This window comes from Engystomops pustulosus, chromosome 4 (assembly GCF_040894005.1).
Source record: "Engystomops pustulosus chromosome 4, aEngPut4.maternal, whole genome shotgun sequence".
NCBI lineage: Eukaryota > Metazoa > Chordata > Amphibia > Anura > Leptodactylidae > Engystomops > Engystomops pustulosus.
The window spans coordinates 177790942-177863030 of NC_092414.1; the positions used below are offsets into that span (position 1 = coordinate 177790942).

General features: G+C 42.9%; 1 protein-coding gene across 1 annotated transcript; it reads left to right on the forward strand.

Moving 5' to 3' along the window:
• Nucleotides 1–10553: 10553 nt before the first annotated feature.
• On the forward strand, nucleotides 10554–42932 carry SMAD6 (SMAD family member 6). The gene is made up of 4 exons (XM_072148706.1): nucleotides 10554–11375; nucleotides 27990–28046; nucleotides 33342–33410; nucleotides 41611–42932. Exons 1-4 carry the CDS (start codon nucleotides 10979–10981, stop codon nucleotides 42150–42152), a joined length of 1065 nt encoding a protein of 354 aa, XP_072004807.1. The 5' UTR covers nucleotides 10554–10978; the 3' UTR covers nucleotides 42153–42932.
• The last annotated feature ends 29157 nt before the right edge of the window (nucleotides 42933–72089 follow it).

Below are 72089 nucleotides of genomic sequence, written 5' to 3' on the forward strand. Positions count from 1 at the left end.
TCATATTCTCTTGTTTAATTTATCTATCCATCTATATGTTCAGGTAGACAGATAAAATGGCCCACTGTCCTGTGAATCCTATTATCGCATCCATCCATCTCATCCAGTTTGGTTGATCCAGATCTTGTATTCCAGTGGTGCAATTCCCATTATCTGTTGACCCACTGGTCTAGTATCCTGTGCCCAGTCTTATGAGGTTACTGGTACAGTCTCCTTCAATGGATCATGTTCTATGTTGGGCATTCATGAGGACTTTCTTAAAAATTGAGGAAGACATCCGTCGTGATTTCTAGATAACTTAATGGGAGAGGGGAGTATTATCATTTTTGGACATCATGGGGACATTTACCTACAAGGTCAATAGAGTTCACTAAAAGTGCATTGTCCTTCTATAATGCTGCATGCGGCGATTCACTAAGATCATGCGCCAGAAATCATAAATCACTGGCCCAACAGAGTTCACCATCTTTTTTGTGGTGCACCTTTAACATTTGTGTCGCATGGAAGCCAGCGGAGCTGCATCACAAAAGGGTCATGTGTGACACAATAGCAGCACACACACTTCTTAAATACTTGTGCAAGCCGTTTTAGCTATGAAGAACGTGCACAGTCCAACAAAAGTGCACCATGTGACCCTTAGTAAATGTGCCCCTATGTGCCACCCACCTACTAGAGTTAAATTGAAACTTGGCTTAAAGGAACTTGTCACCAGATTTGACCCCATTAAACTACTAGCCCCCTCAGATAAGGTATGGGTATAAGGGGAACTGGCGCTGGCAGAGTGGGCAGGCAGGCAGGGGAATTGCCTGTGCACTTTTTAAAAACTTTCACACGCAGGTAGTTACACAAAACTATGTCAGGTTGGACCTGTCGTAGTTTTTCTCGTTGGCCACGCTGCCCTTTATCATATGCTGGCACTCGTGCTATATCATAATAATTCTTTATTTATATAGCGCCTACAGATTACATAGCACTGCACAAAGCATGCCAAATTGGTCCCTGTCCCCGTGGCGCTCACAGTCTAATCATCCTACCAGTATGTTTTGGAAGAAACTGGAGGACCCGGAGGAAAACACGGAGAGAACATACAAACTTTTTGCAGATGTTTACCTGGGTGGGACTTGAACCCAGGACTCCAGCCATGCAAGGCAGAAGTGCTACCCACTCAGCCACCGTGCTGCCCTATATGATAAATTGCCCCCTATGTCTTTAACTGGCAGTATCACTTATTCTCTAGATCACATGAAGCCGACAGAATGTTTCTAGATACCACAGAACTGAAGCTAGAGGAGCCTGAATTAGCAATTCCCTTGCAGCATCTCATGATCTCATTATTATCACATGGATTTGAGGGGGACTTTTTGATAGATAAACAGGCAGTATTTCACATAAAATAATTTTAGAAATGACATTACATTTAGTACTTTAATGGGGTAAAATCTAGTGACAGGTTTCTTTAAACAGGTGAACCATGCCCACTTTTCCACCCAGTTTTCCGAAACTTTAGTGGTGTAAAAATTGTAAATGTAACAAAATGTGTATGCCTGTAAGCCCAAAATGGTTGCAAATGCCAAATTTTGCAAACTTTGTAATGCTAAATTTTGTAGCATGTATGACTAATTCCCCCCATATTATATTTGTACTCTTGTTCTTCTTTCTCAATTAAAAAAAAGTCTAAGGTTATGCTCACACATACCGCCAGTGCTGTGTTTACAAATTGTTATAAGAGAGGTGACAGATCTTCTTTTAAGGGTGCGGTCACACGTACCGTTTAATAAAGCAGCACTAGCGCACGGGGGGGGGGGGGGGGGGGGGGGGAGTGCAATCGCGTATGCGTTTCTTTGGAAATGGAAGTGATCAGTTATCACACAGTGGGTCACATTTACTTACCCAGTCCCGTGGAGTTCACGAAAGTGCATTGTCCGACAATCATGCACTCTGCCATGATTTACTAAGATTGTGCGCCCGATATCCTACATGTGTCGCTTCCCCACTCAGGTCCGACAGAGTTCACCATCTTCTTTCTGTCGCATGAAACCAGCACAGCGTGCGACACAATCCCAGCACAAACCCCTGTTACATACCTGTCAAAGCTGCGCAAATCCTGGAACCTGCAAACAGCCCGACGAAAAGTGCGATCCGCGACGCTTAGTAAATAAGCCCCACAGTGTTATGCATTGTTTCAATGCAAGACACCAGGTTCTGGTTACCAATCGCATTAGTTTCCATAGAAAAGCATATGCGATTAGCCTGAAGCCTGCCCCCGTATGCAAGCACTGCATTTGTATGCGGAGCACTAACGGTACGTGTGACCGCACCCTTAAAAGAGGATCTCTCACCTCTCTTATAACAATTTAACTTGAAATGACGAGTGTGCACCCAGTTGTGGATATTACTCTGCACAAAAGCAGTGTACAGTACTTGGCTGGTCTGTCAGTCCCGACTGGAGTAAGGAGAAATGGGTCTCAGAACCAATCTTCTAACAATCAGTAGGATTCCTACTTGTGGGGCCTCAATCATATGGACAGGGATAGGTATGACATGTTGATCTTGGGATACCCCTTTGGTCTATGGCAGTATAAGAGCCTTATTTATTTTTTGTTACCTACTAAATACTTCAAAAAATATGAAGAATAGACTATGAGAGAAAGGAATACATTTAGGATTTTAAAAAATAATAATAACAGTATACAGTCTTAATGTGCAACAATTCGAAAGGTTAATCCAGCATTGGAATTGAGGAAAAGTTCACAGTTTATCCGTAATATAAAATTCCACTTTATTCCAAAAAATCTTTAAAAACATATAAGACGTCCTATGGCATGGCACGTCTGACGCGTTTAGGACCTTATTTAGTCCTTCGGCTACGACTAAGGACTAAATAAGGCCCAAAACGCGTCAGACTTGCCATGTCATAGGACAGTGATGGCGAACCTTTTGGAGATAGAGTGCCCAAAGTACAACCAAAACCCACTTATGTGTTGCAAAGTGCCAACGTGACATTTTAAGCAGTAACTTATTGATCCCTGCTGTATCACAGGTTTCAATCGTATTTGCATCATGAGTTCACCAATACAATAGAAAGATCATAGAGAAATTTGGATTGTAGCTTCCCTCCAAGGTCCCCTGAAGAGGAAGAATCAGGGTTCCTATAGCAGGAGATCCAACAATAATCTCTATCCACACCTTCTCGTTCCTCCTGTAGTCCTGGCAGCCAAGGATGTTGCTTTAAAATGGTGCTGAGCATGGTAAGTCCTGGGCTGTATTGGACCGCAGGAGGAAGTCTTGAGTCCTGTCTGGCAAACTCTGTGTTGGGGTGAAGGCCTGGGTGCCCACAGGAAGGACCCCGAGTGCCAACTCTGGCACCCGTGCCATAGGTTCACCACCACTGCCATAGGACGTCTTATATGTTTTTAAAGATTTTTTGGAATAAAGTGGAATTTTATATTACGGATAAACGGTGAACTTTTCCTCAATTCCGATGCTGGACTAACCTTTCGAATTGTTGCACATTATTTCTGGTTCCTGCACAGCACGTCTGTGCATCGGCATGAAGAAGCTATACGGGTATACAAAAGTGGTGAGCTGAACCTTTTCCTTTTCAGCTCACAGTCTTAGCCTATCTGCACATACGCTGATGTCAGGCTGCGAACAACATTGTATGTACACAAAAATGGTATATTTGTAATCCGTATGTCATCTGCCAAATTATGTCACTAGTTTATCCCAACCTCTTAAAGGGTCACACCTGTCACCAGGTTTTACACGATTAACCTACTAGTCCCCTCAGCTGGAGTAAGAAATGTCCTTTCTAAATTCCCTCTTTTTTCACACATTAACCTTTACAAAATTTTCTTCAAAGTCGGGCAGATATGACTCTTCTCATCCCTTTTTCACATAGAATGAGTTTCACTTCAGAATCCCCTTGTCAGGATCAGTGGATCCTCTGGACCACCGCGGGAGATGGTACTAGCCGACACCTGGGACCAGAGTCTAAGTGGCACCTGGTCTTCACCAGAGCCCGCCGCAAAGCGGGATGGTCATGCTGCGGAAGGGTGCCACCAGGTTGTTCCACAGCCGAAGGCGAGTTACCTTAAAGGAAGACAGTCTAGTGGATGGGTCCAGGCTCAGGGTGAGGGCATACGGCAGAGATGCAGGGTCAATTCCAATCCAGGGTCAGCAACGGGAGGTCCAGGCAGATGGGAACACAGACACACAGGAACACAGCAACGCAGGAACACAGCAACACGGAGGAACTCTGGTAACACAGGAACACAGAGGGACTCTGGCAACACGGCAACACAGGACTCAGGAGCATGAACACATAAGAATACACAGGAACGGAGGAATACACAGGAACGTAGGAATACACAGGAACAGAGGAATATCGCTTGGAAGCTTTCTCTTAGGCTGTGAGGCACAAAGATCCGGCAGAGCAGGAAGGGAGGTGCCGGACTATAAGGTGGAGGTTTTCTTCCAGCGCACCAATCAGCGCGCGCGGCAGTCCGGAGGACAGGTGAGTCCGGCGCAGGGGCTGCAGTGGGGGCACACGGAGGGCCAAGTGTGCGCCCGCGATCCCTGTCTCGGATGGCACCCATGACACCCCTATCTTTTGTTTTATAATATGTGTGTTATAATGTTTTTGTGTCAGTATCTCTAGTTCTGTCTTATCTTTAATATGATACAAAAAGCTTGTTTTTAGGTAATATATTACAGAAGATCGGATGTGTCATAAGTGTCATTAAATATGACTAATATCCCTAAACATATGACCAGTGGAGGCTTCTCGCCTTTCCAATTGTGACACCTTGGATTTACCAGTGGATCTTACAGCCAGGGCCGATTCTAGAATATTTGCTGCCTGAGGCGAAAACTAAAATGCTGCCCCCCCCCCCCCCCTTCAGTAGCCACTTCCGTTCCATTATCCACACCAGGTTCAGTAAATGTTGAAAACTTTACTAACAATTGACATCCCCACAGGCAGGATCACTGAGGGTGCGATCACACTTTGCGTTTAACGCATACATTTAAAAAGCCATTGCAACAGCTGAAGAAAGATCTACCTAATTAAACAGCTGTTAACACTTGCATTTACAAAACGCAAATGTTAACGCTTGAGTGAACGCATGTATTAACATTGTGTTAACAAATGTTAGTGGCATCTAGTACCTTATAGATGACAATCTCTTCCATCAGGAGGACTTTATTGCGGTTTCTCCAATCCATGACGTATCACTGCTGAATTCACGGCCGGATATCTTCAGCTCCGCGCAGCATCTCCACCCGGCGTCCCTAAAAATACCACAGTCCCTTACAGTATAAAGTCTCCTGGATAACAACACTGTGCTCCTAAATAATATATACCCCTCACAACTCAACTGACCGCACTCTCCCCACATATAAAAGATCCCTATATATATATATATATATATATATATATATATATATATATATATTCTACTGGAATTATAGCATGTACAGCCCCCCTCTAATATTTTCAAAATATACCCCCACCAATTCAATTATATACAGACCTGCTTAAATAAAATCTGACCCCACATATACAGCCCTCCCAGATTTGTTATATTCTGTGCCCTATTAACAGACGCCCCTAGTTTAATTAAAATCCTGCCCCATATGCAGAATTTAACTATAAACAGTCTCCCATATAATCCACCAGCCCAGCCGAATTAGTATCTGACCCTAATATATAGTCCCCCTCTAGTTTAATTATATATAGCCTACCATATAGTACCCCCAGTTTAATTAATATGTCGCCCCCATATTTTGATCCTCCCTCAGTTTTACTATATACAGCCTGCTATATAGCCTTCCTAGATTAATTAACTTGCCCCATACATATTCTCCCACCCTAGTTTTACTATATTCAGAACCCCCCTCACAGTATATATACATATAGCTTAAAATACAGCCACCTGTTTATTTATATTATTTAGAGCCAAATAGAAATGCCCCATCGAGTCTATTGTCCAGTTTAAAGTGTATATAAATATATATAGACCCGAGGCCCCCCTTTTAATACATCCTTTGCCAATAAAAATAATAAAACTTATACTTACATGCAGTCCATTTGCTCCCACGCAGTCTTCTCCCGGCACTCGTGGCTCCCGGCACTCGCGGCTCCGGTCTTCTCCCGGCACCGCGCAGAGACACAGGCGGAGCGACGCAGACAGCCGGAAAGGCGCTGCGTCGCTCGGCATATCTATCGCACCTGCCTTAAAGAGACAGGTGCGATGGATTTACCTGGTGGGCGATTAGGGCGCTAAAGGGCGCCCCAATCACCCACCATATTGTTGAAAATAATGCCGCTTACCAAAGGGCTCTGCATTCTGCCGCCTGAGGCGAGATTTTCATCTCGCCTCATGGCAGATGCGGCCCTGCTTACAGCCCTTGATTATAAAAAGTACAAGTGTATCTTCTGAACACCATATGATCACTAATCATAAAGGTAAACCCTCAAAACAAAAATTATGTACTGTATAACTAGGTTTGTCCTCCGCTGAGAAGGCTGGGATTTCATGATTATGTTACATTTTCCCTTTTATGAAGTCAGTCATTCCAACTTTGCCTATACTTCATTTAAGAAAATGTTCACATGGCATCTGGATTTTACTTTTAAAGCACACTTTAGGAAACCATCTCATGATGTATTTACCATGGTAATGTCTAGATGTACTACAATCAAATAAGTTTCAGGTTTACCAGTGTATACATGCACGGTCATGGATCTATTCGGAATATGCATCAGTAGTAACTTCCAGTGAACAGTGAATACGCTGAACGTGCACATTAGTGTGTATATATCCCTAACCGTTTACTCATTACCCACCCTGAACCCTGAAAGATCTTATACATTGAGGCACATTTACTTACCAGTCCCTGGCGCGTTCCCCGATCCAGAATGTCCGACTGGAATGCATTGTGCCGTGTTTCACTTAGATCGTGGACCCGATATCCTGCATGTGTCGCTTCCCTGATCATGACGGAGTTCACCTCCTTCTTCCCGGTGTATGTAAGAGCATGTCTTGCGACACAATTTTAAAGTTAAATCCTGCGCTCAGTCCTAATCCGTCAGATCATCTGACAACCTGCCCCCCCCCCTTTTCTGTCGCATGAAAACCGGCACAATTGCGGCAAAATCCGATCGCGTGCAACAAAATTCCCTTCCAAATAGCTGTCACAGCGGCGCAAATCCCAAAAATTTCCAAAATCCGACAAAAGTGTGTTCCGCGGACCCTTAGTAAAGAAGCCCCATTGGATATGTTTCATGCTATAAAGGTAACAATGTTATTGACCTGATTCACACCAAGACCACGGACAGGCACTGCCAAAATAGAATCATGTTTAAAGAGTGTCCACGCATCCCAAATACAGCAAGTGTTAAACCAAAAAGAAGAATGGATGCGTACTAGGACAAAGGTTATGCAAAATACTTTATTTAGTCAAATGTTATTGACCTGAATACTAGACTGTCAGCTAAAAACAAAAAAAATTGTCAAAATCAACTAACTACTAAGAATTGCTTTTAATGACCCAATTCAAAAGCATTAGTGCACCACTACAAAACAAAACTGGTCCATAAGTAACCATAGTTTACACTGGTTTCATGCTGGAGTTTGATAGCTCAGCAACTGGGCATCCATATTACACAAGTTTAAAGAACATCTACCACCAAGATTAAGGATTATAAATCAAGCACACTGAAAAATTATACAAATGAGCCAGAGAGTCTCCTCAGGTTCATTTGCGTAATTTTAAAAGCCTTTTTTTAAAAAAAAAATCAAGGCATAAGAAGCTAAAAGAAAAGAAGAAGAGCGATCCTGCCAGAAGGGGCACACACTAGTATGTCAGTGTGCTTGGTTTACAATCCATCAACTGTAACTGGGTACATGTCAAGACCACTATTGGAAGTGTCAATAATTAAGGAAAAAACATTAAAACTCAACATTTGCCTCAAAATCTATCTTTAATGCAGCAGCCAGAGTTTTTCAGACCAAACGTTACACGGATACCATCAGTCTGTGCATGTCACTGCACTATTTGCCCATCTTCTTCCGAATACAGTTTAAAATAATAACCTTCATTGCTGCACCTCCCTACCTCTCCTCTCTCATATCAGTCTTTTGCCCAAGCAGTTCTCTTCAATCTGTCAGTGATCTTAGACTGATCTCTACCTTAATTCGCACCTCTCACTCACGTCTCCAGGAAATCTCCCAAGCTGCACCAATTCTCTGAAATGCCCTTCCCCGGACTATCAGAATAATACGCAACCTCCAAAGTTTCAAACTTTTTAAGCAAGCCTATCAGATTTCCTAACTACAAGCAACTCTTTCTCTTTACTAACCAATCCTGTGTCCTTCTCCCGTCTTTTAACCGACAAACACCAGATACAAAGCTCCAGGCTTCTCTGTAGTCCCATTCACCTTGTACTTTGTATATAATATGGCGGCTGATGGCTGGTTCAAGTAGCGCCATCTTTATGAAATTATTTTACTCTTATAAAGACTGGCTGGACTATTATACAAGCTCTTATACCTCTTTTGTCCCCACTGCATATGAGGGCGCGTTCACACATGGCATTTAATGCATGATTTTCAAACCGCATTGCAACAGCTGCAGAGAGATGTTACTAATAAACAGCTGTTAACATTTGCATTTACAAAACACAACTGTTAACATTTGCTTTAACAGTTGCATTTTGTAAACGCAAATGTTAACAGCCGTTTAATTCTGTAAATCTCTCTTCAGCTGTTGCAATGCGTTTTGATACACAAGCATTAAAGCTCTCACAAGCAGGAACCTCACTACGATTGTTCCATATAACTGTTTTTACTCTGAAATGTTATATTATATTTGTACATGTTCCCTATGATTTGTAAAGTGCTACGGAATATCATGGCGCTATATAAATAAAGATTATTATCATTATTATTAACATCAGACAGTCCCATTACTAGTAATGATTATGTTTTATAATACCGCTATATTCTGCTATTCAGGGTGAATACTTAAAGAGTTGACCATGTGATCATGAATAGTTAAATATGATATCATGATATCAATCGCCCCCTTTTATAGATAATCTTTGGTGTTATCATATCAACAGACCTTTTCACAATTCGGTTTGCAAAAGTTAATATTTTTAGGTTCCAAAAGTTAAAATAGTTGCCTTACAAGGACAACTCTTGTTTATATTCCCTGTTATGGAATTAGGATGTCATAGAAGTGACACCTACATTTTGGAGTCCCCCCCCCTCTCTGCGGCAAGTCAGAGAGAGCAGCTTTATTAAATGGCCTGTGGCTGATGAGCCCTGGGGGTGAGAGACGCCATAACTGTGTCTTCATCTTCATGAATCATCCCCTTTAATTGGATTACCATTTACGGTAGATACTGCAAAAATCTTGATTACAAGTTCATCAATATACAAATATTTTTTTTAGGGACTGCCTCTATCTTAGAGTAGCCAATGTCTATGAACAAACTGTATTTACCCAATATTTCATGATATATATCAGGAAAAGTTAGGTGACATCAACCATGCATGACAGCTTCCAAAACACCTGCCATTCAGCTTTTCTAGGCTCCTGAATAGATAACTGAATAGTCAGTGACACAACCCCTGTCTCATACATCTAGGTACATTAAAGAGGGATTCTGGTAGTTATTCCCTATACACAGGTGCAGGTTCTGCTCTTTGGGCTGGAATTGATCACAAGGACAGGGGTAACTTGTAATTACTGGGTTTGTAATTGAGTGTGTGTATTTACAGGTGGCATTTTTTAACGTGGCCATCTTAGCAGTAGCAGTTGCAACTTATTTATTCATGGAGTAAAGTTACACCACATGTGGATACACCTCTTCCTTAAAGGAAATCAACCATCAAAATCCATAATGATGGACCAGGAGCTCTTACTCATAGATCCAGGCACAGTGACTGTGGTAATCTTCTTATATTTGTCATCCATTGTCTCCTTCCTTCTAAAATCAGCTTTTAAATTATGCTAATGAGCCAGAAGGGCTCTGGGGGTGTTACCAGAACCCCTCTGTGCTGTAGCTTCACAAGATGTTAGAGTGTCAGCTCCTCCCTCTCTGCTCCCTCAGTACTTCCCCTGCCTATGATCTCATTGCAGCATAGGAAGTTTCAGCTCACAGTGGGAGGGGGAAGTGCTCCTGCACAGTGTAACAGCCTATGCAACTACAGGATGGAGGGGCTCTGATAGCAGCCCCATAGCCCTACTGGTTCATTAGCATAATTATACAAGTTGGTTTAAGAAGGAAGGAGAACATGGATAAGGTGGAGAGAACTTGTGGAGATGCAATGTGGGTCCATGTTAGTAATTACCCAACTTTCCCAGGCTAAGATAGGATTCTGTAGTGTTACTAGAGAGTAATAGAGAATGGCTACTATGGAAAGTAGGAGGATGGGATGCTGGGCCAGCAGTCGGGGCAGTGCACTGGTGGTGATGACTGCTGAGAACCTGGAAGCGGCTCCTTTAAGAGTTAAGAAACTTGAGATTTGTTTGCGCAACAGTCAGTGCAGCGGAGCCGCCAAAGTGTCTAGACTGTCACATGACCGCGGGCAGCCAATAGCGGCGCCCGGTGCAGGGCCCGAGTGTGTGTGCGAGAGCTGAAGCACAAAGAGCAGCGAGCGGAGAGAGAGAAGGAGCGGAGGACTGAGCACCGGGACAGGACGTGCACTAGCGGCAGCAGCAGCGGCGCCCCGAGCACCACACACCCGGGAGGACTGGCCGCTGTCACCGTGCTCCCCGGCCAGGATGGAGCTGCATCCTCTGCGCTCAGCTGCGGCCATGTGACAGCTCCGGAGCCACAAGAAGAAGAAGACGCGCTGCAGCCGGGAGATGTGACCCGGAGTAACGCGCTGTGTGCACGGATCCCCCCGCTGCTCAGCGCTGAGGCTCCACTAGGACCCGGGCGCATCCCCGCCGGGGGCGTCGCATGTTCAAGTCCAGACGCACCGGGCTGGTTCGGCGCCTGTGGCGGAGCCGGGCGGGCGGTGATGGGGGAGTGTCTTGCTGCGGTCTGTCCGAGCCGCCCGCCGGGTCCCCGGAGCTGCGCTCTGCGGCATCGGGCGTACTGAAGCGACTCAAGGAGCAGGCGCTGTGCACGCTGCTGGAGGCGGTGGAGTCCCGGGGCGCAGCGCCCGGAGCCTGTGTGCTGGTGACCCGCGCCGGGCCACCTCCTCCTCACCTGCTGCTCTGCAGACTATTCCGCTGGCCCGAGCTGCAGCATCCCGGGCAACTGAAGGCGCTGAGCGGGTGTCAGGGCGCAGGAGCGGCGGACAGTAACAGCATGTGCTGCAACCCCTACCACTACAGCCGCTTGTGTGGACCCGGTGAGTGCCGCATCCTCATCATTCATGACATCTCTGCTGCCTGTCAGTGAATAGGAACTGTACATGCTTGGGCTCTCTTACAGCTAAAGCTTTGTTGTTAGACGATAAGTCAGAATATATAAACGATAACTATGTCCTTAACAATACATAGGTAATTGTTTGGGTACAACACCCAACTCCCACACTGCTGCCAGTGGGGCAACTACTCATAGAGGGCTCTATCCCTAGTGTAGTGGCCCTCCAGGCTGGCTCAGTAGCCTGGACTGCTAACCTATGGACGGGGACTACGTTTTTCTTGCTCCATCCTGTGGTGCCATGTCTGGAAAAATCCAATACTAATGTAAATATCTTGGATTATAACCTCCGCTATAAAGGTTGTATTATAGGATCCCCATTAATCATTCATGTGGTTTCAGAGCTATAGGATGGCACAAGTCAACGGGCATTAGCTTCTCTCTGACTGGCCTAAATAGTTTCCTTTGACTTTTAGGGATTGACCCCAGGTTGACTTATCATGTCCATATGATAAGTATATTGGGCATCTCACTAATTACAGTGATGGAGGTTCTGTGTTCCCTGGTGTTGTGGAGCGGATGTTTGTGCTTTGGTTCAGTATTCTTGGTCTGTGGGACTGATGGAGTGGACCATCTTTCTTTTTTGTGGTGAAGGTTGTGCCTTCAGGTGGCTTTCTGGTGTAGATGAAAGGACCCAATGATCTGGTTGGGCTGTCTCACCTGGCCTGATTGACGCCCCTGGGAACTAAGCAATCTGACAATATGTCTGGGTCAGGAAGCCGAACTGGATCATCGGCTCCGCTCATCTCTTCTTTCAGGTCTAGTCACTGTATGGCTGAGGTTTTGTCAATTCCTTTATGACCCTCAGCATAATGGCATTAGATAGTGTCTCTATAATCATCTATGCAGGTACAGATCTACCCTAGATATGCCTCATTCATATTAAGGAGAGGCCTTTTTTAAAGGTCCTTTTGCACAGAAGTTCCTACACGTGTAGCCTACTTTGCTTTGGAGACAATTCTCTTGGAAGCCTTTTGTATTTTGTTCTGTATGTGGGAAATCCTTTGGTCATTGTTTAATAAACACAATAATGAATACATCTCGCTTTATATATAACATTTTAGAATAAATGTGTATTTCCAAAATGTGAAAAACCCTTTGATTGTGGTGGACAAAGATGACAGACCCACTGATCAGGCAACAGGGACAACTCCTTTAATCCTCAGAACACTTTTTCTTTATTATGTAGCCATGTCTTAAAACATGTTGCACTTCTTGGCATTTAAAGGGGATGTCCCGAGGTTAAAAGACATGGCCACTTTCTTCCAAAAACAGCCCCTCTCTTCACCATGGGTAATGTGTGTTATTCTAACCCTATACAGCTGCAATACTGGCATAAACCATATTCAGTTGTGGCGCTGACAGGAGCCATGTTTTTCAAGCTACAGACGACCCCTTTAATGCAGCAAGGTAATGCACAACATACATACAGCAGGTTAGGATTTCTGGTGACTTTAATGCTACTGTTGTAGCAAGTTGCAGGACCATCTCATTCGATGGAGACAGTATCCCCACATTGTAAACTTTAACCATGTGATAAGTTACAGTTATTGTTTTCCCAGACCAAACATGGACTAGAAGTTGATCAGGAATGCTTGTATAAGTATTGATAAAACCGAACAAGCTATTTCATTTCCCTGTTAAAGAACATTTTCTTAGAACTTTCCCTCAGTTCTCCAATTTATTCTTAGAAATCTTCTCCAGCACCCTTTTGGGAAGTTATGTCCCTGACAATCCCCCAATATCAGCACTGAATGGACATTGTGTATGATGTGGGCACCTGACAGATAAATAGAATAATGCTAACACATTGGGGGAGATTTTTCAGAAGTGCCTGAGAGCAGAACTGTTCTAGTTGCCCATGGCAACCAATCAGAGCTCAGCTTTCATTTTCCTGCAGCTGTTTATAAAATTACAGCTGAGCTCTGATTGGTTTCCATGGGCAACTAGAACAGTTTCACTTTAGACACTTCTGATAAATCTTTCCCATTCTGTTTATGTGGCAGGTGCCCACACAATCCATAATGTCCATTCAGTGCTGAAAATGGGGGATTGTACAGGGACCTACCTTCCCAAAAAGGGAATGGTGTCCCCCTTTTCCAGACAGGATAGCAGAGGAAAATATGCAACATAAAGAGGTTTCTCATAATTGTTATTTAATGAGAAATACAAATATTTGTTACACGCACAAGTCAGGAAAAACTGTCATGAATCTTTCCTGCCATACACGTTTCATATTGTGTATTACAATTGGTAATAAAGAATGAAGCACCTGAGGGAATTTTCCCATGAAAAGAATTAGGCCGTATCCACATGATAGGGCTTAAATTAATGAGACCCACACATTTCATGAGAATGGGGCACCCGCTGTACCCCCGTTAGAACCGGAGATGAGCGGAGCAGCCAATCGTGCATGGCTGGGCTGCCTGTTCATCTCCATGGAGTTGACAGAGATTGCCAAGTACGGTGCACAGGAATCTCCATAGGGTCCATAGAGATGAACCGGGCAGCACCCCATGCGTGACCGGCTGCTCGGCACATTTCGGGGGCTGACAGGGGTACATCGGACCTGTGATTCGCTGGGCCTAACTTGTTTCGCGCTAGTATGTATTTCCAGTACATTCCAGTGTAATATGTGCAGACCCCAGCATGTCCCTCAGCCACCCCCCCTTCCTAAGCAATAAGAGGCTCCAGGATATCTGAGAAGGAGCCCAATGGTGAGAATCGCGCTGTAATCGCGTGCAGATCAATGGAACCGCACAGAAAGCAATATAATGATCTGCAGATCAATATGGTTACTTAAAGGCGATCTATCATAAGGTAGAAGTGAAACCTATTTATAGGACTGATGAGTACAGTAGTGATCTATGCATTTAGTAAATGTACAGGCCAGAGTTGGCCAAACCTTTTGTATTAGGAAAATTGCTCAGAAGAGGGGACAAAGGAGGCTGGTTCTAGTGATCGGTGAGGCTGCCAGCAGTAACACTCCCACCAAAGGGAACACCCCTTTCAGGCCACTTGTTATACATGGGAGTGAGCGCCCAGGCACTCCTAGTTATGTATTATGTAAAGTAGATGGATATGTTGTGTAATAAATTTGGTCTTGTATGTAGTTTATCACTGAATTGTTAAACAGGCTTTTGTATATAAAAACATACAAACGTCTGTGAATTTCTGGACTGTGTGGTCCCCATGCTTCAAGCTATATGATAATGATAAAAGGAGCCACTTTAACCCCTTAATGACTTGGCCTTTTTTAGTTTTTTCACTTCCATTTTTCACTCACCAACTTCAAAAATCTATAACTTTTTTTTTTTATTTTTCCACATGAAGAGCTGTGTGAAGGCTTATTTTCTGCGTAACAAATTGCACTTCATAGTGACGGTATTTAATATTCCATGGCGTGTACTGGGAAGTGGGAAAAAAATTCCAAATGCAGTGAAAATGGTGAAAAACCACATTTGTGAGGTTTTCTTGTGGGCTTGGATTTTACAGCTTTCACTCTGCGTCCCAAATGACATGTCTACTTTATTCTTTTGGTCGGTATGATCACGTGGATACCAAATTTGTATAGGTTTTAAAATGTTTTCATACATTTCAAAAAATTAAAACCTCCTGTACAAAATATATATTTTTTTTATTTTGGCATCTTCTGGCGCCAATAACTTTTTCATACTTTGGTGTACGGAGCTGTGGGTAGTGTAATTTTTTGCTAATTTTGATGGCGTTTTCATTTCTAAAATTTCTGGGACTGTGCGACCTTTCAATCACTTTTTATAAATGTTTTTATATTTTTCAAAATGGCTAAAAATGCCATTTTTGACTTTGGATTGGATTTTCCGTTACTGGGTTAAACGCAGTGACAAACCGGTATTATATTTTGATCGGACATTTTCGGACGCGGCGATACCTGATGTGTTTATGATTTTTACTGTTTATTTATATTTATATCAGTTCTAGGGAAAGGGGGGTGTTTTGAGTTTTTTTTTATTCTTACTTTTACTTTTTTTTCAGACTCCCTAGGGTACTCTAACCCTAGGTAGTCTGATTCATCCTATCATATACTGCCATACTACTGTATGGCAGTATATGTGGATTTTACTCCCCATTCATTACAATGTGCAATTAGCACATTGTAATGCATGGGTTAAAACGAAGTAGCCTCTGGTAGTCGGAACACCCGAGGCTACCATGGCGACGGATCACCGCTCCCCGTGACGTAATCGGGGAGCGACGATCCGCGGCAAGATGGCGGCTTTTTGAAGCCGCGGGCAGCATTGGCGGCGATCGAGATGAAAACACCCGCGATCGGTGCTAGCAATATGCAGCAAAGACTTACCGGCTATGGAGAGGGCTCGGCCCGCGAGCCCTCTCCATGCATCGGGAAGGGGGTTAAAGCCTCTGAACCATCCAGTGTTAATGCAAGATTCCCTATTGCTACCTGACAATTAAATGTTTGGTGGGGGAATCGGGCATGTTGCATTTTGGATATCTTGATCCTTTGTTATTAAGGTAGGTCAGTTCCCATCCTACTCTTCTCTCTCCATTTGAGAACCCATCTAATGTTTATGGGGGTTGTCTCAGGACAAATGTATATATCTACATATTGTAGCATTTAAGGCCTATTTAGTCCGAGAAACACATTCTGCATGCAGTCCAGTGAAGAGAGGTTTGGTCGAGGAAATCCAGCCAGCGCATGGACGGATGGTTTTTCGGACTGAAGTCACTTGAGAGCAAGGCCCTAAAAAAAAAAAAAAGCCTAACTGTGACGCACCCACCTAAACCAATTTATGCCTTTATTATTTAGATGTAGTTTTCAAAGCTGAAAGCAGATGTGGATCATAATGGTGGGAACATATCATTTTGAGGAGCTACTCCTCCTTCCTTTTTTAATTCCGCTCCTAGTTTGTACATCAAGAACAGCATCTGAAAAACTGAATGTGTGAACACACCTCAAGGTCATAGGTCAGTAGTGGCGAACCTATGGCACGGGTGCCAGAGGTGGCTCTCAGAGCCCTCTCAGAGTACCCTTGCCTTTTTATCCCAGCACAGAGTTCGCCAACAGGACTCAAGGCCACTTGCAGTCCCAGGCAGCCCAGGAACCTAGAAGGAAGCTACAATGATAATACAAACTTCTTCTCCTTCTTTCTACTATATTGGTGTCCTCAGGTGCCTATACAATTTAAACCTGTGAAAGAGCAGGGAGTAATAAGTTACTGCTTAAATTGCCGCATTGGCACTTTGCGAAAAATACGTAGGTTTTGGTTGTAGTTTGGGCACTTGGTGTCTAAAAGGTTTGCCATCACTGTCATAGGTGGTAATCTAAAGACACATGAACCTCCTCTGCCCATTCAGATGGAAATTAGATTTGAGGAAAAAGCAGTTGGTTGGGAAACACGCATGTCCCAAGGATGCCCTGCACTTACAGGAGACCCTGGTGATATCGTCTGTGCTTCATGAATGAAAGAAGAGTGAAGAAATCGGGCGATATCTTTTTGATCTTTTGAGTATATTTGATGGGGAGCTTTTGAGAATACTAGTTCTATTCATCAGACATGATGTTATAATGATAACATGTCTGACAGAGAACTAGTATTCTCAAATGAAAGTGTTAATTATATATATGTTTTTTAACCTCCTTCTACTTTTCCAATAAATGGCACAAGAATGTTTATTAAGTTTTAGGGACACATTCCTGAAGGGGTCTTCCCACTTGAGACATTTTTGGCATATCTGCAGGCTATATGGTTCCTACCTCTGGGACCTGTGCCCATCTCTAAAATTAACCTTGATACTTCATCTACCTTGAAAGCAGATTTTGGAGAAGTGGAAGTCTAGGTAAAGGGGGGGGGGTGGGTTGTCACGAGAGATGGCTTCTGGCCAACCAACAGCTATCTTGTGCGTGTGGCCAACTTTCCCCTCTGTGATGGAGACTGTATTTGGTTCACACTGCCATCTTTTATTTACATTGTTGGCTCAGTTGTGAACATGAGGGTGCGGGTCACACGTTGCGTTCTTGGGCAGTTCTCACTCTGTTCTTCGTGTGCTTTTAAACTAACCATGCATGTGTTTTTACATATTTACCATGCATGTGGCATTTCTGGAAGTGTAAGCAGCTGTATTAACATTTTCAGAGCTGCTTAAACTTACACAAATGAAAAACTGATTAAATCCAGCCAAACATATGGCAATAAACGCACCAAGATTGCACCCCAAGAGTTTACTTTAATAGGGTCTTTTTTTTTCATTTTGGCAATGGTTGAACTAGAATTTATAAATTCTTTTTGTGCTTTTGCACTGAATCCTTTTTGTCTTCACTTGATTCATGCATTGCGCTACCTTCACACACATTAGTCAATGGGATCCTTGCTAATGGGGAAACCAGTTGTTAAGCATGGGAATATAAACTTCCCTAGTGCAACATTCTTCTGTCCTGGTAGGTCTCATGCATATACCAGAGCTGTGCGCCCAGAGCTAATCTGCCTATAGCTTTGTGTGTCATAACATGACGCATACAGAAGCCCTCACTAAGAACCATGTTATTGCTGTGACTATTTGACATGGCTGAGGGCATCCTCCTTGCCTAACAGTGCTTACACTGCTCCTGCACTGGAGGCGCCATTTTACATATTCTCTTTCCCAGAATCCGTAGTGGAGTAAAGACAATCTCCCTGAAGGGGATGCCCGGAGTTTGAAAAGCACACCTGACCATGGTTTGTGCCGGCATTGCAGCTTAGGTGCATAGAGATGAATGGAGCTGAGTGGCAATATCGGCACAAACCATGGTCAGGTGTGGACTGCTTTTGGAAGAAAGTAGCCATGTTTTTACAACCTCCGACCCTTTTAAGTTAACATATCCCTTGTTCTTGCAGTGTGTTCATTGAGCTAGCACAGTATGTAGTTGGCAATGGCACATGCAGGTTTATGGCTGCTCCTGAACTGCACATAGGAGTATGCCAAAAGTGGAGGAAGAGATCTGCCGACTCTTGAACCTGTCACATTGAATATGCAATTGTTTCTGTAGGCGGCAGGTTACAGTGCAGGATGAGTTTAGATAAAATTTAAAAACATCTACCATTTGTTTTATGCATTATGAACCAAACATACCTTGAGAATGCTGTAGCTACACTGAGGCGTTAACATATCTTATTTAATCCCTGCACTGAGTGGTTTTTCTGAAAAAACTATTATAAAATTATGATAATGAGGCTCTGTCGCTCCTGTGGCTGCCATGGCGATTCTCCTCTTACCCTAATTATGCACTGCTTCAGAGAAGGTAGTAATCATTGTGTTGTCCCTGACAGGCAGATGTAATCAATCTCTGCACCATCCCCCAGCTGCTGTGTGAGTTGTGAGTCATCCCGCTCAGGTTGGTTAGTCCTGGACAGTTTAGGAAGCTCTGTGTAATGTGTTTATATACGGCAGCCAGTTGCACCAAGCTTTTCCAAGGTCCTGAATTTTATAATTGCCTATAGACTGGACTGCATTGTCATCATGACAGTAAATGACGTGGCCATGATGAAAGGGGTTGATTGAAAAACATGAATGCTTCCAACAATTGCGACACCTATTTTAAAGTGTGATATATATATATCTACTTTAAGATTGGGACAATGTCATATAGAATCTGCAGGTTTTGAGACAGGCAATCCTGATAGTGCGTGTTTTCCCTAAATGTGGGGGTTTCATTGATTTCATACATTTGAGTTTAGTGGTCTTGCTCATTGATTGACAACTAAATCCCAAATCACCAAGAATCTAAGTTATGCTGAATCTACAAACTGTTCAGCTCTTTCTGCTGTATAACATACTGCCTACAGAATGTACATGGAAGCCCATCCTGCTCTATAACATGCTTTTTGCATATTGGATTGCATTTTCAGTGTGCCAGGTTAACTTTAAGAATGTCTGTCTGTGAACTTCAACTTGGCTTCATTCTTTAGCCGGATCTGATATCCAAGCCATGTTTCTTTTAAGATCTGACAGAAAGTAAACTTAAATGGCTCTTTATAGGAACTGTATTTATGAAAATAAACAGTGACTTGATGTTGTTCTGTGAAGAGCTGTTCTGGAATATTTATGTAAGGCTGGTGGCACATGGGTACAGTCTCGGGCTAATTATTTTTTCGGCTCTGCAAATGTTTCTTTAGCTTTTTGATCACTGGACATTAATGGTGTGTAGGGCATGGTGTGTGTGTTTTTAGTTCATTCGGAGTTCAGATTTATATAGTAGTGAAAGTGCAAGCACAAGAGGTGTTATATGTGGTACACCTGGAAATGGGCCTCTTTTCCTGCAGATATTTGAATTTGCTGAATTGACCATCCAAAGCTGCAGACAGTGTCAGGTATGGTCCCTGGAAGTCTGCGTAATCATCTATGTATTGTTAGTAGCAGCAGGACTTTGAAAAATAAATTTAGATTCTAGGGTTCTAGCTGGGCTTACTCCTGTTGTATTACCTGTGTTTGGTTACCATATTTCCAATATTACAATTTTAGTGGCATATTGTGTTTTTTAAATTTTTTTTTTTTTTTTGAGAAGCCCATAGATATGACCTATTTATTATATGGCGTCTCCCTCTAAGCACTTTAACATTTGGAGTGAAGACAGTGGTGAAACTGTGTTGGAAGAACAACTGTATTAGCAGTCATTTGTCCTCGTTATTGCTTCGATCATTGCTCGGTGTCTATCATTGTTCGTTAATGCCCCATCATCAGCCCATATAATGGGGCATTAATAGGAACCTGACGTGAGGATTTGGGCCCACAAAAGACCAACAACCTGTTATACAGGGCAATGACAGGATCATAATTGCATCCTCCTATATTCATGGAGATGTTGTAGTCAAATGACCTGTAAGGAGCCACAGGGGTGAAGAAGAGTCGCTATTGATGTCCTCTCCTGGCTTAATTCATATCCCTTAGTCCAGATATATCCTCACATTTCTTGGTTGTAGCCAATAAAAATGTACATATCCTATAGGACAGTAGTCAAGCCAGTGTGACTCTTCTCCGCCCTCATGACTCCTTAGGTCAGTGGTGGTGAACCTATGGCACGGGTGCCAGAGGTGGCACTCGGGGCAATCTCTGTGGGCCCCCATGCCGGCACCCCTGCACAGAGTTTCCAGACAGGACTCAAAGCCTCCTCCTGCAGTCCCCGGCCACCCAGGATGTGCTGTGATCAGTGCTATTTTAAAGCTACACATAGCTGCCCAGGACTACAGGAGGAGCAAGGAGGTGCAGACAAGGCTGCGTTACTATTGGAGTTCCTGCTATGGGCAAGGCAATTCTTTCTCTTCAGGGGACCATGGAAGGAAGCTACAATGATAATCTGAATTTCTCCTCTTTCTTTCAACTACATTGGTGTCCTTTAGGATGCCAATACAATTAAAAACGTGACAAAACCGGTAGTAAGATGTTACTGCTTAATTTGCCATGTTGGCACTTTCTATTTAAATAAGTGGGTTTGGTTGTAGTTTGGGCACTCGGTCTCAAAAATGTTCACCATCACTGCCTTAGGTCATATGAATTCACTATTTGAGGTTTTGTTTGTGTCATTCTGAATTTCCCAGAAGGACATCATTGTGATCCTGTCACTGTCCTGTATAACAGGTTGGTGAAGGCTTGTGGCCCAAATCCTCACACATCTTTGCTTTAAAGGCGATCCATCAAAATAGTATCTTGAAGTTGTATCTTTGCTCAACTTTATACTGTCAAAATTCTTTGTCCTTTCCCTTCAAAACATACAATAAATGGTTTTTTTTTTTCACAAAAACCAAAGTGGTAAAAGAAAATTGAAGGAGCTAAGTATGCAGTAGAAGGGGTTACTTGTGAGTGGATTCCTTATCTGAGCAGGACTAGCTCTGCATTCCCTGCCTGGGGCACCAGTGTAATTACACATAGAAACAGGTCTTTAGTGGGAGACATCACAGACCTGTCAGGAGTAAACAGTATGATAACCCTTTTATGCTTGACACTTTCCAGGCATGCGGGGACACATAGTACTTTTATGGTTTGGGCTTGTACTTCCCCCTCCCATCCATTTTTTTTTTTAGGACCTACTTGTCCAGTATCTTCTACAAGGCTCCCCCCCCCCCCCTCTAAAAACAATTGGTTGGACACTATGGGTTCACCATCGCTTCTCTTTGAAGTCGGAATGGACTATTCCTTACAGACTTCATAAATTTCATCTAATTCTTTTGCAAATTATTTACTATTAAATTAGAGGACTATGGCATGCTCCTTCACACCTAAGAGGCAAAATGATTCAGCAGTGATATTGACCATGTATATTCCTCCAATGCATTTTTAGCCTGAAATTCTTAATTTTGGATCGCTCTTCTATAGGGTGGATGGTCATGGGTAACTAGAAGAGTTTTACTTCAGACACTTCTCATAAATCTCTCACTGTGTGATGTTAACATGTCACTATTTATTTTGAATGTAGTATAAAACCCATGTGTTTAGTAGCAGTTGGCCATTTTTTAAAGCAGACTTTTACATTAATGTACAAGACCCTACCTAATGGTGTCATCCATATTAAACTGTTAATCCTGTTTGCCGCGGGTCACATGACACCTGGGCAGCAGGACTTCCTGAGACGTCCTGCTGGCTTCCAGTGGATAGAGGTTGCTATGCTGTCATTACTGTGTACACACCCCCTCCACCATAACCACTACAATATCAGCAGTTGAAAGGGTGTGTATGTTTTTGGCCCCTCCAACCACTAATATGGGAGTGGTTATGACAAAGAGGGCGTGCATACAGTAATGACAGCATGACAACCTCCATCCACTGGAAGCCAGCATGACACGAGACGTCACAGGAAGTCCTGAGTCCTGCTGTCGGTGTCACATGACCAACGGCTCCTGGCAGCAAAGAGCAATCTTTATGGGTGTAAGTATAATATGTGTGACCCTGTTAGGCTCTTATATAAAACTTCAACACAGTAAAATATAAGTGGCCAACCCCTTTTAAAGATCCATCCTATTCAAAAGCTGAAAAGAACAGGTCCATAATGTCATAGTGTGCATGAAGTTTATTTGCAGAACTTCATAAAAATTTCTTGCGATGTAGTTTTAGGCGAAAACAACACAGTTGTGCAACTATTGCACGTAATTGGGGTGAGTAGGAAAACGGAAGCACGGTTTTCTTATTTATTTGGAATTGCACAAGTTTACTTAAGGTGCCTTCATATGTTTAGTTTTTCAGATGCAGTTTTTGATGTCCAAAGCAGAGGTGGAGTGAAAAAAAGAGAAGGAACAAATCCACACCTGCTTTTGGCTTCAAAAACTGCATCTGAACTCACCCTTAGAAACCTGCCTGCCACTAATATTGGGATGACTACATCCATGATATATCCCTGAGACTAGACAAAAAAAAATGGCTGCATTACTTTCAGTACTTTTTAACCGTAACCGTCACTCGTAGACAATCATTATGATGATCTGTCAATCTGAAATGAAAAACTAAGAAAACCTCTTGTTTTTCACGGCCAAAAATCCCCTTGTTAGTGGCAGTCTAGGCTTACAGCATGCAATGATTTTTTTTTTTTAATCAAATGCTACAACAGCTTTAAGGAGTACTCCGTTTCTCCACAAATTGTATTTTTGGGACATGCATGTGGTAGTGAGTATACCCCAGCCAATCTTTCCTCTTTTCTGCTTCTTGCCTGAGCTGCATGGAAACTTCCATATAATTCCTAAAGCCCTGGGATTATATCATTGTCATTCTTGCCTTGTGGTGGTTGCTGAGGTTTTTGTAACATTTTTAAGTCTGAGGCAGACACAATAGAAGCATTTGTTTTTCACAATGTAATTATTTGTGTGTTCCCTAAAAGAGGTCCACAAATGTCTTTTGCTAGAAGTGTTGTGTGCTAGAAGTGGTTACCTTTGCTTTGGAGAACTGTCCTGTAACAAACATTGCTGTGGAATGTTATGTGAGTTCTGTGATGTTGTCCAGTAAAAGGCATTACCCCCTGTAAACTGCTGATGAAGTGTGAGCAGGCAGGGGGAGGGTAGACACTCAGTGTTATGAAGAATCAGAGCGTACAGAATACTTGTTTCTTTTCTGGGGGGATTTTTGGGTCCTGAGAGCGGCATTCGTTGAATAGCAGGAGACCAACGATGCGTGTGGGGATCAGAGACTTGCGTCGGGGGGGGGGGGGGGGGGGGGCGGGGGGGGGGGGGGAGCTTTCACTCCCATCGTTCAAAGTGGATGAGAGTCGTCCTAGCACCTTTCCTTTATCCCCCTTGCCAACAGGTGACAGTTATTTGCACCCTGCTGGCAACACAAGTGCCTTCCTATAATGCCCCCCATAACCATTCCATCTATAAATCAGAGTCCACTTAACTCCCCAAAACTTGCGGTGATCGTTGGAAGCTGGCATATTAACCCCAAATTGTGGTGCCCTGTCTGTACTCCCCACAATTCTAATCATGTTTAGTCATATTACATTAGTTTTATATACAAAACTATTCCCTCTTTTAACATTGACTTTATGTTCAGTTTTTCTTTGGCAGTGGCAAAATTCCTTGTAGTTGTTCTTTTGCAGAATGTTTTCTTTCCTAAAATTTTGCCATTTTACTTCCACACGTTACAAGTTTACTATGACTCTTGTGAAAAAATTTATTTATAGAGCATGTTCATTCCATGGTGCCGTATATTCAATAAGGGGTTCACTTCTATTACTTCTTGTCTGAATGTTATAGAAGTACAAAAGACACAAAACTAAATTCATTTAGAGGAAGTTGCCTCCTCCCATTTCTTCCAAGGGCTCACAATTTATATGAGAGGTTAGATAGACATTAGGTGAGGAGCATAGTAGTAAGGTGTATACAACCTATATACAACTTCCAACCTATATGATAGTCTTTATTTTCCAATCGCCAATATATATTCTGTAGTGTTTTACAAATCATAGGGGACGTGTACAAATAAAATACTACATTACAGAGTACAAAGTCATATGGAACAATATGAGTGAGGGCCCTGCTCACAAGAGCTTACACTCTGAGAATGAGGGGGTGACACAAGAGCTTACAGTCTATGTTTGAGAATGAGGGGTGACACAAGAGGTATGGTCCAGCCATTCTTTAAAAGAATGTCATAAATCTGAAGTTTCAAATAACATTATAAATATATTACATACACTATATTCCAGATTATTAACCAAACCATTTATGATGAAGTCTGAACTGGGGCTTGAGTGTGATAAAATTGAAGTCCTGAGTCAGGAGTGTGGCTTTCCGGCAGACCTGGGGACCGATGAATGCTTGTGTATTCATTTTATTTTATGTTTAATAACTGTAATGAAAGTAGATCGGCTTGTCAGGATTTGTTTTCACTGTAACGTTAGATTCCAGTGGAAGTTAATTATATAGGGGTTTGCATGAGAGGGAAAATCTTGTGGCTGAATATTGCAGAAAACCAAGGTTTATATGTGGATGCAAGACCTTGCAAGTCAGTCTTAAAGAAACAAATAAGGGGGAGATGCAATACCAATCTGTGCAAAGAGTGGCATTTGTTTTCTGCTCATCTTGGCTCAATGGCTGGTCTTTTTTAGTATGTCGTGAATTTGGCCAAAGAATTGGCAGCCATTGATTAAAACAATTTTGGTCAGAGTTTGGTCAAATTTCTGTCGTATTGCTGTCTGACCATTCGTTCATTTTTGTTGTCCCGATGTCCTCCTAATTGTGTCAGATTTTTACAGCTCTGAGAAACTTCCTTGATCGCATTTCTCTGATCAGATCATTAAAAACATCTGCTGTGTGAATAGTATAACATAATCATATTACATTAACATTTATCATACCCGAGTCTAGTCCATCCTATGATATAGGCCCTGGAGCACTGAATACACAAGGAGACTCTTCCTGATGTATCTGGCTGCGCTGGCATCTAATCCTTTGCCAGTCTTGAATATTCGCAGACTTTAGTGCTGGAAATTCCTGCACCGGCCCACCCTGTTACTGTCCGAGCCCCCTTTGTGCCCACTTGGAGGAAATGATCACAATTCCAGCCAGTTCAAATGGAATTGCGATTATTTCAGTTCTTGTAAGTTGAAAAGCCCGATGTAGACTCAATGGGGCACATTTACTTACCCGGTCCTGTCGCGATCCCCGATCCGGACGGTCCGACGAAGATGAAATCCGACGCGATTCGCCAACATCGTGCAACCGAGATCCTCTATCTGCCGCTTCCCCGCTGAGGTCCGCCGGAGTTCACCTTCTTCCCGGTGCTTGTAAGTGTGTGTCTTGCGACACAATTTGAATGTTAAATCCCGTGCTTGGCCCGAATCCGTTGGGTTGTCCGACGGCCATGCCCCCGATTTGTGGTGCATGAAAGCCAAAATCTGATCGCGTGCGCCAAAAACCCCTGTTAAATGTGACGCAACACGGAAATTGTTGGGATGCGGCCTGCGAACCCTTGGTAAATGAGCCCCAATAATGTTGTCTGTTTGAGGTCAAGTGACCTAAAATTTGTTGTGTGTGTATTTATCCCCATTACTGATAAATCGCTTATGAATACATTTTGATGCAGATTCCAAGTCGACGTTGTGGTGGGAACGACCCTGACTCCAGGCTGTGCCTGTAGAAAGTAGAATTAGCTGCTCTGTAGTAGAATGCAGACAGTGAGATAAAGCCATTCTTCCCTGTAATGGTTTTATGAGGTCGAGTCCTCTCTAATGGGGAGTAGAGGAGTCCAGGAATCAGGGAGTTTGAAGTTTTGTTATTTGGTCTGGCTGCTTTTCTCTTTGAAATCAGATCGCTCTCAGCCGCTGCTTTCCTGAGGAGGTCCCTCTGCTGTTGAGGAGTAGGAGTGGTGATAATACAGAGTTTGCTTTTTTGCTGGCGCCAGAATGACTGTTTATCTGGAGATCTCGCCAATTACAGCTGCTTTCTTAAAGCTGCAGTCACCACTACCCCCCTTCCCTCCCCTCCTGCTCTCTCTCATTCAGCCACTCTGTCCTAGGAAATGGCATCTCCTCACTTTCAGAAAAAAATCTTACTCAGTAATGAGCTGGAGGAGACAGACTAAACCCTAACCTACGCCCCTCCAACCCCCCCAAAAAAAATTTAAAAAAACTCACTCTTCTCCCTTTCTTCATACAGTTCCTTCTGCAATTCTTCAATTTTGCAAAGAAAAAATTATCCCACATACGCTGCAGTTTTTGGAAATCACATTGATGGTTTTTGTCTGTAACTATTTTGCATTGGCAGCTACACTTCGGCTTATGGCGCGAGTGCATTATACTGGGAAAGTGACGATATTTTAACATGTTGCCATCAAATGATGTAATAGGAATGTTTATACAATACTGCCCTGAAAACCAAAAAAAAAGTTGGACACATTGCAGTTTTTTTTTATGCATGAAGTTTTCGAATTGAATCTGCCCGATGACTACATCTACATGTATGTGCGCCCTGCGTTGGCGAGGGTTTTACCGTGCCCAAGCTTCTTATTCATTAGACAAATTTAGAATACTGTATTTTGACTAGTGGCAAGTTTTATCTACTTTGGTGTGTGTGTGTGTAGATGAGCATTTGTCCAACAAATACCATGTGCATGGCCAGTCCCAGATTGTTAAGGGACTGTAACCCATTGTTAAGGGACTGAAAAAAGAGAAGAAAAAAAGCTGCTGACAGGTTTCCTTTAAGTTGCTTGAAAGAAAGCCGCTCACCACTAGTAGTAGAAATGTCCAGGACATTGCGAGATAAGTTCAGTGTTTTTACAAAGTTAAAATTTTTATTTTGATAAGGAAACCTAAATAAATAAGGGACGGGAGAGGCTTGAAAGTCATTCGTTAAGTTAAATGAAACCATTCCCTCTATATCTTATGTAGAGGGAATTGCCTTAGGCATAGTTTTTGCTTTTCCAACCCAGGCAAACTTATTTTTATATAGAATACTTTGTGGACCATCTGTCTTTTAAACCACTGTATGTCTGTAAAGGCAGTCTAGTAAATCCCTTCCTGACCTACGTCTATGGCCTCTTGCCTACCCAAACCTGTACCCTATACTCTACTGACCAGATGAGATGACATTGAAATAGCATTGTCTACAGATTTGGAGAGGAACTTTCTCTTACAACACGGAGTCCTTATTATTACCGGTATGCCCTTTACACTAGCTCCATGCCAAGGGGGCACGTCTGGTGGTGGATAGGGCCAGTGCAGTGTGTTTCTGCCCCACACCTGTGCACTACCTACAGCAAGCAAATGCTGAACGTTCACATGGTTCAAGGCTTAAACCTCTTTACATAGCGAAGGTGGGGGTATTCTAGCATAGACCGGGCATGATAACTCTCCCCCACTATGTACATAAGTAAATTAGAAAACAGTGTCCTTACATTTGGTCTATGATCAGCTTACCGTTTTCCGGATCTAAGAATTGACAACCGGTTGCTGCTTGCCAAAGTGATTTATCTTTATTATCAGATTTGATGCTCAATGTATAATGAAATACGTTTTTCTTTGCGGTGCAGATAGTAATATATCATTTTTAAACAATTTTTTTTACATTTTTTTTTTCCTTTCTTGCAGAATCTCCACCACCTCCGTATTCTCGTTTGTCTCCAAAATTTGAGCAGAAACCTTTGGGTGAGTACACATAATTTAAATCCTGGTTGCTTTATCATCATAAATCAGCTGTTCGGGGCTGCTTCCAGCTCGGTCCACTGTATAGTGAAAGCCTGGCAGCAGTCCCCAACAATTCAGATATTGATGACCTGTCCTTATCTTCCGCTTTTAGATATTCTGCTTATGAGACAAGATGGTAGAAATATGGGGGGTTGCTCGGGCATGTTAGATGTAAACATGCCCAATTCTTTGTTCTCATGGGGAAATAAGTTGCAGCCTGGTGTATCTGATGGATGGATTTGTTGGGAAGAATAAAGGTAGCCTGTCACCAGATTTTCCCCCATTTACCAGCCCCCATGTAGGATATGAAATGTCCTTTATAGAATTATTTTAGCCCATTATAGAATCAATATGTGAAAACTTGCCTGTTAACTATTTAAAAAATCTCTTCCAAAGTCATTTAAAAGGGAGCAGAGTTGAGTGAGTCCCTCCCCTCCAGCCTCTAACATCACACACCCCTTGCCTTAGTTCTATAGCACCTAGAAGCATCTTTTTAGTGTCATTTTAAAGAATTTTTTTTTTTCATATCACATTAGGCTGGCAGCTCTATGAGATTCAGTACCCAAGATACAGGCAGATGCATACATAGTTGGGAATGCAAACTCTAGTTAAAGAACCAGTTCCTGCCATTTTGCCAGTTCTGCAGCTCACAGATCCACAAGCCTGTTTTGAAAAAATGATATTCTTTAATTTTATACATCATATTATTAGCTACTATTGAACTGAAGATGGGGACATCTGAAGTGACAATCTAAACTTGGCACATTTCAGTGAAGTTTGTCTCTTTTTGGCTTGTTTTATTTTAAGGACAACCGAAAGGTATGTTTATAGATGTGACTTTAAAAGAACATAAAAGAAGGAATTCTAGAATAGTCATAGCATACCCTACCTGAGGGAACTATTAGTATAATGTGGATATATCTGGAGACTGGTTCCCTTTAAGTAGTCTTAAAAGGGAGTGAGTTATTTCATACTTGCTGGACGTTGAGAAAGCATAGTTGTATATAATTCCCGGGAAGCATAGCCAGAAAGACTCCCTATGTTTATTTAGTCCGCGTTATAATGAGGCTGTCCATCTAAAACTTGCTGACCCGACCATTGTACCATGTGCTGATTGAAATGGAGCTGTCCCCCTAGTGAATGTCTTATGTCAGCTAATGCTAGTGACATAGTGTAAAGACACAATGTGAGTGATGTAGTGACTACAAAACGGCCTGAACTGGTATTCTGTGTGACTATTGGGTTATAGAATATTTGCACATATATTCTTTTGTTTGGGAATTGACCTGTGTTTATTCAGTATTCTGTGTCTAGGTCTAATGGGTGTTTATGACATTGCTGTTAGCACATCCTAACTACCGTATATCATATTTGTGGACAGCTGCTAAATACCTTCGGAGGTGGATTTTTGTGCCAGGAGAGATTGAGTTCAATAAATGCACCTGCTGATGTTTTATTCTTTGTCAGGTGTAGGGGTACTTGCCCTATAACCCCAAACAAGGGACGTTCTGGTTAGAATCGTGCACTGAATATTTGTTGCTTGTCTTGGGAATGTTCTTTCATTCGTAAATATGACAAGTTACATTCTATATGAGATGATACCTCATTGCGTTGCAGGATCTTGCTGCTCCCTCGTCTCTGCATCTTAGACTTTTGAGTTGATCCCTCGCTACTGGAGAATACAGTATCTAGAAGTCTAATCTAAACCGTGCTCCCCAAATTAATGAAGTGTTCATCTTTTTTCTAAACAGACCTGTGCGAGAGCTCTTTACTCTTCAGCAAGCCTCTAATGCTCTATTGTAAACTTTGTCCATTTGACTAATGTCCAACCTTCCCAAAATTCCGTATTTACTCCTTGTGTAAATATTATTTCCATTATTTCACGAAACTAATTGCGCTGTCTCCATTAGTCAAACAAATCAGCCGGAGGAAGGATGGCTGCTGGACATGCACTGCCCAGAGCCATAGTGTGAGAGGTGTCTCTCCGCTTTCCTGCCGGGCGGGGTGGGGTCATCTCTGCTGGAGGTTAAAGAAACCCTGTTCCCTAATTACCAGTCATGAAAACCCTTTAAAGCTAATTATGATGCATTATTATTTTAACTCTCATCCATGGGAAAAAAAATAATTGTAGAGCTGATTGTTTTGTTTTTTGTTTTTACCGATGACTGATGTTTTTTTATTGATAAAAGCAAACTTTTAATGATTTTAGATTTTATTGTAAAACTATTAAAGGAGCCGTACCAAGTTACGTTCTTATCTTCTATTCACAGTATAGGGGATAACAATGTGTTTGGTGGGTATCCAACCGATCAGAAAAAGGGGGGGTCCCATCCTTGCTTATTGATTTTGTTGGTCTGCACAGTGCTCAGCTATCTCGGGCACTTTCTGAGACCGTGAATGAGCGTGTCCGAGATACCCCCGCAATGTACTCACGGCAAGTATGCACGACCTTCCATTCCAATCAATTCATGTAAATGGTCCTGATTTCGTGGTCAGCAGTGGTACACAACCATCAGACCCTCACCAATCTTGTGGATAGGGGATAGCAATCTTATTTAGTTCAACCCCTTTACATGACTTTTGGTACAACCCCCTTTGAAAGAATGATTTGCCTCTCTCGAGAAGCACTGTATGAGCATGGTGTGTATAGATGTGCAGATACAGTCTCATCTGTGGGTGAGGTCCTAAGGATATGTATATGGGGAGCATAATTTACTAGGGCAATTTGAGATTAGTTATTTGGGAGCTCTCTGGCATTACTCATGTGTATTGTCAACGGCCTTTTTAATCAATTATTACTACACTATCCCAAATTATGGTAAAAAAATAATGCAATTTTACATTGATTCCAGAAAAACATGGCACACCTTAAATGGAACCTGTCATCAGGATGTGACCTTTTAACCTGATGATCCATTAGATCTTGTAATAAAGATTGCATAAATGCATTGATAGCCCGGCCATACCATTCATTCCTGTAAGTTATAGAAGTATATCATACTTTACCTGGCTCCCCTTCCAGTGAGTAACCGATGGGGAGGGGATGGCGTTGGCTCCATTGGAGCCATTCCCTGTTTTCTCTCTTCATCGTCGTTACACATGCCTCCTGTATAAATACATGAACTGACTGCAGCTAGCAAATCTCATGTGAGCCACCCATGCACCGTTACATAGATGCACATGACGGACGGGAGATAACTTCAAGCACGGGGATTTGCTAGCTATGGTCAGCTAACATACGCATGAGGGAGGGGGGATGAGGGAGGTGGAGGGAGAATCACTCAATGAGACGGGGTTCTTTGAAGCTGACGCCCCCATGACTTGCTGACAGGGAACCTGTTTAACGTTGATATCTATCTATTTATATATAAGCTCTTACAAGTCTGGCTATAAAAGCGTTTTTCATGTTCTGTCTTGATGACGGGTTCCCTTTAATGTGACTATAACATGTGAATAAGTGTTTATAGGTCAGGTCTAGTAACCTTTACTTATTGCTAATTGATGTAGGTCACTAATATAGACTGAACATTAGGAATATAATCCCATGTTTAATAGTTGGCATGGGAATGTCTTTTTTTTTTTTTTTTTTTTTTTTTCCCCTCTAAATGTCTCTATACTAAACACTGCTTCCACGGTCTATAAACTTTAGAATTATTATGAATTGGTAGTGATCAAATGTCTGATAAGTCAGGCATTTGTATGTCTTGAGCTCTGGTACTCATGTAGTTGAAGCTGAAGGACTTTCTTTTCTATAATGGAGAAGGAACAATGTGGGTAACTTGTTAAAACAAAGTTTCTTGTGCTTCAGTAGCAGAAGGAGGAAGGAAGGAAACCTGCAGGAATAAACAACTTCAAGAATGTTAATGTGGGTAATTAAGTATGGTAACTATGAAGCATTTAAAGGCTTCATGTAACCTTATCCTTGCAGCACCATGTTCCAGCCTGCTTTGTGGTCAGGCCAGTTGAAATTTTACATGCTACAGACAAAAGGAGGGGGTGGGTGTAACAGGAGGAGGGGATGTAGACCCTGCAGGCAGTGCCGCTCTCTCCGTGGGGATCCACTAGTGACTTGATGACATTGCTCTGAACCTCTGCATTTACCTGGACTACACAGTCTTCGCTAGAACATCTGGCCAGGAGATTAATTTTCACCAATTTATTGCCTTGCATATAATAGGTTAGGCACCTGACAGATCTCGCTACAGTTTTTTTTATTCATTAAAAAAAATAAAATAAATGACAAATTTCAGATCATTAACTTATTGGACTAGTACAAACAGATAAATCATTGTATGTGCAATACATGAGAAGCTGGTGTAATTACCAATGTTACAATTGTATTCAGTCCTGGAACATATCCAAATGGAGTCACTTACCTGGCTTAGCTTGGCTTTACTGCCTTTATGCTGCCTTTGCATGCAAAAAAAGAAGCTTAAAATCACATGCTGTGACCCTCCACTGGAGGAGGACTAGTGTGTATGAATTACATGGCCACCCATGTATTTGAATGGTCACTGTGTAATACCACATTTCGCCAGCAGTGACCACTCTTTATAGGTTTCAAAATATGAATGGGTTATATATTTATTTTTTTCTGTAGCATTTGAAGCTTTGTATTTAAAAGGGCGATCACTATATTTCATGCACTTATGCATGAATGCACAATTCATGATGGTTTCATAGCAAAAAAAGCCTTCAGAAAGCTGCTGGTGCAGTCCTGCTCATAAGCTGATGATCAGTGCGTGACCTCCCAATACGTTTCTGGCACTGGAATTACATAAGTCAGGGTGGCCTCTATTATATCGGCGTCATTTGCTGACTTCCAATGAAAGCAACTGAGTATCTAGTTTAATAACATGTGCCATTTTATTAGACTGTTGTCAGTTTTCTAGATGGTCTTTTGAAGCTTGTAACCTGCTATTTATTGGTGTTGAATCTATGTACACCTACATTAATGATGCTGTATAAAAAGGGACTGGCTACCTCCCTAGATTAAGTGTCATTCACATTGCTTCTATGTTTGATGCATATTACCCTTTGAGTGTCCTCCTCATTCGGTACCCCCTTCTTCCTCTTCATCCCTTTGCAACCCCTTTGAAATGTGACATTTGCAATATAAACCGATTTAAGGGGAGACTTTACAGTGAATTTTTGTTTAGTATCTATGTAGAAATAGAAGCAGTTATAAAGTTTTTATATTTTCTAATTGCATTGCTGTCGATTTAATAAAAGTACGTATTCTGATACTCTCTACAGATCTCTCCGATTCATACACTGAAATGGATGCTTCAAGTTCACTGTGTATCACTGCTGGTGATGTTTCAGGTATGTATAGTACCCACTAATTTTTTCTGATAACATATTTATTTGGACAGGGGAAATTATCATTACTATACCATTGAACTTTTTCTTTTTTCCTCTACATGCTGTACACAAGGTCTCCTTTTGGATACAGCCCATATATTCCCAGTTGGTCACACACAGCACACGCAGCTCTTCTACATTCATTCATTCACTTGCACACAACGTTGCTACATACCCATTCCCAGTTACAATGTCTTCTCTGGCCCCCTGTGGATCACGTTTTGATCAGTCTTGCTTCTCTGTGGTGGTGAACCTATAGGATGGGTGCCAGAGGTGTCTCTTAGAGCCTTCTCTGTGTTCACCCAGACTGTACCCTAGCAGAGAGTTCGCCAGGCAGGACTCAAGGTCTCCTCCTGCAGTCTGAGAAAGCCCAGGAAGTGCCATGTTCTGTTCTAGTTTAAAACTCCTCCTGGGACTATTGGAGGAGCAAGAAGGTGTGAAAAGAGCTGGATAACCATTGGAGCTTTTGTTCCAGGCCCCATGATTCTTCCCATTCTGTGGACCCTACTTCTCATGACGCTGATATGATTGAAAGCAGTGACGGACTCAGCAGGGATCAATAAGTTACTGCTTAAATTGTCAAGTTGCACTGCTTCTATGTTGCAATAAATAAGTGGGTTTCAGTTAAAGTTTAGGCACTCAGTCTCTAAAAGTTTCACTGCTCTGGGTTCTGCAGTAATATTTGTGTAGTGACAGGGGTTACCTTCAGCACTTTGTCGGCGCTTCACCCGATCTCTAAAACAGTGGTCAGGAGGGTCTGGCTGTGCTGCATCTTCCTGAACTTCGGACTATAAGAAGCATGCACTTCAGAAATATTTCCTCATCCGAGAAGGACCACCCAACCAAATCACAAATCAAATAATATACCCCAAAGAAAAATAAGCATAAATGGTTCCAGAAAGTGTTTTTTTTCATACAATACACAACTTTATCAACAATAAAATAACTCCAACACTTGTCTGTATGTTTTAAGTGAAGGATACCAGATAATACAAAGTCCAACTGGAAAACATAACTTATAGTAGGTATACATATCAATAATCGTCATCGAAACACTGGAGGCAACATTCAGTCCCAATAAAGTGAACATGCTAACTATCATTGGATACCCTCCATGTCCCGCATAAATCAACTGAAATATCACATGGTCATAAGTATTCAGACTGGATCCAGCGAGTACAGGGCCGGGAGCAGATGGTGAGCACTCTTCACCCATCCTCCCTCCATGCGGTGATGCACTGTGCCATAACCAGGAGCCATAGAGGTCCATGGGGGACGTGATGTGGTTGCAAATCATGTGACCAGATCACTGCCCCCAGAACGGCGTTGCGAATGCACCCTAACCTACATTTATCAGACGTCTCTGAGAGCAAAACTGTTCAGCTTTCATTTTCCCATAGCACTTTATAAAATAAGCTGAGCTCTGATTGGTTGCCATGAGCCACTATAACGGTTTTACTCTCGGACACTTCTGATAAATCTCCCCCAGTGCACTGTGTGTCTAAATGCGAGATGTTGCAAATACATGTGTACTTTTACTTATTTATTTATTTATTTATTTTTTTCAATTGAAAGTCCAGGAAACCCCATTATCTAACGCAGCAGTTATGACATTAATAGATCTTTTAATGCAATCACAAAAGAGATGCCTGAGCCTATCCCTATTCTTTATGGGGACAGGTCCAGACAGCATGAAGTCATTAGAGGAGTGGGAGGAAGACTATATGTTTGACAAGGGATGAGGCAGGATCAGGATTGTGAGTGGCAAGACTCCTCATCTTATTATTATCCCCAACAACATTTCCCTCTGTGTAGGGTCTACACCATAAATTACTTGGCTATGTCTACTGCTGCAAAGAAAACCAGGTCCGGTCTTCTGTTAAATTACTGCCCCAGACCCAAAATAAACTAAAGCTGCTTCCCGATTGTTTCTATCGGATCCATCAATCCGGCATATTATGTCCTGCTCCATAGCACCATGCTGGTGACACCCCTATTTGATATGGTTGTAAGCTTCACTTGTTGTTTATTTGCTAGTATACCATTCACTTAATGATAAATTAATACCATGCAATAATGGAAACCCTCCCCATAGCAAATAACATTCAGTTCTTATTCTATCTACATTGGGGGGGGGGTCCAGATGCTTAGTGTTATTTGCAGTTGTTTATTGCCTTTGGTTGGTATGTTTTATGTGTGTTAAATGTCATGTCAGGCATTTCTTCACACGGTGTAAACGCTTTTTAAGGACAGGCCCCCTGGTTCTCATCTGTTATTGTCTTAGACCTTTTTTTGAGCCCTGAGAAACAGGAAGCCCATTGTCCTGTATAGTGCAAGGGAATATCCCAAGTCGCCAACAATTCTCCTAACCCTTCCTATAACGTGATTTCTCTGTGGGGAGAACCTATAAATACATCATGTGCGTCCACTGATTCCATTCATTAAAAGAAAGGTCCTAATCTACTATCTCTTACATCCTGGACTGAAGGAAAGTCAGCTGCCCTATTATTGTAGTGCAAAATGGTACATGCACAAGGTATAATCTCTTCCTCTGAAAGGTATGTGTTAAAGGAGGTTTTCACACATACCTGCCAATCCCTTTTTCTCATTAGGGCAATGACCTTGTGGTTATTTGGGGACTTTACATCAATATATAAACAATTCTGGTTTGTAACATATGGCGTTTATAAGTCATACAATCTAACCTAATCATATAAACCTTTACCTTGTAAATAACCAGGGGTTAGGTGGAGATTACATTGCAAAAACCAGGACCTTAGATTCACAATAACTCGAGTATAATAAAATTACGCTCAGCCATAAGCTCAAGCGAATGAAACTTATTAATTCCATTTAATAAAAGCAATGTTACCCAGGTACATAAACAAAGCCATGACGAATTAGAAAGCATGAATATGGGAAGGGCAGCCCATGTCCATATGTTTAGTAATTCTTCAAGGGGAAAAAAAGGGTCAGAGACCCCGGGAAATACAGCATATTTATTTCAAATTTCTGACGGTGTGACCCACGAATGGTGGTCAATGCCTCGCTGTCATCTGGGTAGAGCAACAAGTTTAAGAGGAAAAATATTTCTTTCCTAAATTACACCTGAGGTAAAATGAAGGGATGACTAGAATCCCATTAGGATTCCTCTTAAAAGTCCGGGCTCTATACATTCTGGTTTGGCGTCACAAGTTCAGGTATAAGTTACAGTCTGTTTCTTTCATTGCTCACATTTTACATCACCCGAGGAGTGATGTGAATGGCATAGTCAGAATGTGTAACCTACTGATTCTCCTTCAACCTAGATCAATGGGAGGTCTTTCCATGATAGATGAAGAGAGCAACACTAGACTCCTTCACCAAGGGTTGTTGGTATTTCCTAGTCCTTTACATACCCAAACACCGTTCCTTTCCCCCTTACTTATACTTTTTGCCTACTCTTTGCTTCTCAGACCCACCTTTTGAAATAGTCATTTCTTCCGCTCCCCCACCCAACATTCCTCCTTGTCCTTGCTCCAGTTAAATTCCTCTTGTTTTACTTTCTCCCTTGCCACATTGATGTACTCCTCCCCTCCTATACATTCCTCCGCTTTTCCCCCCACATCTCTCTCTAGAAGACGTGCCCCGCTCAGCACAGGCAGGATATGGAAGCAATGCAGAATGGAGCCAGCAATTTCACACTGCTCAGCCTGTGCTTGGGATGAGGCTGCTGCGGGATGTTTATTTGAGGGAAGGGTAACCTCAGACAAACATCCTGCTTTTATCCTGCTTTTAAACCAAAACCTCTGCACAGACGAGACCGCAGGATCCTGACCGTGTAAGGAGGGGAGTACTAGTGTGCGCCTGTAGGGCTTCTGCCAGGGTTACTGTATGCACCCTCATGGCCTCATACACACAGGCAAGCTTTGTTAGCAAGACAAGATCTTCATACTACGGCACCTATACCTGAACTTCTACACATGGCCTACATATTCCTGTTTAAACATCCTATTACTAAAAATCTAGGTTTCCACGGCAGATCAGCAGTAGGCAATGCAATGAGATGAAACCACTGGGTACAGAAAACTGATATTTCTAGATAGTAAGGGGAAAAAAAAAATCTATTCTAATACCATGTATATTCCTTATACACCCATTTTTCAGAACTAGAAACACCATTTCTCCTTGCACGTTTTTGTGCATCTTATTACCTCTTCTAGTTTTATAAGTGGGGTGTATTTATGGCTTCTTACAAACTAGGTACAGGCAGTCCCCGGGTTACGTACAAGATAGGTTCTGTAGGTTTGTTCTTAAGTAGAATTTGTATGTAAGTCGGAACTGTATACTTTATTATTGTAACCCCAGTCAAAATTATTTTGCTCTCTGTGACAACTGGATTTTAGAAATGTTGGGTTGCCATAAGAACCAGGATTAACAATAAATCTTAATTGCAGATACATTTGATAACTGTTACAGCTGTCTATTGTAGCCTAGTGCCAAAGTACAGTAAATTACCAAAATCCAGAGGTGGGTTTGTAACTAGGAGTCATCTGTAAGTCGGGTGTTCTTAAGTAGGTGACCACCAGTAATCTCAAAAGACATTCAGTGATTCCGACGCTTTGGCCTTTTAAAGCATGGGGTTATTTGTATAATTTTATAGGAACTATTGGTGAATGTGACAGAAGAAAACATTGCAGATGACAGCTGCTTTTCAATTGTGGGTAAGGATTGGAATTAGAAGATGAGTGATGTTGTTGATGGTGATGGGAAGCCACAGATAAAGTGACTGAGACGTTGTTAGATGCTATTCCTTTATTGCCGTTTAAACGCTACAGTTGTATCTAGTCAAAACTATTCTAATGGATGTGAATTGTAAGCTGCAACCAGAATGTTAGGTGCTCTAAAGTCACTTTGGAGCCTGTAGTTTGAACCAACAATAAATCAGCGGTCCTTAGGGATATGTTCGGCTTTGGCACATGTTTTCAGTAATGGAGTGTCAAATTCACAGTAACTGAATATTTGATTTCTACTTGGTACACCGATGTCTCCCAAATTTTGAAATTTCCATACAATTTAATTGTATGGAAACTGTTTATGCTATGGCTATATATATATCTTCTTTATATAGCAAATTGGACTATGGAGGATATCTGAGGATAAGAAAAATGGTAGCGGTTTTGTGTCTGAAGGGTATCTTATTCTCACTGAAGTCTTTTGGTCAAATTTCTTCACGAGCTATATGAAATTTTATGTGTATAAGAAACAATAAAGGATTCTGAAGAGACACTTTTTTGATAATTTAACCGGTTAAGGACCGGGCCCTTTCCTGTTTTTTCATGTCCATTTTTCACTCCCCACCTTCAAAAATCTATAACTTTTTTATTTTTACACGTAAAGAGCTGTGTGATGGCTTGTTTTCTGCGTAACAAATTGCACTTCATAATGATGGTATTAAATATTCCATGCCATGTACTCGGAAGCGGGAAAAAAATTCCAAATGCAATGAAAATGGTGAAAAAACGCATTTGCGCCATTTTCTTGTGGGCTTGGATATTACGTCTTTCACTGAGCGCCCCAAATGACATGTCTACTTTATTCTTTGGGTCGGTACGATTAAGGGGATACCAAATTTGTATAGGTTTTATAATGTTTTCATACATTTACAAAAATTAAAACCTCCTGTACAAAAATAATTTTTTTAATTTTGCCAACTTCTGGCGCTAATAACTTTTTTATACTTTGGTGTACGGAGCAGTGGGTGGTGTCATTTTTTGCGAAATTTGATAATATTTTCAATGATATCATTTTTAGGACTGTACGACCTTTTGATCACTTTTTATACATTTTTTTAGATTTTTCAAAATGGCAAAAAAGTGCCATTTTCGACTTTGAGCGCTATTTTCCGTTACGGGGTTAAACGCAATGAAAAACCGTTATCATATTTTGATAGATCGGGCATTTTCGGACGCGTTGATACCTGATGTGTTTATGATTTTTACTGTTTATTTATATTTATGTCAGTTCTAGGGAAAGGGGGGTGATTTGAAATTTTAGGTTTTTTTATTATTTTTTTTTTTTAAACTTTTTTTTATTTTTATTTATACTATTTTTCAGACTCCCTAGGGTACTTTAACCCTAGGTTGTCTGATTGATCCTATCATATACTGCCATACTACAGTATGGCAGTATATGGGGATTTTCTTCCTCATTCATTACAATGTGCTATCAGCACATTGTAATGAAGGGGTTAAAACGAAATAGCCTCGGGTCTTCGGAAGACCCGAGGCTACCATGGAGACGGATCGCCGCCCCCCGATGACGTCACGGGGAGCGGCGATCCCAGGTAAGATGGCGGCGCCCATGCGCCGCTATCTGTTTGAGGCTGCCGGCAGCTTTGCCGGCAGCCCACGCTGCAAAAACACCCGCGATCGGTGCTAGCACCGATCGCGGATGTTACCGGTAAGCCTTTGCTGCAATATGCAGCAAAGACTTACCGGCTATGGAGAGGGCTCAGCCCGTGAGCCCTCTCCATGCAGCGCGACGCGACCGCCGCCGTGAATACACGGCGGGCGGTCGCGAACCGGTTAAATACATTAATACTAGAAATGGAGGGAAATTGGGATGAGGAGGGCTTGTATCTCCTTGCAGGGCCTATTTATAATCATGCTTATGATGTTGCATATAGCGCTGTACATGTAGCTGGTTGAAAAACACAAGTAATGACCCCTCTTTTATATGTGACACAGTCTTGCTGGGTGCATCACTTAAAATGGAGCTCTCTCAGTGAAATGCCTCTGGTTATTATGTCATTACATAAGTCCCTGGCAGAAAAGGTTATGCCCTACCCCCTCTCTTATTTTTGCCAGGAAGACTGAGAAGATTTAGGATGTGCGCACTCTACAGGAGCCCGGCTCCTTTCAGACCACAGAGCCCTTTGATGTCCTTTCCAAACTGCTGTCACAGACTTTCCATTTAGGCAGGAACAGCCAGGCCTAAAAGTAAAATCATATGGTTCTCTCCTGAGGAGGGTGTCCCCAAGGGCCGTCTTGAAAATCAGAAATGTTAGTTGGTCCGAAGACACTTGGAAGTAAGTCAGGGATTGTCCTGGAGACGCTCAGTTACTTTGTAGTTAGAATAGTGTTGCAGGGTGTCCTGCGAATGTATTACAACCTTTAAGTGGTTACTTCATCTCCAAACCCTGTTTATTTTAGGGTGACCTCTCCCCCACGTCTTTGTATGTATGTCTCTTATAGGCTTTGCGTTGATCCCTTGCCCTACTTTCCTCTCAATGGCCACAGGACGAGGCAGCTTCCTGTTTGAGGGGCCCAGGGCAGGGTATGAGGTCTGGCATGTCAGAGTAACCCTAATCAGGCTCTGGTATCCTTCTCCTGAACATTTTGCTTAAGTCTTATCTCCTTCCTCTTCCCTCCCTCAATGGACTTATCACTTCATTTAATTGAACACAAGCTAGCTGCTGCTGCTGCAGAAAGGGGATCTCACACGTTCTTAAAGAGGCTCTGAGAAGGTTGTGATCACACACAGGTTTTATTCACATTCGTAATGAATTTCAGGCTTCCCAACATGTACAGAAATTCACATGAAATGCTTTATATAAACGGGTTGTATAGAATGTCATATCCATGGTTGTTGATTGATTTTAAGACCTAAAGATTAGTAGTCCACCTTTTAAAATTATGATTTTCTTGTGACACAATCTTTTTAGCTTTTCTGCAGAAAATGTATTTTTAATTTTCCCAATGGGCATGTGGCTTTATAATAGAATAACCCTTGCAGCAGTCACTTTATTTACACCCCAGACTAGTTACAATAGAAGATAACGCCACCTATATTAAAACCATTACTTCCTCCACCACATGATTGCTTCCTGTCACATCTTATCTGCCCCTCCTATGTGCACAGATAATAACTATAAAACTTTCCATAGACCTTAATGAGTTGGTTTTGGAGTATTTCTACCTATGGCCAGACTGCTGTAAAGCAGCTCACTAATTGCTGTTAATAGAGTTTAGGGAAGATGGCCACCTCCATAATGGAGTGAATATTTTACAGACAATACAAGCTGTGATATGTTCTTTTTTGAAACCTTTTTGAGATCTTTGTTGGTAATTTTTATGTCCGATTTCAATTATGTAATTTTATTTATTTTTTTCTTTTACAGTAGACACCAGCCTGTCTCTGGACTCAAGTAAGCAGGGCCATTGGTGCAGTGTAGCCTACTGGGAGCACAGAACACGCGTGGGCCGCCTATATGCTGTGTGCCAGCCTTCAGTCAGCATCTTCTATGACCTACCTCAAGGGAGTGGCTTTTGTCTGGGCCAGTTGAATCTGGAGAATCGGAGCGAAGCTGCTTCCAGGACACGAGGGAAGATTGGACTGGGTATTGTGCTGAGCAAGGAGCCGGATGGGGTGTGGGCCTATAACCGCAGCGAACATCCCATTTTTGTTAACTCTCCGACACTTGATTCACCCACCTGCCGGTCCCTTGTCGTGCGGAAGGTGATGCCTGGCTATTCCCTCAAAGTGTTTGACTATAAAAAATCGTGCATCCTACAACATCTTCCTGCACCCCCGGAATATGCAGATGGACCGTATGACCCTAACAGTATACGCATCAGTTTTGCCAAGGGCTGGGGACCTTGCTACTCTCGACAGATGATCACCTCCTGCCCCTGCTGGTTGGAGGTGTTGTTAGGACGGTAGCGTCCAGTCCACTTTTTTTTTTTTTTTTCATTATTGTTTCTTCTCCATTCAATTGGTGTATTATCAAAGAAGGATACATACCACTTCCAGCGGACAGATTAGTGAATAAGCCCCCTGGTTAACCCCTTCTCTGTCAGGGAGGCATGCATAACCTTGTTTGTACAGTGCACATCGTCGTGTACGTCGTTTACAATGTATATGGTGCCTTATTGCCAGAAGAAGGGGTTTACAACATCAATATACTGATGAGGAGACCTTTCCTTCTTACAGATTTTAACCTTTGATTTTTCCTCATGCCGTCGTCCGTAGCTGCCATTTTTATCTTGCATGTTTGAAGAACACGGCTGTGAACACCTTGGTGCTGCGCAACTATGCACACAGTTACAAAATGACACCTCTACGCTCACAAAACGGGAGCTGCGAACTTCCCATTAAGCTTTCAGGTGCCATAAGAATTAATCTCCTCTTGCCACAAGGGCCTGGGTTGCCTTGCGTCCTTTTCTTTTTTTAATTTTAATCTTTGCAATGTATTGCAGGCCCATGGCATTCAAATAGTTAATTTCCCTTTGAATGAGGGATCCACACTACTACACACACTCCTCACACACAAAAAGGACTCTCCCAGATACCATGCCCTAGATTTAATATAAAATGTTTATATATTATATGGAAATATATATTATACTTGTAAATACGGAGTCATTTTTACAATGTCATTATTTATGTATGGTGCAATGTGTATATGAACCTAAATACAAATAAAATGCACTTTGGCTTTTACAGATCTCCCAGCACGGACTCCATAAAACATGGCTACAATGCGTTCGTGTGACATTTGATTTATTTAAAAGAAATCTACCACCAGGATGAAGAATTGTAAACCAAGCACACTGACAGTGTGTGCCCCCTTTGGCAGTATCTGCTCTTCTTTTTGCTCCTTATGCCTTTGTTTTTCGCAATTTATGCAAATGAGCTGGAAGGACTCTGGGCTCCATAGTTAATTAAGCCTGGAGCCCCTGAGGCTTGCTTGCATAATTTTAAAAGCCTTATTTTAACGTGAAAACAAGGGTATAAGAAGATAAAGAGCGGATCCTGTCAGAGGGAGCACACACCAACATGTCATTGTGCTAGGTTTACAATCCTTCATCTTTGTCATAGATTTCTTTAACTCGGAAGCTGAATCCTGCAGAATCGTATGTGGGATGTAATCGTTGGAGAGAAATTACTTGTTTAGGTTTGTCAGGTTTACAGCTACAAAAAAACAAAACAAAATCACGTGGGTGAAGACTATGCACCTTCATGTAGCGTGAAATAAGCTAAACTTCTCCTTTTTAAAATTGATGTTGTTGCTTGCATGCTCTTGTGTTGGTGAGCTCACATGTATGAAGTAGGGGATATGCACTGGATATGTGTGTGTTGTAGTTATCACACTACTGGCCTAACAGGATACATTAGGAGCTTGGACCATCCTGTGGATGTTTAAATTGGACAGGTTTGACAACTGGACTGTTCAGAAATCTATGGCATTGGCGGAATGATCTGTCAACGTACGACCACACAAACCGGCTCTGACCATTTTAAGATGATCTCATCTGTATTATTCTGATGAAGGGATCTGTAAATTTCCTGTTTTATGCCGGATTATTCTCTGGCCTCCATATCATATGGTGTATTTCTGCAGGACATGCATGCCTATGAAAAACATGATTTTTATTTATTTTTTTGCTTTGTTCCATATTGGATAGTCTTTGCCATGATTCTGTGATGTAACAGACAATTTGGGAAAGTAAGGTGGTCTATCTGACCAACTGATCTATCCAAATATGAATACTTCCGCCTGTGGAAGATTACCAATATTTTAGGGTTCTGTACAGCTGCATCACATGGCCTATTTATTCATTTAATGTGCATCCAGGGTTCCCCTAATCTTCCACTGACCGAAGATGATCTAAAAAAGTATTGAACATGTTATTGCATTTCAACATGCCCATTCTGTTATCAATAGATAACCTGCTGCCAATGTGTAAAAGATTATTCCCCTCTTCCATGTAATAATACATGCATGCTTGGCATGGTATTGATAAAACAGACCTGTTATAATGAAAAGCTTAATGGGTGGCGTTGGTGTTCTCTTCACATAAAGTATCTATTATTGCTGCCCTATTATAAGAATGGCTCTTGCTAAATGTGGGAATAATTTAGACTTTTTGTATACACCCCAGTAGACAATTGCAGCCACAGCTTGAAAATAACTTATAAAGCTCATGCACGGCACCGTGGCACCTTCAGATCTACAATACAAGGTCTACAGCATTCATTTCATATTGCTCCAGGACCCACACGGATAGCAAATCCATATTTTTGTGGTGGTGTCTATGGTAACAAAACTCATAAATTGTGTAGGGCTGTGGATTTCATTAGGAGTAAATTTAATTTATCCAAAAACACTCCTCGAGAACGATCAGTTTGTGAATGTTCCAAGTTCTGACAATTAAAGCTTTCTCTTTACATACCTCTCGTCATATGACTAGGGCGCTTTGCTGAAACGGAGTAAATATATTGCACAATAAGCCACAAAAGGCCTCATGGATCTAATTAAACTGTTTGAGTAAATGATGGCTCTCTATGAGACCTGTCTCCTTGCCTGCAGATGCGCTGTGTGTTAAATCACAAAATAACTTGGACACCTGGATGGAGTAAAGAAGATTCTATGAAGATGCTGCAAAATATTTTGTATGGTTCTTTCAATGTATCTTGGTTCCAAGCAGGACACCGTCATGACGTTCACATGCCCCAAGGATATTTGCTTGCTTTTCATATTACTAGCGAATTTGTGGTCCAATATTTTTGTACAGGAAATCCACAGCAAAGTTGTGTGTGGGATTAATGACAATCCTACACACACATTGCATAGAAAATATAGGGGCAGAAATTTTTTTTTTTTTTCTTTTTTTTATCCCTCATAAATAAGGGACATCACCTATTTCTGTGTATCTTGCTGTGGAAATCAACCTTTTTTAAAGGAAACCTATTATGAGAAGTAATTGTGATGGTAGATTCCTCCTGCCTGCCTATGTCCTAATCTGTAATTTAATAATCCTGGAACCTAACTTGTTAAAAACTTTAGTAATTAAAACACAATTAAAACACATTAGTAATGTGTAAAGTAACTGCAGAGGCTACTGGGGCGTGTACTATTGCGGCCGGGCACTGGGACCTATGGCTAGTACACACCCCACTAGCCTCTGCAGTTAATAGACATGCCGTAATTTTCGGACTATAAGGCGCACAGAAAATCCTGTGATTTTCTCAAAGGTGCGCCTTTTATATAAAGCGTACTTACAGACAACAGCTGCCTTGAATTGTGCACAGGTTTGCCACCTGCTGGTCATTCATCCTTATAATTCGGTGCGCCTTATATACGAGCCTATACATTTAAGCAGGCATTTATTGATGGTGCGCCTTATAATCTGGTGCGCCTTAAAGTCCGAAAAATACGGTATTAGGAACTTTATTTTAGTAACAAGTTAGGTTCCAGGATTATTAAATTACAGATTAGGGCAGGGGCAGTCAGGAGGAATCTACCATCAGATCTACTTCTCATGGTAGGTTTCCTTTAATGCCGATTGTGGACAAGTTCTGATGGTTGCGGGATTGTGACGGGGTTACTGTTAGGGTAGAACCTGCAGCCATTCTGCAACGTGGATTTGCTTTAATGCAGACAAGAACGTGTAAGTATAAGGCACATTTAATTGCAACAACCGCATAGTTGTATCTGTTGAGACTTGCTCGTCGCTGGTGGAATGTTACACTTCTCTACACACGAGAATACATTTCTTTCATTAATTTCTATAGGCTGTTGTCATTAGAAATACTCTTGAAATAGTAGATATAACCTGACAAGCCGATTTATTGTGTGAGCTCTCGTCACCACGATCAGAGGTATTTCTAAGCAACTAGGTGATGAGGCTCCATAAATGTAAAGCATATGAATCGCCAGATTGTTCTTTCTGTGGAGGCTGCCTGATAACATCTATGGCAATAGGAGAAATGGAGAGAGCGAAGGGATGAGGGGAGAGAGATAAAAGAAAGGGGAGACATAAGAGGAAAGTGAGAGGGGGGGGGGAGATGAAGGGACAATCTTCCCCTCACAGAGAAAGCTGCCTGAAATTCTTTGGGAAACATGACTCAGGCGTCAGACCTCAACATTTTTAACCTCCTCCCTCCTAGCAGTGCTACGCTCCAGCCTCTCAATGTAACACTACTGAATCAATGCAACTTTCCATCACTATGATAGAGATTTGATTAGGGAAATGATCTACAACATGCAGAGATATAAGATAACAAACAGGGACACAATTAATAATCAAGGGTCGTTAAGAAAACTTGGCGTTCCTTCGTCTTTAAATGCTCTTTTCACACTATTGTTCCTAATCTTTTTTTTAAAAAAGTAAAGAATAAAGGCCTTACCAAGGTTTAACATATCACTTAAAAATCCCATTGATTTCAATGTAAATTTTACGCTATCCATTATGTTCCGTTTAGGCAGGGATCCGTTATTCAAGTGGTTTTTGGAACGAAAAAAATTGCAGGGGCTGAAGTACTTTTCCTCAGTTTGAAAAAATTGCATGGATAACTGATCCATGCCAAGTTTACCTTAATGGATGACATACAATTTATATTGACGTCAATAGAATGTCCGCTAAACACAAGGTTGAGTTTTTAAAGGAAATCTACCTTCAAAATCCAGTATGATAAATCAGGGACACTTACCTCAAAGATCAGGCAATGTGACTGGTAATCTTCTTATATTTGTTTTCTATCGCCTCCTTTCTTCTAAAATCAACTTTTGTAATTATGCTAATGAGTCAGAAGGCTAATAGTTGGTGTTTCCGGGGCCCTTCAGTGCTGTCACTTCACAGGCTGTTACAATGAGTAGAGCACGCCCCCCTCCTCCCTGCACTTCCTGCTGTGGCTCATTTTCATCTTGCTTGCTGGGCTCTCACTACTATTGTTTCAATATGACTCTTTTAACTCTGTATTGTCTTATTTGTATATGTCTCATGATTTGTAAAGCAAAGCAGAATATGATGGCGCTATATAAATAATGATTGTTATCATTGTACAAATATATATAAGAAATATAATAAGATTACCACAGTCACAGTCCCTAGATCCATGAGTAAGTGCCCCTGGTTTATCAAGCTTGATTTTGATGGTAGATTTTCGTCAAATCTACCATCTTTGGTATCAGCTTCTTTATTAATATAACATATGCATTTTATCTTTAGACAAAAGTCTTGCCTTATCTATGTCATGCAGATTGCAAGTGATGGGATTTTACAAAACCACAATAAGGCTGCATTCACACTACTGTATGGAGGAGTTATATACGGCTGCAAGCTTCCGGGACCATACATACGTTATACATAGATGGCAATGGCCCCACAGAGCGATACGGCGCTGCTCACGTGTGGCACCGTACCACTTCATACACGGGTAAACTGTTGTACACCATGCATTGCTATGGAGTGGGAAGCGGTCACCTCTCCTCTCCATGGCGCCGAACGTATGCCCGTGTGCATGCAGCCTTACACTGCTGATCTTTCAGGATCTCTACTTACTGCCATTTACTAGCAATCAGTATTGTTTACTTCAGGTGTATAAAATATGTTTCAGAAAGTACATAAATGGCTTATTTGGTATTGATATTACTCACTGTGTGTTTTTAAGGTTTTCCGAAGATGAGTGGTTTTGATTTTAGTTAGACAGGTTTTCTAACACATGGTATTTTAGAAAAACTATGAGGCACATTTACTTACCTGTATGAGTCGGGATCCCCGAGTTGTGTTCCCCCGACAATCCTGCACTGTGCCGCGATCCACATAGATCCTGCGCCCGATATCCTGCATGTGTTGCTTCCCCGCTTAGGTCTGCTGGAGTTCACCTTCTTCTTCCCGGTGTATGTAAGTGCTTGGCTTGCGACACAAATGTGAAAGTTAAATCCCACGCTTTGTCCAAATCCCTTGGATCGTCCGACGGCCCGCCAAAATCCAGGCAGACGTGCGCCAAAAAACCCTTCTAAATGCGGCGCACATCGGAAATCGACGGATATTCCGACGATAGTGTGGTCCGCGACCCTTAGTAAATGAGCCCCAATATTCCTTCATTTTCTTGTCAGTGGAACCTGGAATCTTTATGAGATGAATTGATTTTAATCCAAAAGACCCCTGCAGGTTTATATGTAGGTTTCCTGTGCAGCGATACATAGTTGTTGCCCAATGTTATGCAGCATTTTCTAATATTAGCTGGTTTGTGTAGGTTCATTTTGAACATCGATTTTTCCTCTATGATCCCATACTATACCACTGCTTGACAAATCTGAAGATCTGGAAGTAGCAACAGCAATTTTGCAGTTTTAATGAAAATCAGAAAGTAATGAAGTTTTCAGTCACTTTATATAATCCCAGGTCTTCCTTTATAGAAGTCGGTGCTGCGCACTGTCTGCATACAGGGATTTGGGTAATTGGTAGCACCTATGCCCATGGTGACATTTTATGTGACAAGCCCTGTCTAGTTTATTTTAGTGCTGGAGAAAATGGCAATGCTAGAATTACTGAGAAGCAAAGCCAGATTTTTTGCTCTGCTTTGCAAGACTAAACGCCAAAAGGCCTAAAGACAAATTCACATAAACACTCAGAATACAGTATCTAGTTGGTTACGTACTTGTGGAACTTTTGACTTCCCCCTGCATACCATCCAAGATACTATAATTATAATGTGGGTAGTGGTAAAAGCACAGGGCGGAGGGGTACCGGGAATGTACATGCACACAGTAACCAATGAAGTGCTGAAATATAACCAGGCTGCGGCTATGCTTTTCTATCAAGACATATTTGTATGAGCATCTGTTATACTGTGACTACCCCACTTTGTACTTTAGCTATCCCATTAAAGTGATGCTGGGAGGATTTTGCCATAGTTGCTCCGTTCTGGCTTATAGAGGTTGTCCCAAAGAGATGATCTCACCTGCTTTATTAGGACTTATGGAAAGTGGCTTTCTTTGTACCCCAAGACTGTCTAGTCATAGCCACATATAAGCTGAATATCTCTTTTACCTGTAAACATCTCCTTCCGCATTTATAAAGAATAGACTTGGACACCAATCTTTATTGCTGGTAAATATTAACTTCTTGACCCTGACAACAGGGCCACACAGTCCAGAAAACTTGTATTACCTCATTTTCTACCATGACTTTAAAAATGAGGTAAACACAATGGGGTCGATATATGAATCCAAGCACTCCAGATTTCTGGAGTGGAAAAATAGGTTTTTCTAAAGACATGTTGGGCTAATTGCCCTAAAATGCTGTGACACTCAACACCAGTTATTCAACTGTTAGTAACTTTAACAAACTTTGCATAAATCGAAAGTAAACACGAGAAATTTTTTAACATATCTTTATTAAAGGGAAAGTGTCACCAGAATACTGTTTTTAGGTTCTCCCACGTCCCCACAGTCAATACCATGCATATCCGAAAACAGTTTTTATCAGATTTCTGGTCATCCTTGCACAAAGTAAGTGCCCCCCTCCACAAACAGCTCGCCCTCCTCGATTTTGAATAAAAAAAAAACCTCCCACCTCCCTCCGCTACACTGCTTCTTGCCTCCTCCTCCTCCCTGCATCCTCTACGCAGCTCGCTGAGTTTGCGTACCTGCATCCACCTCATTGTCCAACCAACCCTGTGCTGGACCTGGCGCATGCGCATATAGAGTGGAGACCGCCGGCATGTCTCCCCTCCTACCTGCGCATATCCACCAACTGATGCTAACAGCGTAATCGCTAGAATCGCTTGCTCGGTCTGTGAGAAATTCAGGGAGGCAGAGGCAAGAAGCAATGTAGCGGAGGGAGGTGAGAGGGGTTTTTTAATTCAAAATCGAGGAGGATGAGCCGTTTGTCGTGGGGACACTTAAATTGAAAAACTAACAATTTGATCAAAAAGTGATGTAACACTCACAATGAGTAAATGTAAAAAATTACCGTCTTTATTGATAACATACAAATAATCAAGACACACAATAGATGAACTACAATGGGTTAAAAACCATGTGTGGTACAATAAATAGTTTTATCTAGTTTTTATAGCGATAAAGCGCTCATAGCGAAACACGTGTCGGGGCAATTTCCCATGTGTGATCTGTTCTGGTATGGTATTTGTTTTCCATTTTCTCTTTGTCATTTTTTCCTACAGGATTATTCTGTGTATTTACCTAAACCCTATTGTTTTATGCATGTATAATTGGGGCCATGCCATATGACTATTTATTACCTACCCATATATCTAGATAAAACTATTTATTGTACCACACATGGTTTTTAACCCATTGTAGTTCATCTATTGTGTGTCTTGATTATTTGTATGTTATCAATAAAGACGGTAATTTTTTACATTTACTCATTGTGAGTGTTACATCACTTTTTGATCAAATTGTTAGTTTTTGTATTAGGGACCCGATTGTGGCCGGTTTATTTGTCCACGTATATCGGGTTTAACAAGTTTTGTCGGTGACACTCAAATTGAGCAAGAATGACTACGTCCAGGGGGCAAGCAGTCAGGGAGCCAGGTAAAGTTTTATAAAAGTTATTGTTTGAAAGAAAAAAGCCAGAAATCTTATAAAAACTGTTTTTGGATATGCTTGGTATTGACTGTGGGGATGTGGGAGAATATAAAACAGTGTTCTGGTGACAGGTTCCCTTTAAGGACAAGTTCCCATCAATTTACATTAGCTCTTATCATTACCGAGGTGTCAGATTACTTAAATGTCTGTACAGTCTATACAGATGAGAGGGGATAGCATTGAATCACAGCAGATAGGTCTCCATGCACCAGCTCAAAGTGGACTACAAACCACAGGTACAGACATCAGAGAGGAAAATGTCTAGAACATGAAGATTTACAAGTTACTAAACCTGAAACAATGTCTATCCTCACATACATGTACATTGAACAACTTATGCCTGAAAACATAATTAAACGAAATCTACCATTTGTTTTCATGCATTGTGAAACAAACATACCTTAAGAATGCTGTAGCTACACTGATGCAGAAACATATCTTGTTTAATCCCTGATCTGAGTGCTTTTGCTGAAAAAACTGTTATAAAATTCAGGATCTTGAAAAAGCTGGGTTGCATGGAGGCTGCTGTTCATAAACACATTACATGGAGTTTCCTGAACTGTCCAGACAGAACTAATCAACCTGAGTTGGATAACTCATATACAGAAGCTTGAAAATGGTGCAGTGATTGATTACTTCTGCCTGTCAGGGACAACACAGTGATAACAACATTCTCTGGAGCAGCCACAGGAGTGACAGAGCCTTATTATCATAATTTCATAATTGGTTTTTCAGCAAAACCACTCAATTCAGGGATTAAACAAGATATGTTTCTGCATCAGTATAGCTACAGCAATCTCAAGGTATGTTTTGTTCACAATGCATGAAAACAATTGGAAGATTTCCTTTAAAAGGTTAGTTATACTTTTAAGAAACATTATTAAAACTGGTAATATACCATGGCCTTGATTTAAATGCAATAGAGTTAGATGTGTCTGATGTATTAAGATATATTAATCCCTCCATATAAGGCAATAACATACTTCATTACAATAAAATGGTTTTATGAGCCTATGGAACAAATATTTGATCAGTTAGGGTTATATACCTGTGGCACACAGTACTATAAAGGGTCTGTGGTAGAGATGAGCGAACATGCTCGTCCGAGCTTGATGCTCGGTCGAGCATTAGGGTACTCGAAACTGCTCGTTACTCGGACGAATACTTCGCCCGCTCGAGAAAATGGCAGCTCCCGCCGTTTTGCTTTTTGGCGGCCAGAAACAGAGCCAATCACAAGCCAGGAGACTCTGCACTCCACCCAGCATGACGTGGTACCCTTACACGTCGATAGCAGTGGTTGGCTGGCCAGATCAGGTGACCCTGGGATAGACTAGCCGCTGGCCGCGCTGCTCGGATCATTCTGTCTCTGGATGCCGCTAGGGAGAGAGCTGCTGCTGCTCAGGGAAAGCGTTAGGGTGTTCTATTAGCTTACTGTTAGGCAGGAGTGATTCTCAAAGAACCCAACAGCCCTTCTTAGGGCTACAATAACGTTCTACTTTTTTTATTTTAATTTGCATCTTTTACCATTTTGTGAGGAATTAGCAGGGGGACTTGCTACCGTTGTGTTTAGCTCTTAGTGGCACACATATCCATAGCAAAGACCGAAGTGGGAAAATTCAGTAGGGGTTGGATTTCTATTAGGCAATAACTCAGTGTCATCTCATCTGGCATAGTACTGTGCTTCCTTTGATACTTGGCTAGAAAATAGCCATAGGAGAATACAAACAGCTTCTTGAAGCCTACAGTAGCGTTCTATATATTTGATTTCTGGTTGATCTGCTGGTGACTGTAGTTTCTGCAGTGCATGTACTTGCCAATTCTGAGCAATTTGTAGTGGGACTTGCGACCGCTGTGTTCTGCGCTTAGTGGCGCACATATCCATAGCAAAGGCTGAAGTGGCAAAATTCAGTAGGGGTTGGATTTCTATTAGGCAATAACTCAGTGTCATCTCATCTGGCATAGTACTGTGCTTCCTTTGATACTTGGCTAGAAAATAGCCATAGGAGAATACAAACAGCTTCTTGAAGCCTACAGTAGCGTTCTATATATTTGATTTCTGGTTGATCTGCTGGTGACTGTAGTTTCTGCAGTGCATGTACTTGCCAATTCTGAGCAATTTGTAGTGAGACTTGCGACCGCTGTGTTCTGCGCTTAGTGGCGCACATATCCATAGCAAAGGCTGAAGTGGCAAAATTCAGTAGGGGTTGGATTTCTATTAGGCAATAACTCAGTGTCATCTCATCTGGCATAGTACTGTGCTTCCTTTGATACTTGGCTAGAAAATAGCCATAGGAGAATACAAACAGCTTCTTGAAGCCTACAGTAGCGTTCTATATATTTGATTTCTGGTTGATCTGCTGGTGACTGTAGTTTCTGCAGTGCATGTACTTGCCAATTCTGAGCAATTTGTAGTGGGACTTGCGACCGCTGTGTTCTGCGCTTAGTGGCGCACATATCCATAGCAAAGGCTGAAGTGGCAAAATTCAGTAGGGGTTGGATTTCTATTAGGCAATAACTCAGTGTCATCTCATCTGGCATAGTACTGTGCTTCCTTTGATACTTGGCTAGAAAATAGCCATAGGAGAATACAAACAGCTTCTTGAAGCCTACAGTAGCGTTCTATATATTTGATTTCTGGTTGATCTGCTGGTGACTGTAGTTTCTGCAGTGCATGTACTTGCCAATTCTGAGCAATTTGTAGTGGGACTTGCGACCGCTGTGTTCTGCGCTTAGTGGCGCACATATCCATAGCAAAGGCTGAAGTGGCAAAATTCAGTAGGGGTTGGATTTCTATTAGGCAATAACTCAGTGTCATCTCATCTGGCATAGTACTGTGCTTCCTTTGATACTTGGCTAGAAAATAGCCATAGGAGAATACAAACAGCTTCTTGAAGCCTACAGTAGCGTTCTATATATTTGATTTCTGGTTGATCTGCTGGTGACTGTAGTTTCTGCAGTGCATGTACTTGCCAATTCTGAGCAATTTGTAGTGAGACTTGCGACCGCTGTGTTCTGCGCTTAGTGGCGCACATATCCATAGCAAAGGCTGAAGTGGCAAAATTCAGTAGGGGTTGGATTTCTATTAGGCAATAACTCAGTGTCATCTCATCTGGCATAGTACTGTGCTTCCTTTGATACTTGGCTAGAAAATAGCCATAGGAGAATACAAACAGCTTCTTGAAGCCTACAGTAGCGTTCTATATATTTGATTTCTGGTTGATCTGCTGGTGACTGTAGTTTCTGCAGTGCATGTACTTGCCAATTCTGAGCAATTTGTAGTGGGACTTGCGACCGCTGTGTTCTGCGCTTAGTGGCGCACATATCCATAGCAAAGGCTGAAGTGGCAAAATTCAGTAGGGGTTGGATTTCTATTAGGCAATAACTCAGTGTCATCTCATCTGGCATAGTACTGTGCTTCCTTTGATACTTGGCTAGAAAATAGCCATAGGAGAATACAAACAGCTTCTTGAAGCCTACAGTAGCGTTCTATATATTTGATTTCTGGTTGATCTGCTGGTGACTGTAGTTTCTGCAGTGCATGTACTTGCCAATTCTGAGCAATTTGTAGTGAGACTTGCGACCGCTGTGTTCTGCGCTTAGTGGCGCACATATCCATAGCAAAGGCTGAAGTGGCAAAATTCAGTAGGGGTTGGATTTCTATTAGGCAATAACTCAGTGTCATCTCATCTGGCATAGTACTGTGCTTCCTTTGATACTTGGCTAGAAAATAGCCATAGGAGAATACAAACAGCTTCTTGAAGCCTACAGTAGCGTTCTATATATTTGATTTCTGGTTGATCTGCTGGTGACTGTAGTTTCTGCAGTGCATGTACTTGCCAATTCTGAGCAATTTGTAGTGGGACTTGCGACCGCTGTGTTCTGCGCTTAGTGGCGCACATATCCATAGCAAAGGCTGAAGTGGCAAAATTCAGTAGGGGTTGGATTTCTATTAGGCAATAACTCAGTGTCATCTCATCTGGCATAGTACTGTGCTTCCTTTGATACTTGGCTAGAAAATAGCCATAGGAGAATACAAACAGCTTCTTGAAGCCTACAGTAGCGTTCTATATATTTGATTTCTGGTTGATCTGCTGGTGACTGTAGTTTCTGCAGTGCATGTACTTGCCAATTCTGAGCAATTTGTAGTGGGACTTGCGACCGCTGTGTTCTGCGCTTAGTGGCGCACATATCCATAGCAAAGGCTGAAGTGGCAAAATTCAGTAGGGGTTGGATTTCTATTAGGCAAGAACTCAGTGTCATCTCATCTGGCATAGTACTGTGCTTCCTTTGATACTTGGCTAGAAAATAGCCATAGCAATAGGATAGCATTGTTTGGTTTTAAAAACTCAAAAAAAAACAAAAAACACAAAAAAAAAAAAAAAAACACAAAAAAAAACAAAAAAAAGTAAAAAAAAAAATAAAGTTATAACTCTCATTTTAAAAATGTTTAACCCGAGGGCTAGGGGTAGAGGACGAGGGCGGGGACGTGGGCGTCCAACTACTGCAGGGGTCAGAGGCCGTGGTCCTGGGCGGGGTGAGACACCACCTGCTGATGAGGGAGCAGGGGAACGCCGCAGAGCTACACTCCCTAGGTTCATGTCTGAAGTTACTGGGACTCGTGGTAGAGCACTGTTGAGGCCAGAACAGTGCGAACAGGTGATGTCGTGGATTGCTGACAATGCTTCGAGCAATTTGTCCACCACCAGTCAGTCTTCCACGCAGTCCACCCATGTCACCGAAATCGCCACTCCTCCAGCTCCTGCACCTCAGCCTCCTCCCCCCCAGTCTGCCCCCTCCCAGGAAAATTTGGCATTTGAACCGGCATACTCTGAGGAACTGTTTTCTGGACCCTTCCCACAGTCACAAACCACTTGTCCGGTTGCTGCTGAGCAATTTTCCGATGCCCAGGTTTTCCACCAGTCACAGTCTGTGGGTGATGATGACCTTCTTGACGTAGTGGAAGTGTGTAAAGAGGTGTCCGACGATGAGGAGACACGGTTGTCAGACAGTGGGGAAGTTGTTGTCAGGGCAGGAAGTCCGAGGGGGGAGCAGACTGAGGGATCGGAGGATGATGAGGTGACAGACCCAAGCTGGGTTGAGAGGCCGGGTGAACACAGTGCTTCTGAGACGGAGGAGAGTCCTCGACCTGAACAGGTTGGAAGAGGCAGTGGTGGGGCCAGACGGAGAGGCAGGGCCAGAGCTGGTGCATCAGCGCCACTGTCAACTAGTGAAGCTCCCGTGGTGAGGGCTCTTGCGGCGAGGGCTAGATCTTCAGAAGTGTGGAGGTTCTTTAAGGAAACACCGGATGACCGACGGACTGTGGTGTGCAACATTTGCCAAACCAGGCTCAGCAGGGGTTCCACCACTACTAGCTTAACTACCACCAGTATGCGCAGGCATATGAATGCTAAGCACCCCACTCAGTGGCAACAAGCCCGTTCACCTCCGGCCGTGCACACCACTGCTCCTTCCCCTGTGTCAGCTGCTAGTCAGCCCCCTGCCCAGGACCCTGCCACAAAAACCCCATCGTCGCCTCCACGATCCTCCACAGCATCCACCAGCGTTCAGCTCTCCATACCCCAGACGCTGGAGCGGAAACGCAAATATAGTGCAACCCACCCGCACGCCCAAGCCCTTAATGTGCACATCTCCAGATTGCTTAGCCTGGAGATGCTGCCCTATAGGCTAGTAGAGACCGAGGCCTTTCGCAACCTCATGGCGGCGGCCGCCCCTCGGTATTCGGTCCCCAGCCGCCACTACTTTTCCCGATGTGCCGTCCCAGCCCTGCACCAGCACGTGTCAGACAACATCATCCGTGCCCTGACCAACGCCGTTTCTGACAAGGTCCACCTGACCACGGACACGTGGACGAGTGCTGCCGGGCAGGGCCACTATATATCGCTGACGGCACATTGGGTTAACTTGGTGGAGGCTGGGACCGAGTCTGACCCTGGGGCTGCTCATATACTGCCGACGCCGAGGATTGCGGGGCCTACCTCGGTCCAGGTGTTTCAGGCCTACTATGCCTCCTCCTCCTCCCACCCCTCCTCCACCTCCTCCTCCGAACTACCATCCGTGGGCACGGCGCCATCAGTCGGTAGCTCTAGGCACAGCAGCAGTGCCGTCGCTAAGCGACAGCAGGCGGTGCTCAAACTGCTGAGCCTAGGCGACAAAAGGCACACCGCCCAAGAGCTATTACAGGGCATCACGGCGCAGACTGATCTGTGGCTGGCACCGCTGAACCTCAAGCCGGGAATGGTTGTGTGTGACAACGGCCGTAACCTGGTGGCGGCTCTGCAACTCGGCAGACTGACACATGTGCCATGCCTGGCCCATGTGTTAAATCTGATAGTGCAGCGTTTCCTCAAGACATACCCCAATCTGTCTGATTTGCTCACGAAGGTGCGCCGCATCTGTGCGCATTTCAGGAAGTCCAGCCCAGATGCTGCCACTCTCAGGGCAGCGCAGCGCCGCCTCCAACTGCCCGCTCACCGACTGTTGTGCGACGTGCCCACGAGGTGGAATTCAACACTGACCATGTTATCCAGAGTTTACCAGCAGCGCAGAGCGATTGTAGACTGCCAGATGTCAACTTCCACCAGAACTGGTAGTCAGGTCAGTCAGCTTCCTCAAGTCTACAATGAGGAGTGGACGTGGATGTCTGATATCTGTCAGGTGCTGAGTAACTTTGAGGAGTCAACACAGATGGTCAGTGGCGATGCCGCCATCATCAGCCTCACCATCCCGCTGCTTGGCCTGTTGAAAAACTCTCTGGTCAGCATGAAGTCGGAAGCTTTGCGCTCGTCACAAGAGACGGGGGAAGAATATTCCCTTGTTGATAGCCAAAGCACCCTGAGGTCTGTTTCTCAGCGCATATCGGAGGAGGTGGAGGTGGAGGAGGATGAGGAGGAAGAGGAGGAGAATGTTGGCGAGACACAAGAGGGGACCATTGTTGAGTCCTTCACTGTTCAGCGTGTATGGGCAGAAGAAGAGGAGTTGGAGGAGTTGGAGGAGGAGGAAATGGACAGTCAGGCCAGTGAGGGGAGTGAATTCTTACGCGTTGGTACTCTGGCGCATATGGCAGATTTCATGCTAGGCTGCCTATCCCGTGACCCTCGCGTTCAAAGAATTTATTCCAGCACCGATTACTGGGTGTTCACTCTCCTGGACCCACGGTACAAGCAAAATCTTCCCACTCTCATCCCTGGAGAGGAAAGGAGTGTGAGAATGCATGAATACCAGCAGGCCCTGGTGCACAAGCTGAAACAGTATTTCCCTTCTGACAGCGCTAGCGGCAGAGTGCGTAGTTCTGCGGGACAAGTAGCGAGGGAGAGTAGGCGAGCAGGCAGCTTGTCCAGCACTGGCAAGGGTACGCTTTACAAGGCTTTTGCCAGCTTTATGTCACCCCAGCAAGACACTGTCACCTGTCCCCAGTCTCGGCAGAGTAGGGCTGATCTTTACAGAAAGATGGTGAGGGAGTACGTAGCTGACCATACCATCGTCCTAAATGATCACACAGCTCCCTACAACTACTGGGTTTCAAAGCTGGACATGTGGCACGAACTGGCGCTGTACGCCTTGGAGGTTCTTGCCTGCCCTGCCGCTAGCGTCTTGTCCGAGCGGGTTTTCAGTGCAGCTGGTGGCATCATCACCGATAAGCGTACACGCCTGTCGACTGACAGCGCTGACAGGCTGACGCTTATTAAAATGAATAAAGGCTGGATTTCTCAGAATTTCCAATCTCCACCAGGTGAAGGAAGCTCAACCTGAATAATTGATCCACTCCTCCTCCTCCTCCTCATTTTCCTCCTTCTCCTCCTCTTTGTACAGTAAAGCAGAGGAAACTGGCTATTTTTTGACAGGGCCCACTGGCTCTTGCTATAGTACTTCATGCATTTAATTTTTCTGGAGGGCCACCTACCCGGTCCTCTGTTTGAAACAATTTTTGTGAGTGCCACATACAGGCACTCAATCTATTCCATTTTACTGCAGGGCCACCTACCTGCTCCTCTGGTTTGAACAATTTTTGGGACTGCCACATACAGGCACTCAATCTATTCCATTTTACTGGAGGGCCACCTACCTGCTCCTCTGGTTTGAAACATTTTTGGGACTGCCACATACAGGCACTCAATCTATTCCATTTTACTGCAGGGCCACCTACCTGCTCCTCTGGTTTGAAACATTTTTGGGACTGCCACATACAGGCACTCAATCTATCCCATTTTACTGGAGGGCCACCTACCTGCTCCTCTGGTTTGAAAAATGTTTGGGACTGCCACATACAGGCACTATCCAAATTAAATTGTCTCCATAGCAGCCTCCACACGTTGTCTCCATTGCTACCTCCAAAAGTCGTCCATATAGCTGCCTCCATACATCGTCCCTTTATCAAACGAGGTGTGTCAGGCAGAAATTTGGGTTGTTTTCATGGATTCCACATCAAAGTTGTTAACTTTGTCGCCACCCTGCTGTGTTATCCACAAAATATACTGGCAAACTTTTACCATTTACGGATATTATTTCAGCGCTTCTTGCGCAGATGTTTACATTCCCCTCACCCGGCATATCCTAAACTTATAAGAACGCTACTACACTTGATCTTATACAAAAGGTTCTTAGAAGTGCTGTTTGGGGAGTAGCCTATAGACAGGGGCTTGGATTGGCGAAAGCTCGCCTGGCAGCGGAGCGCCAGCTCCATGCCAAGATCCAACTAACATAGTTTTAACTGCAGCACCTTTAATCTACTACTAGTTCACTGCCTCCATACATGGTCCCCTTATCAAACGAGCTGTGTCAGGCAGAATTTTGGGTTGTTTTCATGGCTTCCATGTTAACTTTGTCGCCACCCTGCTGTGTAATCCACAAAATATACTGGCAAACTTTTATCATGTACCGATATTATTTGAGCGCTTCTTGCTCACCTCCTTTGGTTCCTCTCTGCTACCCATTGGTTTGAAGCCTGAGTCCATTTAGGGTATGTTGCCATGCCTGCCGCTGCTGCCGCTGCCTCTGCATGCCGTCCCCTATAGTGTCAGGGTCAATTATTGGATGTTTTAGATGCTATCTAGCTTCATTCTGTCACTCTGTCATGGCCATGCTGTTGCCCATAATTTTGGCATAATGGTGCGATTATGCAGCCTCAGAGGCATCCATGCATGCTGCCCCTGCTGTTTCCTGTCCATTTCCGTGGTGTTTCCATCCTTTTCTGAGGTTCCCAGGTGTTTGGCCAAGCTTCCCTGTGCAGAGCCTTGGTCCCCTTGAAAAATGCTCGAGTCTCCCATTGACTTCAATGGGGTTCGTTATTCGAGACGAGCACTCGAGCATCGGGAAAAGTTCGTCTCGAATAACGAGTACCCGAGCATTTTAGTGTTCGCTCATCTCTAGTCTGTGGTCCTTGTAGTGTATATGTGTCTTATTAGAGCTATTACAGCTGAAAAGTACTCACAGCTTGTGGGCCTCTCCTGATGCCCTTCTCATGCCAGTATCAGCACCCAGGGTTGGAGAGGACCTGAATGCTTGGTGGTCTTCATTATTTTTTGTCTGGTCTGGGATCTGTATTAGTCTGAATACAGTATTTGGTACTATATATTATTTCTGGGGAGGCATTTTGTGCTTTACTGTGGTAATTGTTGCTTCTAGGGGGCTGGTTACTAGTGTGACCCCTTGAAGTTCAGTGGTAGGACAATGCAGCCCTCTGACCAATGAGTGTTGTTATCTAATATATAGAACTGAGTGTATATGTGTGTGTGTGTATGTATGTATGTCCACTAAAGAAATCTGCACTGTCGCATTTATAATCACCACATTTTCCACAGTTGCTCTCTGTGACTTAGGGAACACCATAGACTAGCTTTTGATCCAAAATTTTCACCCCACGCTTTCCAAAATACAGTTATTACTCACCATATACAGGAACCATTGTCTGCTGCTGCTTTGGCAGTAAGAAGCTGAGACGTGATTGGTTGCTGTTCTGCCACAGGTCATTAATATGAGCTCTGAGCTTTGATTGGTTACTATAGGCCAGTGGTGGCGAACCTATGGCACGGGTGCCAGAGGCGGCACTTGGAGCCCTCTGTGTGGGCACCCAGGCCATCACCCCAGCATGAAGTTCACCAGACAGGACTCAAAGAATCTTCCTATAGAATCTTCCTACAATGATAGGCGACTTTGCCCTCCTCTTTTCAACTGCGTTGGTGTCCTTGGGAGGCTGAACGATTGAAAGTTATCAATGAACAAGGAGAAATAAATTCCTGCTTAAATTGCTGCGCTGGCACTTTGCTTTAAATAAGTGGCTTCTGGTTGAAGTTTGGGCACTCAGGCTCTAAAAGGTTCGCCATCACTGCTATAGGCAATGAGTATAAGACGCTTATGTGTGAGGTAATATGGATAGAGACAGAAAGACACATGGAGAGTTAGTGACCGAGAGACAGACAGGGAGAGTGAGTGACAGACAAGGAGAGATAGATGCATAGATAGATATTAATAGATATATTATTTTTATCTTAACCAATTGTATTTTGTTATAGCTAAAAGCAGTTATTTACTATCCTGGGCAACGCCGGGATCTACAGCTAGTATATACACTCACCGGCCACTTTATTAGGTACACCATGCTAGTAACGGGTTGGACCCCCTTTTGCCTTCAGAACTGCCTCAATTCTTCATGTCATAGATCCAACAAGGTGCTGGAAGCATTCCTCAGAGATTTTGGTCCATATTGACATGATGGCATCACACAGTTGCTGCAGATTTGTCGGCTGCACATCCATGATGCGAATCTCCCGTTCCACCACATCCCAAAGATGCTCTATTGGATTGAGATCTGGTGACTGTGGAGGCAATTTGAGTACAGTGACCTCATTGTCATGTTCAAGAAACAAGTCTGAGATGATTCCAGCTTTATGACATGGCGCATTATCCTGCTAAAAGTAGCCATCAGATGTTGGGTACATTGTGGTCATAAAGGGATGGACATGGTCAGCAACAATACTCAGGTAGGCTGTGGCGTTGCAACGATGCTCAATTGGTACCAAGGGGCCCAAAGAGTGCCAAGAAAATATTCCCCACACCATGACACCACCACCACCAGCCTGAACCGTTGATACAAGGCAGGATGGATCCATGCTTTCATGTTGTTGACGCCAAATTCTGACCCTACCATCCGAATGTCGCAGCAGAAATCGAGACGCATCAGACCAGGCAACGTTTTTCCAATCTTCTACTGTCCAATTTCGATGAGCTTGTGCAAATTGTAGCCTCAGTTTCCTGTTCTTAGCTGAAAGGAGTGGCACCCGGTGTGGTCTTCTGCTGCTGTAGCCCATCGGCCTCAAAGTTTGACGTACTGTGCGTTCAGAGATGCTCTTCTGCCTACCTTGGTTGTAATGGGTTCTGATTTGAGTCACTGTTGCCTTTCTATCAGCTCGAACCAGTCTGCCCATTCTCCTCTGACCTCTGGCATCAACAAGGCATTTCCGCCCACAGAACTGCCGCTCACTGGATGTTTTTTCTTTTTCGGACCATTCTCTGTAAACCCTAGAGATGGTTGTGCGTGAAAATCCCAGTAGATCAGCAGTTTCTGAAATACTCAGACCAGCCCTTCTGGCACCAACAACCATGCCACGTTCAAAGGCCTCAAATCACCTTTCTTCCCCATACTGATGCTCGGTTTGAACTGCAGGAGATTGTCTTGACCATGTCTACATGCCTAAATGCACTGAGTTGCCGCCATGTGATTGGCTGATTGGAAATTAAGTGTTAATGAGCAGTTGGAAAGGTGTACCTAATAAAGTGGCCGGTGAGTGTATATATAAGACATGTAGATGGAGCAGTATTTGAAATAATTATGGAAGCTTTGACAATGGAATATAATTTAAACCAGTTTATTCCCATAATGCACCTCAAAATGTACAGAAGTTGTGGTATGCCCATAGATACCATATAGAAGATGTACCTAAAGTCTAGCTATGTTTTCCTATGGGCCTATATTTCTTTCCAGAGCATGTAAAATCATAGAGGAACAGACTGCCTTTATCCCACTGCTTAGCGTTCAAGGTTATTTCCTTCACTGGTCTGCCACTTACTGGTGAAAGGAAGGATAACAAGTATAATGCTCCCCTTTCCTTTTTCCATCCTGAAAATCATATTTGCATATAATTTTTTTGGGTCATACCAACAGTGAAATAACTAATATGTTCCGGTCACATACATTGAGTGCTTCTGACATGATATCAGAAGGAAGCATAGCAGGAGCTAGGGAGATCCCTTTGCTTCCCTATGCAATTAATATTAACTCTTGGTTGCACATTCTTGGCTGTGTATATGGCTACAAGGCCAACACCCTTGCATGCCCTAAATGTTGACCACCATAATGTGCTAGAAATGTGTATTGGATTTCTGTGCCCTAATCCTTTAATGACAGCAGCTGCACGGTTTGTCCCATCACATATGAAGCTGGGCAGCTTTTCTATGCTATGTGTTTGCATTTTGCTGCACTTCCCTAACCTCCTGCCTCATGTGATGTTGAGTAGCAGCAGGGGATGCGTGCAGGTCACGGCTGGAATTCACAGCTGCCCTTGCTTTCATGAGGTCACTTTCTTTTCCTCATTAGTGGCTGACACAGCCTGAAGTGCTGGTGACAAGTGTGACTAGCTGCTGGGCTTGGCCCTAACCCCCTGCGCTTGCCATCCTCAGGTTTCCTATTGTGTGGTGTCTTAATTATGGCTATGCCCTGAGCCAGACATCCCCACCTCGTGTCTCTCTGTGGGGTCACCTCAATCAGCTCAGGCAGTTTATGTGGGACACAGTAGTGGGGGGTTGGAAAGGGATCAGCAGGTCCCATCAGGTCCTTTCCTCTGCCTCAAATTGGGAGGACATGGCTGCCCGCCAAATCTCCAATCAAGAATTAACTCTGAAATACTCTGTGTCACATTTCTAGCTCCCCTCAAGAGGAAAGAAGAGGGGGACATTGGGAAAGGCAATGGGGAATAAAGGAATAGATGAAGGGAACTTTGCAGAGGCTTCTGTTCCCATGCTGTGTGATATAATAACCTGCGGAGTAATACAGTGACACTCTGAGTGATACAATAACCTTTAGCTACATACAGTGGCACACAAAGCTATATAACTTGTATAGCGTAGTACAATAGCCCTCAGACATAAAGGTCTAGAGCAGGTGAATATTAGAGAGGTTTTCACCTAATAGAGAAAGTGGTCATGAAGTAGTTCATACAGCATAGTAGTCGGTCTGTCTGTAGTATTTCAAACAGGTTCGAACTCCAAAGTCAATCCAAAATTTCTGCTGGTGCTAAGGAAGGAAATGGTCAGCTTAGCTTGGTTTTGGCAGCTGGGTGTGTGAACTGAGCATGCCCTTTAAATAAGTGGACCTATCCAACCACAGTTATCACTGAATTAGTAATAGATTCTGTCGATCAGCAGTTTTGTTTCCGCGTAAGTGCAAAACGGACTGCCCGTTTCAAGTGTTACTTAGGGACAGTGTAGAAAGAAGAAAATGAGTGTATCAGGGTATTCAGGACTCGGGGAGAGGGTGAGCTGTGACCATTGTAAATGACTGATCCTGTGTTACCTACATAAATAATAATAACAATTCCTTTATTTATATAGCGCACACAGATTACACAGCGCTGCACACAGCTTGCCAAATAGGTCCCTGCCCCCAATGGGGCTCACAGTCTAATCAACCTACCAATATGTTTTGGAGTGTGAGAGGAAATCGGAGGACCTGGAGGTATAAAATTCCAAAACTCATATCTGGCTAAAATCACTTTAAAAAAAAAGTTTCTCTCACCTTGCTCATCATGTCACAAGAGCATGTTTTTGATTCAGCCTAGTCTTTGGCCATTTTCCGAACAGGAGTGAGGGAGTTGAGAGAGACATTGGCGTTGTGTAAGTCGCTGAAGAAAATTCCTGGTGGAATGAGGGCGCTGAGCACGGTCACACAGACGCCCCTTGTGACTCGGTAATTCTCGGTGTCAGAAATTCTTTTATTATTTGATATTATTTTATTTGATTTTAGCTAGATCTGGATTTTTAAATGGAAAAAAGCATGGGGTGCAGTATGATAGGTTCCCACAGAAGTTATTATTAGGTTTCATGGTGAAAACCTGATGACAGGTTCCCTTTCATAGATTCCCCTTTCTATTAGGTTGATGAAATAAGTTTATTCCTCGCTGGTGATCATTGTAGTAATGACAATGTACAGTAATGACACCCAGACACCAATTTATGTTCTAAACTTCATAGTTGTTTCAATGTAAATTTTTAAACCCAGGATACAAACAGTAAATAGAAGGGTTGACAAGATATATTTTTGGGCAGTTTCACTAATAATTTATATGTCTGATGACCAAATGCCCCCTTAAAGGGAACCTGTCACCTCAAACATTGATACCAAACCTCGCACAATACCTTAAAGACCGGGGGAAAGGCATTCCAATGTTTCTTAACCGGTTTCTGTACGTTTCCGATGTTCTCTAAAAACGATTCTCTAACAACGTTCTTTTATTCCTCTTGCTTTTATGACTGTATGAAGTCAAGGATGTGGGATAGCTCTCAGCTCCAGTCAAGCTCTCCCCTGCCTCCTCTCTGATGTTTATCTCACTAACACCGCCACACCGCCCCCCCCCCCCTGCTCACTCCCCACAGGTTCGTATTGTCAGTGCATGCGCAGTGCATGGAAGAAGGAAGCCTGGGACCCCCTGCTCTCTACCTCATGTCACTGCCCGCATGTTCGTAATGTCAGTGCATGCGCATTGCATGGAAGGAGGAAGCCTGGGACCCCCTGCCCTCTACCTCATGTCACTGTCCGCATGTTCGTAATGTCAGTGCATGCGCATTGCATGGAAGGAGGAAGCCTGGGAGCCCCTGCCCTCTACCTCATGTCACTGCCTGCATGTTCGTAATGTCAGTGAATGCGCATTGCATGGAGGGAGGAAGCCTGGGACCCCCTGCCCTCTACCTCATGTCACTGCCCGGATGTTCGTAATGTCAGCACATGTGTAGTGCATGGAAGGAGGAAGCCTGGGACCCCCTGCTCTCTACCTCATGTCACTGCCCGCATGTTCGTAATGTCAGTGCATGCGTATTGCATGGAAGGAGGAAGCCTGGGACCCCCTGCCCTCTACCTCATGTCACTGCCCGCATGTTCGTAATGTCAGTGAATGCGCATTGCATGGAGGGAGGTAGCCTGGGACCCCCTGCCCTCTACCTCATGTCGCTGCCCGGATGTTCGTAATATCAGCACATGTGTAGTGCATGGAAGGAGGAAGCCTGGGACCCCCTGCTCTCTACCTCATGTCACTGCCCGCATGTTCGTAATGTCAGTGCATGCGCATTGCATGGAAGGAGGAAGCCTGGGACCCCCTGCCCTCTACCTCATGTCACTGCCCGCATGTTTGTAATGTAAGTGCATGCGCATTTCATGGAAGGAGGAAGCCTGGGAGCCCCTGCCCTCTACCTCATGTCACTGCCCGCATGTTTGTAATGTCCGTGCATGCGCATTGCATGGAAGGAGGAAGCCTGGGAACCCCTGCCCTCTACCTCATGTCACTGCCCGGATGTTTGTAATGTCAGTGCACATGCAGTGTGTGGAAGGAGGAAGCCTGGGAGCCCCTGCCCTCTACCTCATGTCACTGCCCGCATGTTTGTAATGCCCGTGCATGCGCATTGCATGGAAGGAGGAAGCCTGGGAGCCCCTGCCCTCTACCTCATGTCACTGCCCGCATGTTTGTAATGTCCGTGCATGCGCATTGCATGGAAGGAGGAAGCCTGGGAACCCCTGCCCTCTACCTCATGTCACTGCCCGGATGTTTGTAATGTCAGTGCACATGCAGTGTGTGGAAGGAGGAAGCCTGGGACCCCCTGCTCTCTACCTCATGTCACTGCCCGTATGTTCGTAATGTCAGCGCATGCGCAGTGCATGGAAGGAGGAAGCCTGGGAACCCCTGCCCTCTACCTCATGTCACTGTCCGCATGTTCGTTATGTCAGTGCATGCGCAGTGCATGGAAGGAGGAAGCCTGGGAACCCCTGCCCTCTACCTCATGTCAATGCCCGCATGTTCGTAATGTCAGTGCATGTGGAGTGCATAGAAGGAGGAAGCCTGGGAACCCCTGATCTCTACCTCATGTTACTGCCCACATGTTTGTAATGTCAGTGCATGCGCAGTGCACGGGAAGAGGAAGTCTGGGATCAGTGTGATTGGTGATTTTAGTAAAATAATGTCAGAGAGGAGGCGGTGGGGAAGGAGCTTGACTGGAGCTGAGAGCTATCCCGCCTGCTTGAGGAATAAAAGTTGTTTTTAGAACATCGGAAACAAATAAAGAAATATTCGAATGCCTCTACACCGGCCTTTAAAGTATTGTGCAAGGTTTTATAGCAATGTTTGAGACAGGTTCCTTTAAATACATTTCTGATGGGATCAACCTGTCCTGGAAACCTTCTGCACCTGATCCATCCATGTGGTAAGTTGAAAAGTACATCCTCTGAAAATAATTTCCTCCAGTGATCCCTAGGTATCCCAATGTGACATTGGTATTCTGCATATTATACTATTTTATGCTATATACCGTCATATAACGTCACCAGCCAATTCCTATGAGAGCCTACAGGAACATTTTAGTTTTATGTGAAACTCTACATCCCGCTGCACGATCCTGTTCTGGTTATTTTGGGTGGTATTTATAAGAACATCTGGTGATGTTGTTTGCTATGAAGTGGATATTTCTGAGGAAGTGGAATATGTTACACCAAAATTACTCATAGTACCGTGGCTGTTGACACAGGCAGTGCTTGTACATGCATTTGATCTTGTGCCTGTCTTCGACATTAATGGAATCCTATGAGTTTCAGACACCCTGGCACGAAATACTTTCTTCATTCAGGAACCATTATTTACTTATACTGATTTATATGCAGTTTCTAGAAGGGGGTATGCATGCTCCTTAAAGGGGTGTTTCCATTTCAACAAACAAATATTATTATTTGTATAATGAAAAGTTAGACAGTTTTCCAATATACTTTTTTGTATTAATTCCTCATGGTTTTCTTCTGGGAGAACTGGTACAGAAAGTACAGTGAAAAATTGTACAACTTTTTATCATACAAAACAATAACAATTAATTGCTGAAATGGGAAACCCCCTTTAATCTACAAGTTTCACAACAATCTGTAATTTTACATAAAAAAATTGTAATTTTTAAAAAAATTCTAATCATCTTCTCTGTGCACCAGGGGTGTGGACATACCTGTTTGTGCACTTAGTTTCACCTTGATCCTTATGTAACAAGGCAGTGCTGTTTGGTGGTAGGTACCACCAAAAGAAAAATACAGATTTATTTGGAAGTTTTAGTGTTTTTGTCTTCTGAATCTTATTGGTTGAGGAAGGTTTGTAACAGTAATACTCAAGTTAAGCCACATATTCTCTTAATGGGATTTAGGTCTAGGGTGTGACTGGGCCATTTTAACACATTAAAAGGTTTTGCCCATGAAAGAAAGTTCTCAAATTTTAATCCCCTAGTGATGTTTGAACAATAAAGATAATTTTTAACCCCCTTACTTTACTACTTTACTCAGGTTTATTGCTGTTTTAGCTCCTATCATTCAGCGGTAGTCAGTGTAATATTCCAGAGTGTGGGTGGGGAATCTGTAAGCAGACACATTATGATCCCTCTGTGCTATGAGATGCTGTGAGCTGACAATGTGCTTAGATTATCATCATGCAGGGTTTATCTACACTTTTATTTAGCTTCTGAACACTACTAGTATCTGACACACAGAAAAAGAGAAATGAGACAGATCAGAGATGAGAGATAATGAGATCCATGAGATGGATATAAAACACAATGACACTCTCAACTCTGCTAACTCACCTATAACACACACAGAGCCATCTCTGCTATATGCCGCCCTCAGATAAAGACCTTATCTGTCCGTAGCTAGTAGAGTAAGTCTCTGCACACTGCTGCTTGCTGGCAGGAAGTGCCTTTGTATGAGCTGGTCTTGTAATGCATGGAGGAGGGGCTATACAGAGAGCACAGCAGTGTGCAGATATGAGAAGCTATTAATAAAAACAATCCGACCCGAGTTGTGGATCTCTGCAGCTCCTCCAGAGTGACCCTTGGCTTTGTGGCTTCTTCACTTTGTCCAGGCTTTCAGTAAGGTGGATGGTCATGTCATGGTAGGTTAACAGTTTATCCTCCTTTTTCGATTTACGTATGATGATTTGAGTAGTGCTCCATGAGATGTTCAGAGCTTGGGTAACACTTTGCCAAAACTATATGCCAGCACTGTTCCTTGGTTTCTATGATGCTGTTTGTTCACTAATGGTCACTAACAAACCTCTCCACCTTTTACAAAAAGATGTACTTTTATGGAAAATAAATGACAAACAGAAATCCTTTATTTAGTAATCAGGTGACCTCTAAATGCAACTACACACAAACTGGATTCAGTTTTTAATTTTCAAAAGCACTTATTTTCTTAACACTACAAAAATACTTCATACTTTGTATTACTCTATCACATAAATATCAATAAAATACATTTATGTTTGTAGTGGTGAGCATATGAGTCTGTTGGTTAAAAAAAAAAGTACAAAAGTCTAAAATTTTGAGCAACCCTTCTAAACTTTTTCCTTCACCAGCAGGGGACTAGAGTTTTTTTGTGAAAAAGGATTTGCGACTTTTCTGCGATTTCTGCGAATGTTTGATTTTTTTTTAAATGTCAACATTGTGATTCTAAAGATAAATCAGGCACAGCACTTAAAAACTCACACAAATCTGCCAATGCGTCCAAAAAAGTAGCAAATATAATAAAAATAAAAACAAGATAAATGACCTCCTATATTAATTGCACCAGGGAAATATTAAAGCACTCCAAGTCTTCTAAAATCAAAGTATTTTATTCATCATGTTAAAAGCGTGCAGCCATATCTGGTGTGACCACTGATACACGATCTACGCGTTTCGGACTAAATTGTGGAGTCCTTAGTCATGATCTATGTGTATCCACTACACATACATCTTATAAAGAGCATAAACAGGTGACACAGCAAACAGGTAATTAGCACATGCGCATATGATTTCCTCAAAGACATCACAAAACAGAATATAGTTCCGGGTATATACAGAGAATAAACTACATAAATGTAATTCCTTGTATCCTCAACAAACAGATGTTATATGCATATATAAATAAATACCTTTGTAGTAGATACATATAATGTCGGGATGTTATTCGGATATATATGCATAAATGTGATTTCTTATATCCCTAACAAACAGGTATAGGATGCATATAAATAGATACATTTGCAGTAGATACATGTTATATCGAGGTGTTACCTGAATATATGCATGTGGGGTCCATTAAGTGAGAACTAAACCGCATGAAAATACATGCCTATTCACACTACACAATACACTAAAGAGATAACCGGGAGAACAAGCATAAAAGTAACCTTAATATAGGTACATGGTATCCGTCCTGTTGTTTAAGCCCAATGGTGTTCTACTATTGAGATTTAGAATCCAAAACATTGCGTAATTTTTGTACTAGATTACCCCCTCTGGCAGGGGAAATAACCATTTCAATACCTGTGACTAACAATGAGAAAAAGTCTCCTTTTTTCCATTAATTGCACCTGTTTGAACTTATTACCTTTATTAAAGACACCTGTCCACACAGACAATCACACTCCAACCTCTCCACCATGGCCAAGACCAAAGAGCTGAGATAAAATTGTAGACCTTCACAAGGCTTGGATGGACTATTGGACAATAGACAAGCACCTTGGTGAGAAGATTACAACTGTTGCCACAATTATTAGAATATGGAAGAAACAAAAGATGGACTGTTACTATTCCGCAGTCTGGGGCTTCAGACCCACTTCACTCTACTGAAGGGAGCATGGATGAGGCCATGTCTTATGAGATTTTGGCTAACAACCTTTTTCCCTCAGCATTACAAATGGATCATAGCTGGGTCTTAAAGAATGAAAATGACCAGAAACACACAACTAGGGAAACTAAGGAGTAGTCTAACCAGTCTCCAGACCCAGGGGCGTAACTAGGAGAGGCTGGGCCCCATAGCAGATTTATGCATGGGGCCCCCCTTCCCTTTAAAAAAATATATACATATGTAGGCTGCATTTGTATAAACGTGTGCCCGTCTGACTATAGCCTGGCAGGCATATGTCTGGCGCGCTGGAGATGTGATCACGGCTCCCCCCTCCCCTCTCCATGGAGAATAGAGCTGCATGGTTGTTCTTACGGCCAAAGATAGAGCACACTCTATCTCTTTTGCGGCCACGGCTCGAAACAATGAGTACTCGTTGTGCTCACCATACCGAGCCCAGATGCTATAGACGCCTATGAGGGAAGTATATCCGGCAGCAAATTTGCGGCCAGATATACGTCCCCCATACATTCTTGTGAATGTACCTTTATACAGACATATTTACACATTGATATATACACACCTTTATATACTTATATACACACACATAAAGTTCTAAACTCGTATACTCGCACCCATATACATACAAGTATACACTAATACACACATTTATGCACTCATATACATTTATACACTAATACACAGAGTATATACAAACTCATACAGTATATAGACACATACAGCATCTATACATTATATACATATAATATAAATATATATATACATACAGTATAGACTGACCATATATACACATACATGCAGTATAAAAACACCATATACACACATGCTGCATATACATATAGAATATACACACATACAGCAAATACACACACATTCAGTATATACAGCATATATGCACACATATGGGATATACACACACACACACGCTTGTTTAGGCGGGACATTCGAAACAGCGTCTGGGGGGGGGCTTCGCGAGTGGGGGGAGTGAGTGGGGGCAGACGGGCGTCGACTGTGCCATGGTGCCATGGGGAGGAGGGGCATCCATCCCGTTCGAGTCGGGGGGGGGAGCGTCGACTGTGCCATGGGGAGGAGGGGCATACAGCCGGCTGTGGCTGGATGGTGCTCACCGGGTCAGGGAGGTGGCGGGTCAGGGAGGTGGAGATCCAGGCTCCCCCCTCCCCTCTCCATGGAGAATAGAGCTGCATGGTTGTTCTTACGGCCAAAGATAGAGCACACTCTATCTCTTTTGCGGCCACGGCTCGAAACAATGAGTGCTCGTTGTGCTCACCATACCGAGCCCAGACGCTATAGACGCCTATGAGGG

Bases quoted from the DNA above. Each gene is read 5' to 3' on its own strand.
- SMAD6 (XM_072148706.1), top strand. From the start codon at position 10,979: ATGTTCAAGTCCAGACGCACCGGGCTGGTTCGGCGCCTGTGGCGGAGC. The intron at 28,047-33,341 runs GTGAGTACACAT...TACTCTCTACAG, and splicing joins ATTTGAGCAGAAACCTTTGG to ATCTCTCCGATTCATACACT. The intron at 33,411-41,610 runs GTATGTATAGTA...TTTCTTTTACAG, and splicing joins CACTGCTGGTGATGTTTCAG to TAGACACCAGCCTGTCTCTG.